Raw genomic sequence first — 72,089 nt, 5'->3', positions numbered from 1 at the left:
CCGCGGATCCCGGCCCGCAGCAGCTCTCTGCTCCCAAGCCTCGTGGGAGAGAGACCTCACCGCCTGGTCAGGTGGGCATTCCTGAGGCTGCAGAGCAGAGGAGACCACCAACACTGCCCACCCCTGCCCACATCCCTGGCCCAAGAGGCAACTGTATAAGGCCTCTGGGTTCCCGTAGGGGAGGGCCCAGGAGCGGCAGGACCCCTGCGCCTGAGACACCGCCGGAACCTGAAGGAAACAGACCGGATAGGCAGTTCTCTGCACCCAAATCCCGTGGGAGGGAGAGCTGAACCTACAGAGAGGCAGACACGCCTGGGAAACGAGAAGAGACTGCACTCTGCGCACATCCAGACGCCAGAGCAAGGCACCAAACGCCATCTGGAACCCTGGTGCATGGAGGCTCCCGGAAAGAGCGGCACAGATCTTCTCGGTTGTTGCCGCCGAGGAGAGGACTTGGGCAGTACCCCACGAGCACACCTGAGCCTCGGAACCTCAGGGGAGGGCCCAGGAGCGGCAGGACCCCTGCGCCTGAGACACCGCCGGAAACTGAAGGAAACAGACCGGATAGGCAGTTCTCTGCACCCAAATCCCGTGGGAGGGAGAGCTAAACCTACAGAGAGGCAGACACGCCTGGGAAACCAGAGGAGACTGCACTCTGCGCACATCCAGACGCCAGAGGAAAACACCAAATGACATCTGGAACCCTGGTGCACGGAGGCTCCCGGAAAGAGCGGCGCAGATCTTCTCGGTTGTTGACGCCGCAGACAGGACTTAGGCAGTACCCCACGAGCACACTTGAGCCTCGGAACCTCAAGTAGGACCAACTTTTCCCCTGCAAGTGACCTTCCTGGTGAAATCAAGACACAGGCCCACAGGAACAGCTGAAGACCTGTAGAGAGGAAAAGCTACACGCCCGGAAGCAGAACACTCTGTCCCCATAACTGGCTGAGAGAAAACAGGAAAACAGGTCTACAGCACTCCTGACAGACAGGCTTATAGGACAGTCTAGCCACTGTCAGAAATAGCAGAACAAAGTAACACTAGAGATAATCTGATGGCGAGAGGCAAGCGCAGGAACCCAAGCAACAGAAACCAAGACTACATGGCATCATCGGAGCCCAATTCCCCCACCAAAATAAACATGGAATATCCAAACACACCAGAAAAGCAAGATCTAGTTTCAAAATCATATTTGATCATGATGCTGGAGGACTTCAAGAAAGACGTAAAGAACTCCCTTAGAGAACAAGTAGAAGCCTACAGAGAGGAATCGCAAAAATGCCTGAAAGAATTCCAGGAAAACACAATCAAACAGTTGAAGGAATTAAAAATGGAAATAGAAGCAATCAAGAAAGAACACATTGAAACAACCCTGGATATAGAAAATCAAAAGAAGAGACAAGGAGCTGTAGATAGAAGCTTCACCAACAGAATACAAGAGATGGAAGAGAGAATCTCGGGAGCAGAAGATTCCCTAGAAATCATTGACTCAACTGTCAAAGATAATGTAACGCAGAAAAAGCTACTGGTCCAAAACATACAGGAAATCCAGGACTCAATGAGAAGATCAAACCTAAGGATAATAGGTATAGAAGAGAGTGAAGACTCCCAGCTCAAAGGACCAGTAAATATCTTCAACAAAATCATAGAAGAAAACTCCCTAACCTAAAAAAAGAGATACCCATAGGCATACAAGAAGCCTACAGAACTCCAAATAGATTGGACCAGAAAAGAAACACCTCCCGTCACATAATTGTCAAAACACCAAACGCACAAAATAAGAAAGAATATTAAAAGCAGTAAGGGAAAAAGGTCAACTAACATATAAAGGCAGACCTATCAGAATCACACCAGCCTTTTAGCCAGAAACTATGAAGGCCAGAAGATCCTGGACTGATGTCATACAGACCCTAAGAGAACACAAGTGCCAGCCCAGGTTACTGTATCCTGCAAAATTCTCAATTAACATAGATGGAGAAACCAAGATATTCCATGACAAACCAAATTTACACAATATCTTTCTACAAATCCAGCACTACAAAGGATAATAAAGGGTAAAGCCCAACATAAGGAGGCAAGCTATACCCTAGAAGTAGCAAGAAACTAATCGTCTTGGCAACAAAACAAAGAGAAGAAAAGCACACAAACATAACCTCACATCCAAATATGAATATAACGGGAAGCAATAATCACTATTCCTTAATATCTCTCAATATCAATGGCCTCAACTCCCCAATAAAAGACATAGATTAACAAACTGGATACGCAATGAGGACCCTGCATTCTGCTGCCTACAGGAAACACACCTCAGAGACAAAGACAGACACTACCTCGGAGTGAAAGGCTGGAAAACAACTTTCCAAGCAAATGGTCAGAAGAAGCAAGCTGGAGTAGCCATTCTAATATCAAATAAAATCAATTTTCAATTAAAAGTCATCAAAAAAGATAAGGAAGGACACTTCATATTCATCAAAGGAAAATCCACCAAGATGAACTCTCAATCCTAAATATCTATGCCCCAAATATAAGGGCACCTACATACGTAAAAGAAACCTTACTAAAGCTCAAAACACACATTGCACCTCATACAATAATAGTGGGAGATTTCAACACCCCACTCTCATCAATGGACAGATCATGGAAACAGAAATTAGACAGAGACGTAGACAGACTAAGAGAAGTCATGAGCCAAATGGACTTAACAGATATTTATAGAACATTCTATCCTAAAGCAAAAGGATATACCTTCTTCTCAGCTCCTCATGGTACTTCCTCCAAAACTGACCATATAGTGGGTCAAAAAACGGGCCTCAACAGGTACAGAAAGATAGAAATAATCCCATGTGTGCTATCGGACCACCACGGCCTAAAACTGGTCTTCAATAACAGTAAGGGAAGATTGCCCACATATACGTGGAAATTGAAAAATGCTCTACTCAATGATAACCTAGTCAAGGAAGAGATAAAGAGAGAAAGTGAAAACATTTTAGAGTTTAATGAAAATGAAGGTACAACAACCCAAACTCATGGGACACAATGAAAGCTGTGCTAAGAGAAAAACTCATAGCTCTGAGTGCCTGCAGAAAGAAACAGGAAAGAGCATATGTCACCAGCTTGACAGCACACCTAAAAGCTCTAGAGCAAAAAGAAGCAAATACACCCAGGAGGAGTAGAAGGCAGGAAATAATCAAACTCAGAGCTGAAATCAACCAAGTAGAAACAAAAAGGACCATAGAAAGAATCAACAGAGCCAAAAGTTGTTTCTTTGAGAAAATCAACAAGATAGATAAACCCTTAGCCAGACTAACGAGAGGGCACAGAGAGTGTGTCCAAATTAACAAAATCAGAAATGAAAAGGGAGACATAACTACAGATTCAGAGGAAATTCAAAAAATCATCAGATCTTACTATAAAAGCCTATATTCAACAAAATTTGAAAATCTGCAGGAAATGGACAATTTCCTAAACAGATACCAGGTACCGAAGTTAAATGAGGAACAGATAAACCAGTTAAACAACCCCATAACTCCTAAGGAAATAGAAGCAATCATTAAAGGTCTCCCAACCCAAAAGAGCCCAGGTCCAGATGGGTTTAGTGCAGAATTCTATCAAAACTTCATAGAAGACCTCATACCAATATTATCCAAACTATTCCACAAAATTGAAACAGATGGATCACTCCCGAATTCCTTCTATGAAGCCACAATTACTCTTATACCTAAAGCACACAAAGACCCAACAAAGAAAGAGAACTTCAGACCAATTTCCCTTATGAATATCGATGCAAAAATACTCAATAAAATTCTGGCAAACCGAATCCAAGAGCACACCAAAACAATCATCCACCATGATCAAGTAGGCTTCATCCCAGGCATGCAGGGATGGTTTAATATACGGAAAACCATCAACGTGATCCATTATATAAACAAACTGAAAGAACAAAACCACATGATCATTTCATTAGATGCTGAGAAAGCATTTGACAAAATTCAACACCCCTTCATGATAAAAGTCCTGGAAAGAATAGGAATTCAAGGCCCATACCTAAACATAGTAAAAGCCATATACAGCAAACCAGTTGCTAACATTAAATTAAATGGAGAGAAACTTGAAGCAATCCCACTAAAATCAGGGACTAGACAAGGCTGCCCACTCTCTCCCTACTTATTCAATATAGTTCTTGAAGTTCTAGCCAGAGCAATCAGACAACAAAAGGAGGTCAAGGGGATACAGATCGGAAAAGAAGAAGTCAAAATATCACTATTTGCAGATGATATGATAGTTTATTTAAGTGATCCCAAAAGTTCCACCAGAGAACTACTAAAGCTGATAAACAACTTCAGCAAAGTGGCTGGGTATAAAATTAACTCAAATAAATCAGTTGCCTTCCTCTATACAAAAGAGAAACAAGCCGAGAAAGAAATTAGGGAAACGACACCCTTCATAATAGACCCAAATAATATAAAGTACCTCGGTGTGACTTTAACCAAGCAAGTAAAAGATCTGTACAATAAGAACTTCAAGACACTGAAGAAAGAAACTGAAGAAGACCTCAGAAGATGGAAAGATCTCCCATGCTAATGGATTGGCAGGATTAATATAGTAAAAATGGCCATTTTACCAAAAGCGATCTACAGATTCAATGCAATCCCCATCAAAATACCAATCCAATTCTTCAAAGAGTTAGACAGAACAATTTGCAAATTCATCTGGAATAACAAAAAACCCAGGATAGCTAAAACTATCCTCAACAATAAAAGGACTTCAGGGGGAATTACCATCCCCGAACTCAAGCAGTATTACAGAGCAATAGTGATAAAAACTGCATGGTATTGGTACAGAGACAGACAGATAGACCAATGGAATAGAATTGAAGACCCAGAAATGAACCCACACACCTATGGTCACTTGATTTTTGACAAAGGAGCCAAATGCATCCAATGGAAAAAAGATAGCATTTTCAGCAAATGGTGCTGGTTCAACTGGAGGTCAACATGTAGAAGAATGCAGATTGATCCATGCTTATCACCCTGTACAAAGCTTAAGTCCAAGTGGATCAAGGTCCTCCACATCAAACCTGATACACTCAAACTAATAGAAGAAAAACTAGGGAAGCATCTGGAACACATGGGCACTGGAAAAAATTTCCTGAACAAAACACCAATGGCTTATGCTCTAAGATCAAGAATCGACAAATGGGATCTCATAAAACTGCAAAGCTTCTGTAAGGCAAAGGACACTGTGGTTAGGACAAATCGGCAACCAACATATTGGGAAAAGATCTTTACCAATCTTACAACTGATAGAGGCCTTATATCCAAAATATACAAAGAACTCAAGAAGTTAGACCGCAGGGAGACAAATAACCCTATTAAAAATGGGGTTCAGAGCTAAACAAAGAATTCACAGCTGAGGAATGCCGAATGGCTGAGAAACACCTAAAGAAATGTTCAACATCTTTAGTCATAAGGGAAATGCAAATCAAAACAACCCTGAGATTTCACCTCACACCAGTGAGAATGGCTAAGATCAAAAACTCAGGTGACAGTAGATGCTGGCGAGGATGCAGAGAAAGAGGAACACTCCTCCATTGTTGGTGGGATTGCAGACTGGTACAACCATTCTGGAAATCAGTCTGGAGGTTCCTCAGAAAATTGGATATTGAACTGCCTGAGGATCCAGCTATACCTCTCTTGGGCATATACCCAAAAGATGCCCCAACATATAAAAAAGACACGTGCTCCACTATGTTCATCACAGCCTTATTTATAATAGCCAGAAGCTGGAAAGAACCCAGATGCCCTTCAACAGAGGAATGGATACAGAAAATGTGGTACATCTACACAATGGATTATTACTCATCTATCAAAAACAATGACTTTATGAAATTCGTAGGCAAATGGGTGGAACTGGAAAATATCTTCCTGAGTGAGGTTACCCAATCACAGAAAAACACACATGGTATGCACTCATTGATAAATGGCTATTAGCCCAAATGCTTGAATTACCCTAGATGCCTAGAACAAATGAAACTCAGGACGGATGATCAAAATGTGAATGCTTCACTCCTTCTTTAAAAGGGGAACAAGAATACCCTTGGCCGGGAAGAGAGAGGCAAAGATTAAAACAGAGACTGAAGGAACTCCCATTCAGAGCCTGCCCCACACGTGGCCCATACATATACAGCCACCCAATTAGACAAGATGGATGAAGCAAAGAAGTGCAGACCGACAGGAGCCGGATGTAGATCTCTCCTGAGAGACACAGCCAGAATACAGCAAATACAGAGGCGAATGCCAGCAGCAAACCACTGAATTGAGAATAGGACCCCCGATGAAGGAATCAGAGAAAGAACTGGAAGAGCTTGAAGGGGCTCGAGACCCCATATGTACAACAATGCCAAGCAACTAGAGCTTCCAGGCACTAAGCCACTACCTAAAGACTCTGCATGGACTGACCCTGGACTCTGACCTCATAGGTAGCAATGAATATCCTAGTAAGAGCACCAGTGGAAGGGAAGCCCTGTGTCCTGCTAAGACTGAACCCCCAGTGAACTAGACTGTTGGCGGGAGGGCGGCAATGGGGGGAGGGTTGGGAGGGGAACACCCATAAGGAAGGGGAGGGGGGAGGGGGATGTTTGCCCGGAAACCAAAGAATTATTATTAATTATTAAATAATTTAAAAAAAACTGAAAAAAAACAAAACAAAAAAAACCCCAACCAAACAAAAAAAATCCTACATCCAAGAGGGCTAATATCCTATATATATAAAGAACTCATGAAGATAGATTCCAGAGAGCCAAATAGCCCTATTTTTTAAAAATCGACTACAGAGCTAAACAAAGAATTCTCAAGTGAGGAATATCGAATGGCTGAGAAGTACCTAAGGAAATGTTCAGAATCCTTAGTCATCAGGGAAATGCAAATCAAAACAACCCTGAGATTCCACCTCAGAACAGTCAGAATTGTTAAGATCAAAGCTCAGGTGACAACAGAAAGCGGAACACCCTTCTATTGTTGGTGAAGTTGCATGCTGGTATAACCACTTTGAAAATCAGTCTGGAGGTTTCTCAGAAAATTGGACATAGTACTACCTGAGGACCCAGCTATCCCACTCCTGGACATATAGCCAAAAATGTTCCAACATATAATAAGGACACATGCTCCACTATGTTCATAGCAGCCTCATTTTTAATAGCCTGAAGCTGGAAAGAACCCAGATGTCCTTCAACAGAGGAATGGATACAGAAAATGTGGTACATCTACGCTGGAGCACTACTCAGCTATTAAAAATAATGACTTCTGGAGGAAAAACCAGCAGGAGAGGGGGTTGCCAAGGCCTAGAGGCCAAGAGAACATGGCTCTGAGGACTGCCTGGTTGGAGTTGAAAACAGCCCAGATAGAATATAGTAAATAGTGATTGATAGCTCGTAGTTATCAATTAGAAGCTAGAGTCTAACAGCATGGAGGGTAGTAGTTGCCCAGCAATTGTGCTGCTTAAGGAATATTAAAATATAAAGGTGGTATGTGGGTGTCTCATTCAGGAACATAAATGGTCTAAGGCAGGTGGAAACTCACCTTTTATTAGTAATTATTATAGTCAGATGGAGAATTAGAAACAACAGCAGAAGGAGAATTAGAAATTAAGGTAGAAGAACAGAAGAAATGCAGTGTAGAAGCTAAACAGAAGCAATAGTCACGTAACTTGTTAAAGATAGGTTTTCCTCCTTTTTTCTTTCTCTGAAAAATAAAGATTGGAATCACTTTTCAAAAAAAAATAATGACTTCATGAAATTCATAGGCAAATGGATGGAACCAGAAAATATCATCCTGAGTGAGGTAACCCAGTCACAAAAGAACACACATGGTATGTACTCACTGATAAGTGGATTTTAGCCAGAAGCTTGGATTAGCCAAGATACAATCCACAGACCACATGAAGCTCAAGAAGAAGGACAACTGAAGTGTGGATGTTTCAGTCCTTAAAAGGGGGAACGATAGGAGGGGATATGGAGACAAAATTTGGAGCAGAGACTGAAGGAATGGTCATCAGAGCCTGCCCCACCTGGGGATTCAGCCTGTATACATTCAGCCACCAAATCCAGACAATATTGCTGATGTGAAGAAGTACATGCTGATAGAAGCCTGTTATAACTGTCTTCTGAGAGGCTCTGCCAAAGCATTACAATTACAGAAGCAAATGCTCTCAGTCAACCATTGAACTGAGAATGGAATCCCCAGTGGAGGAGTTAAAAAAAGGATTGAAGGAGCTGAAGGGGTTTGCAACCCTGTAAGAACAACAATACCAACCAACCAGAGCTCCTGGGGACTAAACCACTACACAAAGAGTACACATGGACAGATTCATGGCTCCAGCTGCATATGTAGCAGAGGATGGCCTTGTCAGGCACCAATTGGTCCTGTCAAGGTGTGATGTCCCAGTGTAGGGGAATGTGAGGGCAGGGAGGTGGGAGGCAGTGGGTAGGTGGGTCAGGGAGCACCCTCCTTGAAGCAGGAGGAGATAGTGGGTTTCTGAAATGTAAACCGCCCCCCCCCCCCAAAAAAAAAGAGCAAAAGTAAGGGAAGTGAAGTTTGGTGAACTTGTGTTTCTTCAAATTTCTTTGAAGAACAAGATCAGACTACTCATTGGCTGGCTTTTCTGTTTTCAAATCACAGTCCCAGCAGGATGCCAATGCAGTCCAGGAGTTTAAGTCATTATTATCCGAAGTCCAAGTGAGTGAAATTTTAATCTCTCCTCCTAACCACTCCATGTTGGCTTTATCTGTAATTAACTTAGCGAAAGGCCCCCGATGACAGATTCTTCCTTGTGCTATAATTCCCTCACTCAGAAGGTTCTCCACGGAGTTTGATTTAACAGCTCTCTACAGAAGAGTGCCATGTGCTAATGCCAGGATATTAAATAGGAACACTAGGTGTTTTACCAAGGCATCCCAAAGGTATTATTGGATGAGCTCACATCGGGAATGTGTATAAAGCCTTGACTGGTGTGGTCAGGTCCTGGTCAGCATCGTGGTCAAAAGAACACAGGACTGAAACCAAAATGAGCTTCCAAGGAAATGAAATCCTTTTCAACTTTCAAAAGTAATGCTTTTAAAAATCCCTTCTTCCTCTTGTCAGCCCACTGTACACTTTCTGCAGGTGTTCCTCCTGGGCTTTTATTTTCAAATGTCCTTCACTAGGGGGAAGCTGTTCACCTAATTTTATCCTCCCACCCTAGGTTCCTGTGCCTGTGTCCCCTGCTGCCTGAAAGATTTTCCCTGCATGCTGTTCTAAGAGTCAGTCTGCAAAGAGGAGAAAGTTGGAGAAGATAGACAGGCTACGGGAAGTTAGCATCCCTTTAAAAGATTTTTGTTGTTTTTGAAAATGAATTAGTTTTTCATGTGTCTGCGTATGGTTGTGTGTGTGTGTGTGTGTGTGTGTGTGTGTGTGTATGTGTGTGCATGCATATGAGTGTTGGGAGGGATAGAATGGGTTGGCTCAAGAAATGTACCCAATTAAAAACATATGGAATATTTATGTAAATTATCACTCAATAATTTTTATATTTTTATTAATCACAGGGCACTGAAACCACTGAAAACAAAAACTGTAGATTGAGGGTCTCAGTGCATGTAGCTAATGATTTAGGAAAATGCATGGCATAATAGCTTGAAAGATCATTGCATTAATAACAGACACGGGTGTCTTCAAAAGGTTACCTTAAGACATTTGAGGGACACATTCCATAATTCCATCCCTCTGTGTGCCATTAATGACTTTGGGAAGTGCTTACGGCACAGAATCAGTGTCCTCAGGATTAAAGGACATTAAGAGAAACTATTCCTACTCCTTTAGCTTTATTTCAGTGTTTTCCTTTGAGAAATACTGTCATTCCCTGAAGCATTTCAGCCAACTTTGTCAGATGTCCTTCTGTTCAGTTGCACCTTCCTTGAACTGCATGGTCAAAATTCCTTAGGAACCCGCATCTCAGAAGGAATCAGCATTGTGTGCATAATTTACTTTGAGGATTCCCCTTTGTTGAAGTTCCAAATGACCCTTGTCACTTTTCAAAGGGACAGTATATTTAACACCATGTCATGATTCGTCCACCATTTTCTTTGGTCATAACAACTGTTGAGAACCTTGGCATTTGTAATGGTTAGTTTTACTGCCAGTTCCATGTAATTTAGAGTCACCTGGGAGGTGGACTAAGTGAGTGATTATCTAGGCCGGGTTGTCCTAGGATACGTCTATGAGGAATTGAAGTGAATATGTTAGAAGACCTGGTCAAATGCTAGTGACACTCTTCCCTGGGTTTGGGTCTCGGATTGCATAAGGGTAGCGAGAGTGGGCTGAGCAATAGGGATTCACAGATTCATTTTTCTGCTATTGCTGTGCATGTGATGTGACCTGCTTCAAGTTCCTACCACCTTGACTTCCCTCCAGTAATCTGGAACTGTGATCTTAAACTTTTTTCCCACTAACTTGCCTTTTGTCTGGCTGTGTTAACACAGCATCAGAAAGAAAACCCAGAAAATGCCGCACTTTTGTAATGTGGTTCAAAGTAATTGATGCGTCTCTCTGGCCTGTATCCACATGAAATCTTATTTGCTGTCTTTATCTGGGGATTATAACTGTATCCTGGTATTATGATCCAAAAACAAGTTGATGAAAATTCTAAGGTAAATTATAACGTTGACGATATCATATGAGTAACACTGTGAAGAAGGCAAAATGTACTTAGAAGGGAGGACAAAAAAAAGATTTGTGATAGGAGGGTTCAGTAAAAGTATTAAAAAAGAGATCTTCAGTAACTTCCCACACATAAATTTAAAATAGATGATTTATGGAGAGGAGAGACTGTACTAATTGTAGGAAGAACATTTTATTGACTAGAAGGTAAGTTTCTTATGTGTCTAGGTGCTTTGTCTTAAGACATACATTAAATATATTTTGAAAACATTTAACCTAGGAGGCTGGAGAGATGGTTCACTGATTAAAAGTGCTTGCTGTTTTCCTTGAGACTCAAATTCAGTCCCTGAACCTACATCAGGTGGCTTACAACTACCTGTAATATCAGCTCCAGGATATCTAGTGTCCTTTTCTGGCCTCCATGAGCAGACATATATGACCACACACATATAGACACATACACAGACATACACTCAGACACACACACACACACACACACACACACACACACACACACACACAGACTGTCACTTGAGTTTTTGATTTAAGACATTCTGATTTGTGTATGGTAGAAGAATCTTAGGGTTGTTTTGATTTGCATTTCCCTGGTGACTAAGGATGTTGAACATTTCTTTAAGTGCTTCTCTGCCATTCAAGATTCCTCAGCTGAGAATTCTCTGTTTAACTCTGTATCCCATTTTTAAATTGGGTTGTTTGGTTTTTTGGAGTTTACTTTCTTGAGTTTTTTGTATATTTTGCATCTCAGCTCTCAATCGGATGTAGGGTTAGTGAAGATCTTTTCCCAATCCGTAGGTTGCTAATTTGTCCTCTTGTCCTTTGCCTTACAGAAGCTTGGCAGTTTCATGAGGACCCATTTATCATTTGTTGATCTTAGAGCTGAGCTATTGGTGTTATGTTCAGGAAGCTGTCACTGTACCAAGGAGTACAAGCCATTTCCCACTTTCTCTTCTGTTAGATTCAGTGTATCCAGTTTTATGTTGAGGTCTTTCACCCTCTTCAACTTGAGTTTTGTGTAGGGTGATAAAAATGGGTATGTTTTCTTTCTTCTACATGCAAAGTTCAGTTAGATCAGTACCATTTTTTGGAGATATTCTTTTTTCCATATTGTGTGGTTTTGTACTTTTTTTTTGGTCAAAAATCAAGTGTCCATATGTGTGGGTTTATTTCTGAATCTTTGATTAAATTCTATTGATTAGCCTATTTCTTTCTCTACCAATATCATGCAGTTTGAATCAGTATTGCTCTGTAGTACAGCGTCAGAAATTCAGAGGTTTGAATTGAGAATTTTCTTCCTTGGAGAAAATGAATCTTTCCTCTGTGAGTCATTGATACTTGGAGATAGATTCTGGGTTAGGGATGGGGCTTGTGTTCACTGCCCTTCTCAGCACTTGGGCTCTATTCAGTTTGGACCTGTGCAGGCCCTATGCATGTGATAGGTCATCTTCTTGAGCTATATTTACTCCCCTCTACTGACCTAAGAAGAGTCAGCTAATTTAACAATGTCCTAACTAAAGTAAAGACCTGAGAACTTGACTTCTCAAACAGTGTTTGTGTGTGTCTTCAACTTTTACCACTAGCTAGCAGTCACCCTGAAACAAGCACAACCCCCTGAAAACTGGATGGAGTGCTAGGGTTCTGACTGAAGAGAGTGCTGACAAACTACCAAGAAAAGCATGAAGCACCCTATTCCACAGAATGTCATGCATTGCAATTTATTTCTATGACTAAGTCTGAATCAAGGTATCTAGTACGTTTTCCACAGGGTGAATGTACTTCTGTAAAAATAGTGTTCTTTTCTGAGCAAGTATAGCCTGATAAAATGATGAGGATGGGAAGAGAAGAGGTGATGTAGAGGGTGGGCTGCCTCAGAGAAGTGCTGCCTTTGGTTTGGAGCCATAGACAGAGCAAGAAAATTGTCAGGAGGGCTGGGTTCTGGCTTCCTACCCAGGTACAAGATAAATGAGAAAATTTATAATGTTTTTTGACAGGCTCATGCTGTGTAGACCAGACTGGCATCCCACTTAAGATCCTCCTTGCTCCAGCTTTCCAAGTGTTTGACAGATGTACACTCTCATACTTGACACTCAAATTCTTCATATGGGCTTCTCCCTCTGTAAACTTGTGTCTATAACAGCTTCCCTGGACATTATTTTCAGGACAATATTAGAAATAGGATGTAAGTCCTCTAAGATTATGCATGAGACACTTGTATTTAATGAGGTTGATTTCACTTTTTAGCCTATCTGGAGTAGCTATATAATGGGGAGACAATACCCCAACTAGACATCTCATGCTAACAAGTAAAATCTCCAGTGTCAGGAATGGATTGCATCTTGTCCTATCATTTGCTAAAAGAGTCCCATGGTTCCTTTCAAAATATCACATTTTATTGTCAAGGTGATTGGTTACCCTCCATAATCTGGTAAGACTCTATGGCTGAAAACAACATTTACTTATACTTTCATACATGAAGAAGTCCATGTGGTGCCTAACTAGAAATTAATGCTTAGCATTTATGGTGTTGGACGTTATTTTGTATACTAGTGGTGGAGAGAAGTAACTATCACTATTACCTAGATGCAAACCTCGTGGCCTACAACAGAGACACACCTTTAAGATATATTGGTGTAACAGTGGCACAAATGTTATGGCAGCAACCAAAATTTTTTTATTAGATTTAAGGCCCATATCATGAGACAGAACCCACACCTTACACTTCTAAGGTGGCCAAGAACCTGAGATTAGATAGATCATGGATGTAGAAGAAAATCTACTATTTTTCTACTAAACAAAGATAGCAAAAAATGACTCTTAGTGTTATATTTCTATACCCAGAGATCAGAACATCATTCAACCCGCATCAGAAAAGTTTCTTCTTGCAATAGAGGGGGATCAAAAAAAGTTTTCACAACTGAACAATGTGCAGAGAGAAAAGACTTTGGGGCATTCGGCCCTAAATGAGACTTAAAAAAAAAAAATCAAATCTCTTCCTTTATGGCTCAGATATCTTTGGGGAAGGGAAGGCAAAGTGATTGTAAGAGTGATATATGTTGGATGACTCCAAGGAAACATAACCTTACAGACACAACAAAGCTGATCAGACATGAACTCACAGAGACTATGACAGCATGCTTTGGATTTGCACAAGTTCAAATTAGACAAAATTCTAGCACTGAAAGGGGAACAAGACAAAGAATTCCATCCTTAACCAAGAAGCTATTTGTCATTGATACCAACTTGGTATTAATGTTTGGTATTTTTCAATGGAGTAGCACCAGGTGTATCAACCACACTTTGAAGAAAACTCCATGTCTAGAAGTACAAAGTATGATCTATAGTTTTTGTGAGCTTTTTGTTTTGTTTACTTGTTGTTTTTATTGTCATTGTTTGTCTTATTGTACTGGATAGTTTTGTATCAAGTTGATAGGAGTTAAAGTCACCTGATAGGAAGGAACCTCACTTGCAAAGTTGCCTCTATAATATGAAGTGTAAACAAGTCTGTAAGGCACTTTCTTTTCTTTCTTTCTTTCTTTCTTTCTTTCTTTCTTTCTTTCTTTCTTTCTTTCTTTTTTTTTTTTTTTTGGAGCTGATAACCAAATCCAGAGCCTTGCACTTTCTAGGCAAGCGCTCTACCACTGAGCTAAATCCCCAACCTGTAGGGGATTTTCTTAATTTTCTTAATTAGCATTGTAGGTGGTGCCACTCCTGGGCTGGTGGTTCTGGGTTCTATAAGAAAGCAGGATGAGTAAGCCACGATGAGTAAGACAGTAAGCAGCACCCCTCCATGCTCTCTGCATCAGCTCTTGCCTTCAGGTTCCTGTCCTATTTGAGTTACTATCATGACTTCCTTCTATGATAAATGGTAGTGTGGAAGTATAAATCCAAGTGAACTCTTTCCTTTCCAACTTACTTTAGTCATTGTGTTTCATCACAGTCATAGTAACCCTGACTAGACTATTTACTGATGTTTCTTTACCTCCTCCTCCCACTTCTCCTCTTATTTTGTTGTGATTTTTTTGAGGGAGGGAGGGAGGGAGGGAGGGAGGGAGGGAGAGAGAGAGAGAGAGAGAGAGAGAGAGAGAGAGAGAGAGAGACTGCATGGGTGGGTGGATAGGACAGTGGGTAGGACCTTGGAGGAGTTGGGGAAGGGGAAAAATTATTCAAGATATATTATATGAAACTGAAAAACACCAACCAACCAACAACAGCACAACTAAAGATGAAGGAGGAGGACGAGGAAGAGAAGAAGAAGAAGAAGGAGAAGGAGAAGGAGAAGGAGAGGAGGAAGAAGAAGAAGAAAAGAAGAAGAAGAAGAAGAAGGAGGAGGAGGAGGAGGAGGAGGAGGAGGAGGAGAAGAAGATTAAGTTTACAATGTGTATTTCCCTTCTTTAAACATTTTTTATCTTGCTAGAGATCTAGCAGATAAACTTTTCTTTTCCCTTAGAGGCAAGGGAAAAATATTTTGATGACTGCTTAAAAATAAAATTATGTTCTTCTGAGGCAGTCATATTAAATAGCATTGAGTGTGATGGAAACAGTGGCACAATTTAATTCCGATGGTGGGAACACAGGTAGGAGGCAGAGAGGGTACTCTACATATTGGTGCACAGAGGAGGTCACTTCAGTCCTTTGGAGGGAAAAACCAAGAGTAAAGAGGGTAGAGGACCACCACCCAGGACAACTTGTCTTTCAGTTGGTCAGAGGCTGTGGGTACTGCAGCTTTCTACCTCAGAGAATAGTAGTTCAGCTATAACATGTTTAGATATTTTCAGGGAAAGACAATAACCTATTAGATTTTATTGAACAGCTCTATGAGCTACAGAGAATATGCTTGGTATTTTAGTGGTTTAATGGCAAATTTGTACAAAATCAATTTGGGTGAGGATTCTTGGCGCACAAATTGAGTGTTTACACATCCTGTTTTACTTGGCATGACAAGAGGAGCCTATCAGAACCATCTGTTTCTGCCCAGTGGAGGTTTCAGAGTTGAAAGGAGGACAGGCGTGTCTATGCTTGCAATGAATCCCTTAAGTATGGGTAAGGCAAACATTACATGGTTGCCTTTAGCACTCTATTGACTATATCTTTTTTCTTTAACCAAAAAGATGTGTCCTAAATTTGCTAAACAGTTTAAAAATTCTTTGCAGTTTTAAAAATTTTACTTTGGGTAAATATGCATTCATTGTACATTTTAATAGGATCTAATGTGATATGTTTCAATGCCTGAAACCAGATCTATCCCTTCTCCCACTGTGCTAGTAATTAGTAATACTAGTAATTAGCATTCTACAGTCACATAACATATATATATATATATATATATATATATTTAAATTGACTTAGACTTCATCCCTACAGGCTAGCTTTCACAGTGTTGGAAAGTAGTAGGCATAAATGTTACCAAATTAGACAATAATCTCCAGTTGTGGACTCCATGAGTTACAATAACCACTGGTCTGGAAAGACATGCCCACTGGTGCAGTACTGGCATAAAATGGAGGGAATTAAAAATCAGCTTCTGATTGGGCATGAGTCCCATTCCACAAGATGAAACCCCTACCTGGCACGATTGTTGGACTGAGACCCTAAGTGCATACATATATATACACATACATCCACACAGGTCATAGACCCCAAGGAGAGATTCTACCATTGTGTGTTCTGCAGAATGGAGATAATGTTGAAACAACTCCTTATGACTTATCTTTATATCTATAGATTAATGTATTCCCCAACCATCATCAGAGAAGTTCTGATTTGTTGTTGATGGTGATTCACACAAACCTGTGACTGGCCATTGAGTAGAGAATAAGGGACTGTGTAATGTTCAGTCCTAAAGGGAATATTACATTTCTTCCTCAAAAAGCTCAAGGAGCATTGTGGATGGAAAAATGTTAAGAGCCAGAGGCAGTAGATGACTACAAGGAAATTGTGACTTACACAGCAGGACAGTTGCACATATGAGTACACAGTGCTTGTCACAGCACACACAAAGTCTGTACAAACTCAAGATACACAAAACCTTGGCATAGATACAGGAGTTGGATACAACATCCTGGTCCTAGCTGATGAGTTATTGGGAATTTATAGCTACTGGGAGCAGGGGAGTCAGTTTTCTTGAAAAATGTTGCCTCTTGTAAGTTGACCAGGTCAACACACACACACACACACACACACACACACACACACACACAAGCACAGACAGACAGAGACAGACACACACATACAGAGACACACACACACATACAGAGACACATACACACAGAGACACATACACATACAGAGGCACAGACACACAGACAGACACACAAAGACAGACAGACAGACAGACACACATGTGGTCACAAAGTTGGGTAGGTTAAGGGAGGTAGATCTGGGAAGAGTTGGAAGAGGGAGTGAACATCACCAAAATACACTGTATAGAATTCTCAAGAAAGTAAAATACATAAAAACTCTGTCTATGAGTGAGGATCTACAACATATGTCTTTTTGTGTCAGGGTTATTGAATCCAACATAATACCATGCATTCTTCATTCCACTCCATGTTGCTGCAACAACAGTAAAAACATGGGTTTTTACTTTCTCATGCCTCCAGAGACAATGGTACTTAAAACATCTTCTTTGGCAATTCCAATGTATCTACTGTTTTTCCTAAATGTGATCACAGGGTCACGCACACTGCTCCTTCTGTCATGGTGTTTTAGGAAAATTTGTGGTAACCATTCAATGACTTTTTACTACTTATATTCTTTTCATTTTTGAGAAATCATTTAAAAAGAATGTTTCTAGTCCCAGAGTAAGCATGTTTCTAGTGAGTAAGCACAGCCTTTTCCGTTTATCTTATCTGAGATCTGATTAATGCATGCCTCTATTTAAATAGTAAGTGCTTCATAGCACATCACTGGGCCTGATAGTACTTGGTATCCGTTCTTACCTTCTTATTCCCCATGGTATTGATTTATAACTGTGCCATGTCATCAAGACAGTTGCTTATTTGGTGATAGTATTAAAGTAAATTCTGTACTCTGTATGTGTTTAAATATTAATAGCTAGCTTGTTCAGGATACAACTATAAGGTTTTTTCTGTGAACTGAGAATCTAGCATTCTCTAAAGAATAGATATGAGAAAAGTTTGGATTTCTCAGTCTCTAAAACCATGAGAAATAATTTCTGCTTCTTAAACTAAAGGATTTTGCTGCAGTAGCACACATGTACAGAGGCAGTCATAATTTTAACATAAGCTAAAATTTAGATTTTCTTCTGTGGTTCAAGAGTAATACTGAAGGTCACTTTTTAAAAAATGACTCCCAGTAATAACAACACAAATTAAAATATGTGTGTTCTGTTGGGTGGAGATGGGAAAGTCACTGGGATGCTTATATTTTGGTTTACATGATCAAAATATATGTAGGAAGAACATGGAGCAACATAACTGCTGGTAATTTAGTTGTGAGTTCTTATTGTCATCTCAAGTGGATGTTGGCATCAGTGTTTATGATTATGAATTTAGCTGGACCCATCTGTGATCCCAACAAGCCTGAGACAGGATGATCATGAGTTGGAGCCAGCATGGAGAGCATAGTGAAAACCTATCTAAACAAGAAAAACAAAAAAACCAAAAACCAAAAACCAAAAAACACGCCCCCCAAAACAAACAAAACAAAACAAAACAAAACAAGAAAGCATGGTTCAGTGCTTGGCTTAAACCGATTTTCTTTGTCATCTCAATAGGTGAAGATGTCTTAAGAGTTGGTAGAGAATGGGGTGGAGGAAGTCAGTTTTCACCAACTCTGGAACACTTCCAATTTATCTTTGGTGATGTGCAATTTTGGGTTTTACTTACAGCTTCTGATGACTTACTGAATTAGTTTCACTATTGTACAGACCTCACTGCTTTGCTTTCCCAATGTTTCTGAAATAAAGGAACAGCATCCTAAAAGGTGTGGAACTGAGTCCACATTCCTCCTGCGTGGCTGTAATTCTATTAAATTCTATTTAATTTGAATTGCAAAGACTACATAGAAAGACTCCTTTTTACAAAAGAACAGCAAGCAGGCTCGCCCTTCCACTAAAGAGGTTAAGACCCTTAGACTAAGTGTCTTATCAGCCTCCAGCAAGCTTAGCTTAGCAGTGATTCAAACATACTTGCCTTAAGACCTCAGGCTCTCCAAGAAATTGCCCTGTGTTGTGGTTTGAAGACTTGTATCTCTCCCAGATTCATGTGCTGTTGCCTAATTCCTACTCCAACGGCAATGGTACTAAGAGCTGGGGTTCTGGGAGGAGATTAGATTAGCTCAGCACTCAGGGATGCCTCAGAATCCTTTCCACAGAGCCTGGGGTCTGATTTGCCTCTTTCAGCCACAGAAGGATAGAGTGAGAAGAGACTCAGGTTTATCCACCAGGCAGCAGGTCTTCACCAGACACCGAATCAGCTTTCATCTGGCACTTTTCAGTCTCTGCAGCCATGAGTTACTGTAATTTCTCTTGGTTATGGGTCTGTCTCTGGTTCTGTGTCATGATAGCCAGGATTGAGGAAGACCAAGCTTCTATATGTGTCTAATGGCTCATTATTTATTCGTTAAAATATTAAGTGTGTACTGTTCATCAGGAAGTGTCTTAGGCACAAAAACGTCAAGAAAAGTGATTACAGTGTTGGCCTCAGACCTAAATGATCCTGGTGAAAAGCAGAGAATTGTAAAATGTTTTACAATTTTCAGTTTTAGAGAAGTAGAAAATAAGCGACGTACTGAAGGCTGAGGCAGGAGGATGCCAAGCCAGCCTGATCTACATGATGATACCTTGTCTTATGTTGTTTAAAAAATTATTCACAGGGCTGGAGAGATGTGCCAGTGCCTAAGAGCATTGGCTATTCTTCCAGAGGACCAGGGTTCAATTTCCAGCCCCCACGTGAGAACTCACAACTGTCGGTAACACAAGTTCCAGTAGATCTGACTCCCTTACCCAGGCATAGATTCAGGCCAAAGACTAATGCACATAAAACTGAAAATAAATGATAAAAAAGTATAATTATTCACTTTATTTTATATATGGCTGTGTAGCATGCGTGTGCTTTGTGCCTGTGGAAGTCAGAAAAAGGCATAGGATCCCTATGGAGCTGGAGTTATGGATGGTTGCGAACTGTCCTGTCGGTGTTGGGAATTGAACCCAGGTCCTTGCCATATCCCAACTCCCGAGAGCTTGTCTTGAAAGAAAAATAGGTAGAAATTCCTTGGAGACCCGGGAAGAGAGGGGTGAACACGTGATTAGGCTGAGGGAGGGGGGCAGAGAGGATTGAACATGTGAGAGATTAAAATATTGCTGCATTACAGTGCCAAGCAAAGGGGAAGGGAAGAGGAGAGGGTGCGCGAGACGGAAGCCAGATGATAGCTAGCTGGGTGCTGCCCTAGAGGTTTGAGACTAACCAGGAATGAATCGAGAGAATTTTTAGAGAATTTTAATGGGAGGCTTACGCTGTGTCAGTGACCTTGCAATGCTCTGCTGGGAGATGGTCTGAACTGTCCCTTCACTGTTTTTATTGCAGTGTTTTACTTACAATTACCAACTATTACATAGAATGTTTGAAGGAGATACGCGTTTTATTTAAACAAGGTTGCGGTACAGAGATCTGTAAGGCCTTTCTGCAAAAATTCAATGATTCAGGACGAGAATGTTGTTTTAGGTACTGAAAGAATTGAGGGAAGGAGCTACCTAATGTACTTGGCATCAATGTCCAATACTCTTGAGAAACTCGAGTATCCCCCAAATACTGATCGCGCCAGTGATTACAAGATGTGCTGCGTCTTTGAACACTAATCATGCCACAAGACTAAGTGTATAATGTCTAATCATTACTCATGCTGTGGTTAATGCCAAACAATGTTCCCAGGCTAGTAAATAAACCTTTAGGTTGGTGCGTTTTATGAAAATATGTTGGAAGCCAAAACACTCTTATCTTACAAGTGTGGAAGTGCAAAAATCCATGCTGGATGTTAGTTCGGCTCAACATTGAGTAATCAGAGCAAAGGAGGCCTTCATGCTTTCTGACGGTATTTGAGACATGATTGATGTATGGGATCTCTGATGAGTGAGATTGGAGACATGTTACTGCCATGCTCAGAGTTATGTGAACCTCTGGGCTGACGAGGGCTTTTCCTGATTAACACAAGGACGAGGACATGTTTTTCCGCACGTCTTGAGACTGCAACATGATGTGATTCCTGAAAGATAAAAACGTTCTTACCCTCAACAGGCTGTGACTTGCCTGGTTACTATCCTTTTAACATTACCGCTGCAGAGTAAACACATTGAAGGAGAATCAGAGATTTTGATTAAGAAACAGACATAAAATTCTGTAACTTTTTGGAGGCATATCTCTACCCAATGCATCGCAGAAGATTTTAGATTCACATTTATTTGGCCTCAAGGCAAATTCTTGTTTGGTTAAAAATGTTGTATTCTCCTGAGAGACACAGGCAGAGTACAGCAAACACAGAGGCGAATGCCAGCAGCAAACCACTGAATTGAGAACCGGACCCCTGTTGAAGGAATCAGAGAAAGGACTGGAAGAGCTTGAAGGGGCTCGAGACCCCATATGTACAGCAATGCCAAGCAACCAGAGCTTCCAGGGACTAAGCCACTACCTAAAGACTCTACATGGACTGACCCTGGGCTCCAACCTCATAGGTAGCATTGAATATCCTAGTAAGGGCACCAGTGGAAGGGGAAGCCCTTGGTCCTGCCAAGACTGAACCCCCAGTGAACGTGATTGTTGTGGGGAGGGCGGTAATGGGGGGAGGATTGGGAGGGGAAGCCCATATAGAAGGGGAGGGGGAGGGCTAGGGGGATGTTGACCTGGAAACCGGGAAGGGGAATAACAATTGAAATGTAAATAAGAAATACCCAATTTAATAAAGATGGAGAAAAAATAATTTATTAACTCACTTATTAAAAAAAAAAGATTCGGCCAGACTTCAAAAAAAATGTTGCATGCAATGGTAGCCAAATCTTTATTCCTATGAAAGCATTAGTTTTAATAACTTGACTTCCTTGATAAAACTTGGACAGAGGCTTAACTTGGCTTCTATGCCCAAGACCCCTTGCAAACCATTCTCTTCGTCAGGGTGTTTCCTGGCTACTGTCACTGCTCATTTTTATAGCGTCTACAAAAACCAAATATGTGTTAAATGAACTATCGGTGTTCGTATTATCCATACATAATATATTTTATTTTTACTGGACATGTAATTCACCACCACAAAAGCCTTTTCTTTCAAAATATACATGTCAATGATTTTTGGTAATTTTATAAGTTGTACAACCATTACCACTTTTAATTCCAGAACATTCTCATTAGTTCACAACAGAAATCCAACTCATTAATAGCCACATCCCTTTCTCCCTTCCCTGAATTCCTGGCAAAGACTATTTTACCTCTATAGGATTTGCCAATTCTTAACTCTACCTAATAGATGCAAACATCCAATGAGAAGACTTTAGTGGCTAGACTCTCTCATCTAGCATAATGCTTTCAAAGTTCATCATGCTTTGCTGTGTATCAGTTCTTTATTTTATTGTAGAATGGTGTTCCATTCGTTTTTGAAATATACTTAGTTGTCTTAAGCCCTTGTCAGTCATTTTATATTTACATATGCATTTTTGGGTTATAATCAACAATATTGATGTAACATTCATGTACAAGCCTCTGTGTAGAACATATATTTATGGATTTAAATATATTTTTATTAAAGTAAAAACTTACAAGCATCAGTAAGTGCTGAGTCTGACATGGTCTTGCTGGGGACAGAATGACACGTTTCCTGTACGTGGGACATGGCCAGCAGATGTGGGCCTCCGAAAGGGTTGATGGCTATCCTAGGCATATGGCTGGTTCTTGTTTGTAAAATAATGTACATGTGTTCACATTTCTCTGAGGAGTGTCATCCTGTTAATGTTAGTGACTCTATGATAATCTGAAACTGCATCATTCCAGGAGGCAAAGGTTTAGCTAATGTCTCAGCAAAATGGTAAACACTGGGATCTTCAGGACAGCCTTTAAGGTTGTAGAAAAGAACTCTAAAATCATGAGTTCAAAGATATGTAATTTCCCAACTATGCAAAAATATAAAGGTTGCAATATGAATTCTATAAGGATTGAAAGGAATAGAGGCAGCTATGTCCAGCTTGTCAAAAAGATACAAAGATAGGCAGATGCCTGAGTTCAAAGTCACTCTAGGACACAGTGAGTCCAGGCCCAGGTGTGGCAGAAATGGTAATGTGAGGATGGGGTCCCATCCAGCTGGTTTATCTCTGTGCTAAACAGAGGCAGGCAGATCTCTGAATTCTTCTGCAATGTTAAAAGGAAATATGTGCTTGCTGTTTCCTAAGAATTAAAGGGCTGGGGTCATGGGACGCTGATTTATAGTATAATCAAAAGGAATCTGGAATAAATAGTTGAATTGATATGCAAATAAAAAACTGGGCTTTTGGTCTGCTGAGATGAGTAAGCAGAAAGCCAAGTGCTAAAGCTCATCTTTAGATTTTCTCTAGTGAGAGCTGAGTTATCTGCAGATTTCCGGACAGCAATACCAGCTCTTTGAAAAATTTTCTAACAGGTTTTATGATTTTGGTTGGAGAATCCATGGAGAGCAAACACAGCTCTTTTAGAAATTTTCATAAATCTTTTAGAATTTTTTCTAACACGACTTCTGACCAATCCTAAGAATTATTAGAGAAAGCTGACAGAGCTCTTTTAGAATGTTTTCTAGCAGCTGTCCAGAGAAGGCTGCCTGAAGAGCCAACAAAGCTCCTTCAGAAACTTTCTGGCTTTTGTATTTTGATTGAGAAACCCAGAAATTACTTTTAGAATTTTTCTAACAGGATTTCTGACTTGTTCAGAAGATCCAAGAATTTTTTATAGCAGCTTTTCTGATTTTGGTCAGAAAATCCATAAGCTATTCAGATAGCTTTTAGAATTTTTACTAGCAGAGAGAGCTGTCTCAACCAGAGAGTTTTTAGAATAGCAAGAAAAAGCTATCTAGAGCAGAGCAGAATGCACGCGCGCGCACGCACACACACACACACACACACACACACACACACACACAGATCAGTTTGTCAGGGTAGGGAGGCGGGAAGGGGTGGGTGGATGGGTAGGGAGAGATGAGATAGGGGGTTTATGAACAGGAAACCAGAAAAGGGATAACATTTGAAATGTAAATAAAGAAACATCCAATAAAGCCATCTCAACAGAACTTAGGCCCCTAGCTTGGACCCACAATTTGACTTTGAGTGGTTTGAGTGTTTTGTTTTTCAGCTCCCTAACACCTCTCTCTCAGGAAACTGGACCTAGCTGAGGCTTGGCAAATAAATTCACTGAATTATTAAGTTAATATAGTACAAATAATCAAATGCATTAAATTACTATTCACATTTGATTCTTATCTCTTTTCAAGACTTCTCTGGCAATTTTTATATTTCAATTACAAGTATTCTCTTCTATATACTGTATCTTTTATTTACTTGTCTTATAGAAAACTATATATGATATGTACACATAGATTTTCATCATATGTTTTAAAATCATTGATTAAATAAAAATATTATTGTCAATTATCAAGCTGACTGTCTCTGCTTTTCTTTCTCTCTCTCATCTTCCCTCCCCTCCTCCCTCCCCCACCCTCCTTCCATCCATCTTTCTCTCCACCCATCCCCCACGCCATCCATTCCTCCATCCTTTCTGACTGTATATCTTTAGTAGTTAAGCCAAGCCTAGACTAGAACTCTCAATCTCCCCTATTCAGTTTCCCAAATGCTGGGATTTAAACTGTCTACTAACTTGCTTGAACAGAATTATATTCTGTGAATTGTAATTACATTTCTTGAAGGAAATTATTGGGCTTTACTCCTTTTTTTTTTTTTTTTGAGCTGGGGACCGAACCCAGCTCTACCACTGAGCTAAATCCCCAACCCCTGGGCTTAATTCCTAATCACCCATTTCCCCCACCCTTCATGCCATTCCCTAGCATCTACTAGGTATTTTGAGTAATGGTCACCCAGATGTTTTTTGAAATGTATTGATAATATATATCATAACACTCAAGGATGAAGGAAATCTTAGAGATCAGTGGTGATGTCACTAAAATGGGTGACTCTGCTTCAAAGTGGTTTTCAAGTAGTGTCTATAATTTCAGTTTTTAAGTTTCCATATGTAGCCACTTTGTTACATTCTTGAATTCCATCCTGTGGGAAGATTTAGGAAGAACAATAGGGAAGAATAAGATTTAAAAAACTTTTATATTCTCTATCCTAAATTTGGAAATTTGGAAAGATCTATGATTTTTTTTTTTGCCATCTTAAAAGTTCCTTACTGAGAGCACCAGTGGAAGGGGAAGCTCTGGGTCCTGCTAAGACTGAACCCCCAGTGAACTAGTCTATGGGGGGAGGGCGGCAATGGGGGGAGGGTTGGGAGGGGAACACCCATAAGGAAGGGGAGGGGGGAGGGGGATGTTTGCCCGGAAACCGGGAAAGGGAATAACACTTGAAATGTATATAAGAAATACTCAAGTTAATAAAAAATAAAAAAAAAGTTCCTTACTGGAAATGAATATTTTCTGAAATTACAAAAATTTCAAAAGTCATCAGAAATCCTAGATATCTCTGATGTTATATCATTACATATTCATAAGTTGTATCCAAGGAGTAGAATGCATTAGTTTTGCCTGCTGGGTCCAATTGCTGTATTTTAAAAATATCACTAATCCTGGTAATACAGAATGTAGAACTAAAATACTATTTCTAAGTAAAAGAAAAGTAAAAGAAATCTGGAAATGTTTAGGGAAGTGTCTGATTCTAAGTTTGGGGGCAGCACGCACACACACACACACACACACACACACACACACACACACATTTATACTCAGCCTGGAACAACTAGTCAGAGTAGATTTCAAGGAAGCCTCAGAAACCCTTATGCTCTTAGGAAAAGATTTCTGAAACCTCATAAGAAGTGACTTATTGGTCCAACTCTTTACAGTAGTGTATGACAGGTATTCTTTACTGTCAGCTTCACAGGATTTTGCCATCATAGACACAACACCCTGTGTCTATGTCAGCTTAATTGAAGGGGAAGATGCACCATGAATGTGGATGGTAGTGTTTCATAGGCTGTGGTCCCTGAACTGTATAAAAAGGAGGAAGCAAGCTGGGTACTGGAATTCAATGTTCTTTGCTTCCTGTGATGCAACAGGACCAGTTGCCTCTTGCTACTGTTAACATTCTGTTCTCATCACAATGCTTTGTATTGCCTTGACATGTAAGTCAAAGTACATATTTTCTCCTCCCAGTTACTTCTTGTCAGATATTTTGTTGCAACAATGAAATAAGTGGCTATTAGATTAGAAATCCTTAAATCCATCTAAGCATTAATTGAAAGTTATTATTGAAGGTTGTTAGGAGATCACACCCTCAGTTTAAAATCAAATGAAACAGGGGAAAACAGTGTTGTTTGCTTCTATAAAAACGCACTCCAATTTCCGAGTGACAAAGTGGATTTCAATCCTCTTCTACAGTGATTAGAACAAGAATGGCTTCCATAGCCTCTTATTTTAAGTCTTAGTCACCAGGGAATGGAATTACTTGGGAAGGATTAGATGGTCTGGCCTTGTTTGAGTAGGTGTGGTTTTGTTGGAGAAAGTATATCACTGGGGTGAACTTTGAGGCCCCAAAAGCCTAACCCAGGCCCTGCAGCTCTCTTCTTCCTATTGACTGTGATCAGGATATAGAACTCTCAGTTACCATGCTACCATGTGCCCTAGTACAAGAATAGTGAATTAAACCTCTGACTATAAGCAAGCCTCAAGTGCTGTCTTTTATAAGAGTTACTGTGGTTATTGTGATTCTTCACAGCAATAAAATACTGACTAAAGACAAATGTTGGAACTAGAAAGCAGAGTATTGCTGTGGTGTGATTGACTATTCTGTTTGTTGATGGTATGTGGACTTTGCGATTATGGATTAGGGAAGCAGCTGAACAACTTAAGTGGGGCTTAATAAGCCATACTAGTAAGAGCAGGAAAGACAGTGGTGCTAAGAGCAATGTAGATTATGACAGCCCAGCTCAAGAGGTTTCAGAGGAAAAGAATATTAGTAATTGGCCTACGACAATTCTTATGATATTTTGGCAAAGAATGTGACTGCTTTCTGCCTTTGTCCAAAATATCTGCCTAAAGCTAAATCGACACCTTTTGGTGTTGACAGAGGAGATTTCAAGACAGTCTAGTATTGAGTGTGTCATGTGGTTATTAATAGCAACTCTTATTCAGATTTATAATGGAAAATAAAGCAAACCAACAAGCTGAGTGAGGAAAAATACAAAGTGTACTGTTTGAGGAGAAAGGAGTATGAAGAAGTACAGTGGAGCTAAGTCCAGTGCTTAAGGAGATAAAAAGGTTAGAGAAAAGTCTGCTATTAAATGGTATAGAGGAAGTGATGAACTCAGGGTAAGACCTTACCCTTCTACGCTTGCAACTTATGAAAAGTAATTAAAGATGAGCTTAAGCAGTAGAGGAAAGCATAGGTAACAGAAAGCTAATACAAGTATAATTGAACGAGGGGCCAAGTTCCAGCCTCAGCAAGCAGAAGAACATGGCAGCTTTAGCTACATAGTTCTGATTTTAGAGGCAAGGGTACACAAAAGGGGTTGTGGAATTTCCTTCATGGCTAAAGGGAGCTACTGAGGTCAGTTATGTGTCATGGTTATCCCTACACGAACACCCAGAAAGACCATTGTGTTAAGATATGAAAGTGAAGCCTGGAGACTCCAAGATGTTACAGTCAAAGCGGTAGACCAGGTATGGAACCAGTTCAAGGAGAGAAGTGTGGTATAGTAGTCAACAAAAGTTAAAGGAGTTAGAGATCTGAAGAATGTTTTGATTTTAGACATAGAGACCCATATAGGCTTTCTTTCTCCCTTGGTGATATACATATAGACCAGACTAGACCATTTTAGGACTTCAGGGGGAATCACTATCCCTGAACTCAAGCAGTATTACAGAGCAATAGTGATAAAAACTGCATGGTATTGGTACAGAGACAGACAGATAGACCAATGGAATAGAATTGAAGACCCAGAAATGAACCCACACACCTATGGTCACTTGATTTATGACAAAGGAGCCAAAACCATCAAATGGAAAAAAGATAGCATTTTCAGCAAATGGTGCTGGTTCAACTGGAGGTCAACATGTAGAAGAATGCAGATCGATCCATGCTTATCACCCTGTACAAAGCTTAAGTCCAAGTGGATCAAGGACCTCCACATCAAACCAGACACACTCAAACTAATAGAAGAAAAACTAGGGAAGCATCTGGAACACATGGGCACTGGAAAAAATTTCCTAAACAAAACACCAATGGCTTACGCTCTAAGATCAAGAATCGACAAATGGGATCTCATAAAACTGCAAAGCTTCTGTAAGGCAAAGGACACTGTGGTTAGGACAAAACGGCAACCAACATATTGGGAAAAGATCTTTACCAATCCTACAACAGATAGAGGCCTTATATCCAAAATATACAAAGAACTCAAGAAGTTAGACCGCAGAGAAACAAATAACCCTATTAAAATGGGGTTCAGAGCTAAACAAAGAATTCACAGCTGAGGAATGCCAAATGGCTGAGAAACACCTAAAGAAATGTTCAACATCTTTAGTCATAAGGGAAATGCAAATCAAAACAACCCTGAGATTTCACCTCACACCAATGAGAATGGCTATGATCAAAAACTCAGGGGACAACAGATGCTGGCGAGGATGTGGAGAAAGAGGAACACTCCTCCATTGTTGGTGGGATTGCAAACTGGTACAACCATTCTGGAAATCAGTCTGGAGGTTCCTCAGAAAATTGGAAATTGAACTGCCTGAGGATACAGCTATACCTCTCTTGGGCATATACCCAAAAGATGCCCCAACATATAAAAAAGACACGTGCTCCACTATGTTCATTGCAGCCTTATTTATAATAGCCAGAAGCTGGAAAGAACCCAGATGCCCTTCAACAGAGGAATGGATACAGAAAATGTGGTACATCTACACAATGGAATATTACTCAGCTATCAAAAACAACGAGTTTATGAAATTCGTAGGCAAATGGTTGGAACTGGAAAATATCATCCTGAGTGAGCTAACCCAATCACAGAAAGACATACATGGTATGCACGCATTGATAAGTGGCTATTAGCCCAAATGCTTGAATTACCCTAGATACCTAGAACAAATGAAACTCAAGACGGATGATCAAAATGTGAATGCTTCACTCCTTCTTTAAAAGGGGAACAAGAATACCCTTGGCAGGGAAGAGAGAGGCAAAGATTAAAACAGAGACTGAAGGAACACCCATTCAGAGTCTGCCCCATATGTGGCCCATACATATACAGCCACCCAATTAGACAAGATGGATGAAGCAAAGAAGTGCAGACCAACAGGAGCCGGATATAGATCTCTCCTGAGAGACACAGCCAGAATACAGCAAATACAGAGGCGAATGCCAGCAGCAAACCACTGAACTGAGAATAGGACCCCCGTTGAAGGAATCAGAGAAAGAACTGTAAGAGCTTGAAGGGGCTCGAGACCCCATATGTACAACAATGCTAAGCAATCAGAGCTTCCAGGGACTAAGCCACTACCTAAAGACTATACATGGACTGACCCTGGACTCTGACCTCATAGGTAGCAATGAATATCCTAGTAAGAGCACCAGTGGAAGGAGAAGCCCTGGGTCCTGCTAAGACTGAACCCCCAGTGAACTAGACTGTTGGGGGGAGGGCGGCAATGGGGGGAGGGTTGGGAGGGGAACACCCATAAGGAAGGGGAGGGGGGAGGGGGATGTTTGCCCGGATACCAGGAAAGGGAATAACACTCGAAATGTATATTAGAAATACTCAAGTTAATAAAAAAAAAAGACAAAACAGCAAAAAAAAATAATGGACGTTACATATATTGGCTAAAAAAAAAAGTAGATAAAAACAGGTTTATTAGGAGACAGCTCTTGAATATGTTTACCAATCTCATAGATGGAGGTTAGTGAAGTCACACATCCAAGCTAAAGAAAGGTGTTTTAGAACTTTAGGCAAGAGGTGATGGTATGCCAGATAGGAGCTGGGATTGTGTCCCTACATGGTCAAAAACTGAGCTCCTGACTGGGCACTCTTGGCTGGGTTGTGGGGAAACTCACAGAGAAGGGGTGATGACGTATTACCCAGGAGGAGTTTTCTCTAAGTGGAAGTGATGGTGGGGGGTGCTTTCTGTGCAGGCAGAGATGGAGGAAGGAGGACAATAGGGATTTTTGAGCTGTGCAGGGGATGGGCATGTGTTCTAGCCTATCACAGAGTTGAGAGTTTTCCCAGCTGATTTTTGGTGTTGCTTGTTCCAGTATTTCCTCACTATTCTTCCCGTCCTCTCATTAGGAATGCTAATGTATGTTTTATGTCACTGTAGGTTGGAAATACGTGATCTGTTTTTGATTTTGATTTTTGTGGAGGTTACAGTTAAGATTGCCTTGGCATTCAGAAGAGACTTTGAACTCTGGACTTTGAAACAGTGTTTAGACTGTGATAGACCATGCATACTACTGAAGTTGGACTGAGTGCATTTTTGCATTGTAATATGGTTAAAAGCCCATAGGGGTCAGACAGTGGAATGTGGTGGTTTGAATAAAAGTGACCCCTATAAGCTCATATGGTTGAATACTTAGTAGCCAAGGAGTGGCATTACTTGGGAGGGATTAGGACGTGTGGCCTTGTTGTAATAGGTAAGTTCTTGTTATAGGAAGTATATCACTAGGGGTGGCCTTTGAGGTTTCAAAAGTCCAAGTCTCTTCCTGCTGCTTGTGGAACCACATATAGAACTCTCAGCTACCATTCTGCCTACATGCCACCATGAGGATAAATGAATGAAACCTCTGAAACTGTAAGCAAGCCATAGTTAAATGCTTTCTCTTATAAGAGTTGCTGTGTTCATGGTGTCTCCTCACAGCACTAGAACACTAAGATATCTTTCAATCATGGAATCAGAAATAGTGCCAGAAAAAAATTTGATTGGAGAAAATAACTGTGAAGGATCTCTTGTCTTCAGTGATGAATTTACAGTAGGCACATATTTTCTACACATTTGGTCTTCTCTTTAATTGCCTCCTTCTCTCTATTTTTTCTTTCCTTTCTTCACTTGGATTTATCATATACAAAGGGGACTAGGAAAGCCATTGCTAAATAGGCAGAGATTTTTATTTGTTTAGTTGAATTGTGAGTTGGTAAATTATGACAAGAGGAGTCTTAGTTGACAACTGTGAGTGGAGCTTTGCATTTCTGACATTTAATTAAAGCAAATGGAGAGAAATAGAAAAAGAGAGAGGAAGCCAAGGGGCATGATCCTGCAGGATATCTGAGACTGCCAGTGCTTTGGAGAGTCTACCAATACATCATTGCATTAAACCTTTAAATGTGAGACTTTCATTTTATTAGATGATAGAGACTGACCATTGCATGAAGAATCATCAGGGGTCACATCAAAGAGGACACATGTCTTCTCTCTTTCTCTCCTCTTTCTCTTTAGTCAGAGAATTAAGCTCTCACCCCAAACTTGCATGTACTCTCTAAGTGTCTCATCTTGGTTACTGCCTTAGCGTTAATAATTATCAAGCAGGAAGTATGATGGCCTGCAGTCAGGCCAACCTGGTACTGAATAAACAGCTGAAGAACATATCCTGATCTGTAGGTGACAGGCAAAAAGGGAGTGCTTGGGCTTTTAAAACATTAAAGCTTACCTTCAGTGACATTCCTCCAAGTAGACCATACCTACTCCAATAAGGTCACACCTTCTAATCCTTCTCAGACAGTTTCACTAATCTTTCACTAACCAAGGATCAAACATTCATTTATGAGAGCCTATGGGAGCCATTATCTTTCAATCAACCATAGTTTAAAAAAATCTCTTTCACACTTCTGACAGAGAAGTGGCACTTACATATGATTTCTGTACAAGGATTTGTTTTAATAGTCTTCTTAATTGCAGAAGATGAAATTCTTCCTCTAATGGTGTACCATCTGTTTGGTGGAGAATATGATGACAAATACCATTTTTCTCCATCTTTGTAAACTTCTAGGGGAAACATGGCACACTGATGACATAGAACAGTGTGCACATTGGCAACTGTTCCTCTGAATGAGCGGGTGGGAAAAAGATGGAAAGAGATGAAGACAGGATTTAGCCTGAGAAGTTCCACACGCTTTAATTATTTACAAAGAATAAAAGAGAACTGGAGAAATAAGATGTCTACAATTTGAGGTCAAGCTTCACTCTAGGGTATTTGCTTTGCATGAGGGCCTATTTCCACCACATGTGCTATGATATTCAAAAAAGCATGTACTTTCAAAGTGGGTATTATTGGTCATATGGCTGATGGACCTACCATTGTTCTGTTCTACTGTAGCATGAATAAGTCATAGACTTTGTAACTTTTGTCTCCCAGTGAAATAAAAGGAAAGACTATATATTGGATTAAAGGTTTTATAAATGAAATAATGAATATTTCCACTGTGGCAGAATTTATAGGTGACGTTGAAACCAAAATTTCCAAAGACTGGAAATGATTTAGATGACTGTTTGTGGATGGTGGAAGCAAAAGTCAGATGTAATTAAAGAAGCCAGACATCCTAGTGACTAAGAGTGTAAATGAGGTTTATGAAAGAGTGACGTTTCTGGTGTTGCTATCTTGAGTTCAGCGTTTTGGGGATCTCATCAAGCACCCCAAGTCTTCTCACCACGTGATGAGCAGTAGGTAATTCACCCTTCATTGCCACTGCTAGTCATACGGACTACTCTTTGCCATAATCGTTCTCCAGCCTGGGAAATAACATCATGTAGTCTATCAAATGGCTGATTTTATTGTGATTGAACCAAAGTCTGGTTTTTATTTACTTCCAAGGCTGGACCCTTCCTTTTCCAGGGTCCAACAGGAGAGGTTGCTTAGGGAGGATGTGTGCTGGCATTGACACGTTACATCTTTCTCTTTCATTGCTCCCACCACCCCTGTTGCATTCCCTCCATGGTCTGCTCTCATGTTCTTCCCAAGATGTGACTAACAGGTTCCTCATCTGTTTGGCCTTTTAAAAGCAAAGATGAAGTACAGGTGCAGTATACAAATTACAGTCATGACTAAGTATTGGTCATAGTCTCTGAAGCAAATTCCCTTCACAAAGGCTCTCCTCTGCTATATACAACTCTAGCCTCTACAACACGGTGCCTCCATTAACTTAAAGGACAGAAGACAAGATAGCCCTAAACTTCAGTGTATCATGTCTCTTTCCAATAGAATAGCTCTTCTGTGACACTTCAAAGAGTCACTAGTTTATAAAGATCACTGTCGTGCAATGTCAGCTACCAAGAGTCTTGGGATAATGGATGATGCCCATGTGTGTGTTCTTCACAAAAGGTTTGAATAGAAAGAAAGCATATTCCTATAACCTCTACACAGTACACAGCATCAAGACACTCTGGAACTTTACAAGATAGCACATGTGGCTACAGGACTTGGTTGAGTGAAAGAATATACATGTCTCTAAATTGTTTTCATTTCATGTTCATGAAATAAAACTAAGAGGCATTTTTAATGTCACATGGGACAAAGCCATTGGCATTAGATCTTTTGCACATTTAGAATGCAGGCAGACATGATTTTGCAAAACTATAAATTCTACATTTAGTTTAAGAAAGTGTATTTTCGACTGAGGTTAACACAGTATTTAACTTAATGGAAAACATGCTTCTACTGAAGAGTGTTTCCACCAAGATTGCTGGATTCTGTACAACAATCTGTTTCTATTTTGAAAAAAACTGATTTTGTTTTGTGACCTAAATATTCATGTTTCCCCTTTTCTTTCATGTGTCTGCATTCATTTGTGACTCTCCAGGTATATTAAATAAACGACATAGGATGAATTTAGACAAAAATGTTTCTTAATTGTACATATATAAATATATATTCAGTTTTTAATCTTATGTGTATGTGCACTGCCTGTATACAGTGCCTCGGGAGGACAGTAGAGGCTGTTGGAGATGTCCTGGAAATGGTGTTAGAGATGGATATGGGCCACCACCGTCAGGGTGCTGGGAGATGAATCTGGGTCCTCTACAAGAAAAGTCAGCACTCGCACTCAAAAACTGGGCCATTTATCTCTTCAGCAACCAATAGTATGCATGTATGTATGTATGTATGTATGTATGTATGTATGATCTATCTATCTATCTATCTATCTATCTATCTATCTATCTATCTATCTATCTATCTATCTTTTCATCTCTTTAATGGTTCATACAATTACAAAAGAACCTTAAAATTTGAGCTTAACTTCTTTGTAGAAAGCATAGGCTCTCACTGCTTCTAACCCAATGATAGAGGAGACAAACAAGTATAAATACTTAGTAATAGGGTTGGGGATTTAGTTCAGTGGTAGAGCGCTTGCCTAGCAAGAGCAAGACCCTGGGCTCAGTCCCCAGCTCCGAAAAAAAATTTAAATACTTAGTAATAAATCATCCAGGTATTTACAGTTGAAGCCCTTTAATGCCCATGGATTTTAGAGGGAGGTTGGTTGACCTGGCCAGTACCTGTTTAAAACAAGGTCTGAGTGAACTTAGTTTCTTGGATCTAAGCCTCTCAGTGTATGGTAATTGATGCACCCAATTACCAATTACTAAAGAAGTTACAAGTTGGACATTTCTCCAACAGCTTCAAGGGGACAAGTGGGATGAAAGTGTAAGTTTAGAATGACTTCATTGGCCAAAGTAGGCCACATGGTACATCTCTTACTTTTTCTGTTGTGGTGACTATATACACTGACCTAAGCAAATTAAGGGATAAAAATTTGTTTTGGCTCATGGTTTGAGAGTACAGTCTTTCGTGGCAGGGGTATTCAGGTTGTAGGAACGTAAGTTGGCTTGTCATAGCACATCCATAGTCAAGAAGCAGATGCAGAGAGTAATGGATGAGAGTACTCAATCTGCTTTCCTTTTTTTTTTTTCAGTCTAGGGCCCCAGCCCACAGGAATGGTGCTGCCACATTGAACTTCCATAACATAGTCTATATAACTCTCCTACTGGTGTGGTCAGACTCAGTCAGTTTATTCATTCAAAAGGTGTCAAGTTGACAATATAAACCGTCACTCATGGCTAAATCTAATGTCAACATCATGAAGAAATTTAGCAGGAAGAACTAACCAACCAACCAACCAATCAACCAACCAACCAACCAACCAATCAACCAACCAACCAACCAACCAATCAACCAACCAACCAACCAGCAGAAGTGTGGAGATATGGGGTAGGAAAGAACAGGGAAGTAATAATTCAGCTGCTCAGAAGCCCAATTCGTTCTTCTCTCCTGTCTATAGGTGGAGATATTGCTATTGCATGATTTTGCCTTTTCGATGGGGGTGGGGTGGGTTAGGGTGAGAGTGGAGGTCAGGGCAGGGGCTGGGGCTGGGTGAGGGTGGGGGTGGCATTTCTGAACAAGGAAAGCAGCTGCTCCGGGAGTGTCTGGGTCTGATTGTAGGAACTCTGAAGCTTTGGTGTAGGATGGGATTCCTGCTGAGGTTGAGAAAGAAGATCCTAGACATTATTTTATGTTTGTATTCAACACACTGTAAAACAGTATTCTGCTCTACATAATTGTTCCTCAGTCTAGCTATTTACCATACCAAGAAAGCAATATCCCCAGAAATGGCTTCTTTCTTTTTTTCTTGTCAGTATCCAAAGACACATACTGACAACTTCAATTTCTTTCTGGAATTAATTTCACAAAAAATTATTTGAGCATACAACTACTTTAAATAATTTTGAAATTGTAGTCTAAAGGGGCCATAACAATTGAACATAGACAATACATTGCAAATTTCCCACTGAAATCACATATTTTCCTAAGCATTAAAACAATGGGAGATAGAATGAGAAGAAATTAATTTCAATCTGCTTTCTTTTAAAGTCTAGACAAATGGGAACAAACTCAAACACACAGGGAACAACATGAAACTATGATACAAACATATATATATACACACACACATACATACACACACACACTTATTTTTCTGGTGAGATGTTAACAAATTTCTATTTGCCCCAGAAGTGTACTTATGATAGGCCACAGGAATAATTCTACCCATCTAGCTTATCGAATCCATGAATTTTCCTGCATTATTACTTTTATTACCTCTCTGTTGCTGTGATAAAGACCATTGCCAACAGAACCTTGGGGAGTCAAGGGTATATTTGGCTTACACTTGTATATTACAAACACAGGTCATCATTGAAGGAAGCCAACGCAGGAACTCAAGCAGGGCAGGGACTTGGAGGCAGAAACTCAAACAGAAGCCATGGAGTACTGATTATTAGCTTGCTGCTAGTGACTTGCTCAGTTTTTTTCTTATAAAATGCCAGGCCACCTGCCCAGACAGGTGCTACAGGCAATGGCTGATTACACCATACATCGATTATTGCTTTAGAAAATGCTACATAGGCTTGCCTCCAGGTCAATCTAATGGAGGTATTTTCCTAACTGAGGTTCCTTCTTCCCCAGATAGTCCTAGCTTGTGTCAAATGGACAAAACACTAGCCTGTACAACTTTATAGAATGGATGAGGGGTTTTGTATAGTTGAATGCCCAAAGAGCCTACCCAAGTATGTGGAATGACTCATAAAAGTTGGATGCTTAGAGCTCTGCATAACTGGAATGCAACTTGGTCAGTTGGCCACTCTACCTAACTCTTTTTTTAAAATGTTCATACATGTGCACATGGAAGTCAGAGGATAACAGTATAGCCGTGCATGCCATTTTTTAGGAAGGTCATTGTATTAGTTACTTCCCCATCACTGAGGTAAAGCACATGATCAAAAGCGACTTACGGAGCATAAAGTTTATTTTGGCTTACTCTTCAGAGTACACGTTGTCATGGCAGACAGGTATGGCATCAGGAACAGGAAGCTGAGGCCTCACATATTAAAATAGAAGCAGGAAGCAGGAAGCAGGAAGAAAGAACTAGAATTAACAGGTCTTCAGATTCTCAATTCCACTCCCGATTGATGTTCTTTCTAAGCTGCTCCCCAAAATGGCACCAACTGGGGACCAAGCGTTTAGCTATCTGAAACTACAGGGAGCTTTTCTCATTAGAGCTACCACAGTCATCCATCTTGTTAATTAATTAATTAATTAATTAGCGACAGAGTCTCACTGACCTGGAGCCCTGGCTGGCCAGCAACCTCAGAGACCCATCTCTGAATTCCCAGTATTTGGATTATAAATACGTGCCACTATACCTGGCTTTTAAAATGTGGGTTCTGAGGATGGTATCCAAATCTTTATGCTTCTAAGGCCAGTAATTTTCCAGTCTGATTTCTTTCCCCAGCCCTCTGTCATAATTGTTGTTATTTATGTAACTTTTAATAGGTGCCTTAGGAATCTCCTATGTTTCAGGAATTTCCTGGAACTTGAAAGTTTCATTTACTTCTCGAGTCTTCAGAAGCCTCTGCCTATATACCCTTTTGTTGGGTAGACTTTAAATTGTTGACTTTCGGGTAGAGTAGAGTCATATTTATGAAGTGGTAGACCTCATCCAAGTGGTTAAAGACCTGACTGGAACACAAGAGATGCCTTCCCATAAACCAGAGTGATTTCAAATAATTGTGTTTAGTAAAAAAATATCTTCATGTTGGGATTTTGATGTAGGAAAGCCAATGTTCTCACCCATGTCTGTGAGTGGTTCACTCCAGGACAAAGAACCAGCCATCTAGAAGAAATCAAAAGACAGTTGGATGCAGAATTGTTTTTTTCTTGCTTTTGCGGAAGCTGATCTTACTCTTCAAAGGCCTTCAGCTATTTGGATGAGCCTCATTGCCTTACAGAGGTCAATATGCTGTGTTCAAAATTTTTCAATTTAAGTATTAATCTCATCCCAAAGCAACTTCCCAGAAACACTCAAGAAAAATGGTTGGCCAAATATCTAGATACTATGGTACAATCAATTTGGTACACAAAATTAACATCACCATGGTCACGTCAAGATTTAGTCCAATTTGAAAGTACAAGTCCTGTTGTATGCCTGTACATCTTATATCACTATAAAGCCACAAAAAGTTTAAGTCTAACTGTTGTGAGTAGAGGGCCACTCGCATTTGTTACCTTATACTCTAGAGATAAATGACTTGATGGTTTTAAAGTTTGTTTTTAATCAGACAGTGGTGGACCCAAATTTATAGATACTCTATAATATATTGGAAGAAATTTAAATAACCAAATTTAAAATGTTTTTATAATTTACCTAAGCCTCTTCAAAAATGATTATTAACATCTTGGAGAGGAGATACAACTTGAATCGGTAAGTCTACATCTTGAATTAAAATGTGGAAGGGGAAGCCCTGGGTCCTGCTAAGACTGAACCCCCAGTGAACTAGTCTATGGGGGGAGGGTGGCAATGTGGGGAGGGTTAGGAGGGGAACACCCATAAGGAAGGGGAGGGGGGAGGGGGATGTTTGCCCGGAAACCGGGAAAGGGAATAACACTCGAAATGTATATAAGAAATACTCAAGTTAATAAAAAAAAAAAAACAAAAAAAATCTTCCTACAAAACCAAAAAAAAAAAAATAAAATGTTTAATATGGACTAAAACTCATATATTTGTTACAATTATAAATATTAATCTTATAGTTGTGAGTAATCTTTAGAGTTGAAATTACCTTTGACACTATGAAAGATTCCACACTTACTGCTAGTCAGTTCTATTGCAATATAAAGCTTCTTATTTCTCTGAGAATTTCATCATGAACTCTAATGAATAACATTCATAACTGTTATTAAAGACCAAGGCACTCAGTATTTCCTATAAATGTGCAAATCTACAAAAGTAAGCTTAATACAGAAGTAGAAGATTTTGTAGAAAAAGATTTAATTGATGAGATTGATAGTATATATTTTAACACTTACATGTTAAAAAATTTAAAGGTAATTGAAGTTTGGATTCCAAAATGCTCCTATTCAATCAAAATAAAACTGTAATACATGCACTGCATGTGATTTGCTTCTTTGAATTGGATAGAGTTAAAGAGAGGACAAAAAAGAGAAATATTAGATGTGGTGAAACACATTCTTCATAGCTCTTTAAACCATAGGCCTATGTTGTGGTTTTACTGCTGATGAGTAAGAGAAAGTAAACACTCAAAAACATATGGCACAATTTATACAGTGCATGTATGTATATTTATTTATGGCTTCATCTGAGCCCAAAGAGAAATTATAAATGTTTTATAGAGACCACAAATCTTTTGCATATAGGTCAAAATGTTTATTCTGTGTGGTTTGGGATTATACATAAAGCTTCCATATGGAAAAAATTTTTTAATACAAAAATGAAAGCATTAAGCTTCAAAGAACCAACTGAATGACTGACCAACAGTCTCTCAGACTTCTAGGTTGTGGTTCGAGTGTATGCATATTTTATTTTGCAGTGTGCCTTTTGTTTTTGCTCAGGTTTACAGGGTTTCATATGAGATTGTGTTATATGCATAGTGTAAAAATGTTCACGTACCTATGCATGTATGTCTATGTGTGTATATGTTTGTATACATATGCCTTATTTTTCTAGATATTGTACTGCCATGTCTCATACTGTATACAGACCTAAGAAACGGTTAGTCATTCCAAGTACTAAATGTTCTCAGAATCTGCTTCTTACTGGGGTGGTTCCTTCCCCTTAGCACTTGGTGAGTGGCAATGCAAGGGAAAAACGGGAAGGGCAGAAAGAGTGGGCTGGGGTTTTCCAGCTTGACGAGTTGGCACTGTATGACACTTAGGAAGGAGACAAGGAAGATAACTAACAGATAAAGTGAAAGGATATGAGGCAGCAAAGAAACACGAGGACCGGAAGAGGACACAGAGGTAATTATTTTTTCTAACTTGAGCTTTGCCATTTTACAATTTCTTTTGCTTCATAGTGGATGAGTGTGCACAGATGGGATTGATAAAGAACAAAACCATAAATGAAGCCCCACAGCTCCCGAACAGCCATTAAATTGTGCAGACGTTTATTGATGCACAGAGTCTGAAACTGGCAAGTGTTTAGTGGCTGCCATATACTGCTGTGAAGTGCTTTTATTTGTAAATTTGTTACAATAAAGTGGTTTTGTTTAAAAAGTGCCACTGTTTGATTCTGAGTTCCCAAATCAACCATTCTAGAGTTGGCTTGTTAGATAGTGAAATTACCTTTTAATTTATCAGCTGTACCAAAAATACCTATTAAGATAATAAAATTCACCAGGAAATAGATGCAATATAGGAGACAAACAAAGCCAAGAGTTCATTATCTTTTTTTTTCAGATTACTCAAACCTGTCATAGTTTATTACAGCAATTCCAGTCAATAGGTTGACATAGAACCACCCTTCAGCCATTCACTATCGTGCAACTGAGTCTTCCTATGACTGATTTGAGGTAGTATTTTCATGGACCGATGAGTTACTGCACTGAGAACTTTGGGAATATTTTACCCAATCCTAAATTACTGGGAAGCTATGCTTGTCCAAGTTCTTGTCATTCTTTTTTTTTTTTTATTAACTTGAGTATTTCTTATATACATTTCGAGTGTTATTCCCTTTCCCGATTTCCGGGCAAACATCCCCCTCCCTCCTCCCCTTTCTTACCGGTGTTCCCCTCCCCATCCTCCCCCCATTGCCGCCCTCCCCCCAACAATCTAGTTCACTGGGGGTTCAGTCTTAGCAGGACCCAGGGCTTCCCCTTCCACTGGTGCTCTTACTAGGATATTCATTGCTACCTATGAGGTCAGAGTCCAGGGTCAGTCCATGTATAGTATTTAGGTAGTGGCTTAGTCCCTGGAAGCTCTGGTTGCTTGGCATTGTTGTTCATAAGGGGTCTCGAGACCCTTCAAGCTCTTCCAGTTCTTTCTCTGAATCCTTCAACGGGGGTCCTATTCTCAGTTCAGGGGTTTTCTGCTGGCATTCGCCTCTGTGTTTGCTGTATTCTGGCTGTGTCTCTCAGGAGAGATCTACATCCGGCTCCTGTCGGCCTGCATTCTTTGCTTCATCCATCTTGTCTAATTGGATGGCTGTATATGTATGGGCCACATGTGGGGCAGGCTCTGAATGGGTGTTCCTTCTGTGTCTGTTTTAATCTTTGCCTCTCTATTCCCTGCCAAGGGTATTCTTGTTCCCCTTTTAAAGAAGGAGTGAAACATTCACATTTTGATCATCCGTCTTGAGTTTCATTTGTTCTAGGCATCTAGGGTAATTCAAGCATTTGGGCTAATAGCCACTTATCAATGAGTGCATACCATGTGTGTTTTTCTGTGATTGGGTTAGCTCACTCAGGATGATATTTTCCAGTTCCAAACATTTGCCTACGAATTTCATAAAGTCATTGTTTTTGATAGCTGAGTAATATTCCATTGTGTAGATGTACCATATTTTCTGTATCCATTCTTCTGTTGAAGGGCATCTGGGTTCTTTCCAGCTTCTGGCTAGTATAAATAAGGCTGCGATGAACATAGTGGAGCACGTGTCTTTTTTATATGTTGGGGCATCTTTTGGGTATATGCCCAAGAGAGGTATAGCTGGATCCTCAGGCAGTTCAATGTCCAATTTTCTGAGGAACCTCCAGACTGATTTCCAGAATGGTTGTACCAGTCTGCAATCCCACCAACAATGGAGGAGTGTTCCTCTTTCTCCACGTCCTCGCCAGCATCTGCTGTCACCTGAGTTTTTTATCTTAGCCATTCACACTGGTGTGAGGTGAAATCTCAGGGTTGTTTTGATTTGCATTTCCCTTATGACTAAAGATGTTGAACATTTCTTTAGGTGTTTCTCAGCCACTCGGCATTCCTCAGCTGTGAATTCTTTGTTTAGCTCTGAACCCCATTTTTTAATAGGGTTATTTGTCTCCCTGCGGTCTAACTTCTTGAGTTCTTTGTATATTTTGGATATAAGGCCTCTATCTGTTGTAGGATTGGTAAAGATCTTTTCCCAATCTGTTGGTTGCCGTTTTGTCCTAACCACAGTGTCCTTTGCCTTACAGAAGCTTTGCAGTTTTATGAGATCCCATTTGTCGATTCTTGATCTTAGAGCATAAGCCATTGGTGTTTTGTTCAGGAAATTTTTTCCAGTGCCCATGTGTTCGAGATGCTGCCCAACTTATTCTTCTATTAGTTTGAGTGTATCTGGTTTGATGTGGAGGTCCATGATCCACTTGGACTTAAGCTTTGTACAGGGTGATAAGCATGGATCGATCTGCATTCTTCTACATGTTGGCCTCCAGTTGAACCAGCACCATTTGCTAAAAATGCTATCTTTTTTCCATTTGATGGTTTTGGCTCCTTTGTCAAATATCAAGTGCCCATAGGTGTGTGGGTTCATTTCTGGATCTTCAATTCTATTCCATTGGTCTATCTGTCTGTCTCTGTACCAATACCATGCAGTTTTTATCACTATTGCTCTGTAATACTGCTTGAGTTCAGGGATAGTGATTCCCTCTGAAGTCCTTTTATTGTTGAGGATAGTTTTAGCTACCCTGGGTTTTTTGTTATTCCAGATGAATTTGCAAATTGTTCTGTCTAACTCTTTGAAGAATTGGATTGGTATTTTGATGGGGATTGCATTGAATCTGTAGATCGCTTTTGGTAAAATGGCCATTTTTACTATATTAATCCTGCCAATCCATGAGCATGGGAGATCTTTCCATCTTCTGAGGTCTTCTTCAATTTCTTTCTTCAGAGTCTTGAAGTTCTTATTGTACAGATCTTTTACTTGCTTGGTTAAAGTCACACCGAGGTACTTTATATTATTTGGGTCTATTATGAAGGGTGTCGTTTCCCTAATTTCTGTCTCGGCTTGTTTCTCTTTTGTGTAGAGGAAGACAACTGATTTATTTGAGTTAATTTTATACCCAGCCACTTTGCTGAAGTTGTTTATCAGCTTTAGTAGTTCTCTGGTGGAACTTTTGGGATCACTTAAATATACTATCCTATCATCTGCAAATAGTGATATTTTGACTTCTTCTTTTCTGATCTGTACCCCCTTGACCTCCTTTTGTTGTCTGATTGCTCTGGCTAGAACTTCAAGAACTATATTGAGTAAGTAGGGAGAGAGTGGGCAGCCTTGTCTAGTCCCTGATTTTAGTGGGATTGCTTCAAGTTTCTCTCCATTTAGTTTAATGTTAGCAAGAGTTCATTATCATAAAACGTAAAGTTGGTAAGCCTCTGTGAAAACTGGCCAGGAGATAAATATGAACAGCCCCAAAAGTAAACAGCAGTGCAGAGTTAGAAAACATGGGAAAGCGTGGAGCACGGGCACAGAGACAGTGAGATGATATCTTGAACCACCCAAGGCCAATAATTATGAAAATGTAGATGACATAGTTCTACTGTAGAAAAACCACAAACTCTGACCTTCTAAAGGAGACTGCTTGATTACTGGCTTTATCATGCTATTAGAATTATTAAATAATTGTTTCATAAATAAATGCCTTTCTTCAGAGATAATTATAGTCCCATGTGAGCTCCTTGTGCATTTTTAAACATTAAACCTTTTTGATAATATCGTGCACGAGTGCTGTATCGCATCATTTCTATCTCCCTCACCCCTCCCATATCCCTCATTCCAATTCCATCTCAAATCCATGGTCCTTACTTAGGCATTGTTATATACCGCACACACATGTGTACATGTGCACGCCACACACACATCACAGAATGCATACACACACACCCTTTTACATACAACATACACACAATACACACATACATAATAAACACACACAGAGAAAAGGGAATATCATTTGAAATGTAAATGTAAATACATAAAATACCCAGTAAAAATGGGTGCTCAAGATAATGTTATTTATACCTATTTGTTGTATTATAAAGATAAAATCATTATGGCCAAATAGATGGATACGGTATGAATTAATATAGCTATGAGAATTTGTATATGTTTGAGTGATAGATTAAATCTAATACTTTTGACTGTTCATGTGCAACAAGTGTTTAAGAAAATGCCAATTCAAAATTTTTGGTGTCTTTAGAAAGCATCACACACCAGAGTTAACCATACTGGGCGGAAGCCTATACAAGTCAATGAATTTTTTTAGAGTTAGAATAGTGAGTCGGAAGCTGTGGACATTTACTTCCCATATTTACATCATGGGAAACATGGCATCAGCATGTACATTAATAATGTAATGGATGACATAATAGAAATCTAAAATCAGGTTGGAAATAATCAGGTTCAACAAGACTTAGTGTGGTAGGTGTTCTTGTAAATTACCTCAATAAATCTAAAAATTAACTGTATAAATAAAGGGTAGACAAGATGTCTCTAAACATTCACTTGTAAGATAAGAACCATGAACATTTGTCAATCATGAGCTTGGGATAATCAGTGATATGATATGTTTGCTTAAAACTTGCTAATTACATTCAAGGCATAGACTCATCCATTTTCTTCAAGGACGCTCCCATTCCTTACATATTATTTGTTTTTTAGGAAAATGGAACTCAGAAGAGGAACTAAAGTAGGCCTGTCTGAGAGAAAGTCATTTGCGCAGGCAGGAATGATTCATTTCACGATGTGTTTAAACGAGTGTCTCCAGTTCATCTCAATGTGAAGTTGGTTGCATTTCCTTTCCTGCCTTCGTCAGAAGCCCACTGAATCACTCCAGTAACATGCTTTCTCTTGGAGACAGAATCAAGTTTTCCACTCCGGTGTTTAGGTAAGATTGCCCAGAGCTAAACTGAACTGCCTATTTACCCAATGGCCTGTAGAAGATTCAGGTGTTCTCTGGTTAGTCATCTGTCTATAAAACTGAGTGCACGGATGATATGCCTTTAATATCATGTTACTTATGCATTCCCTGGTGTTGGTGTTTGATCCTGATAGTGTGCTAAGTAAAACTCTATCCATAGACTCTACACATGGCACACCTGTTTGCTCTCACAAATATATTTTTTCTTTTCTTTTATTGGATATTTTCTTTATTTATATTTCAAATCTTATCCCCTTTTCTGGTTTCCACTCCAGAAACCCACCTATCTCATTCCCCCCAACCCCTGCTTCTATGAGAATACTCAGCTAGCCAACCACCCACTCTCTCCCCCCCCCCACCCCTACACTGAGGGTCCAGCCTTCACAGGACCAAGGGCTTTTCCTCCCATTGTTGCCAACAAGGCCACCCTCCTCTGCATATGCAGCTAGAGCCATCAGCTCTCTCCAGGTGTACTCCTTGGTTGGTGTTTTAGTCCCTGGGAGCCTTAGGTTTTCTTGTTGGTTGGTATTGCCACACAAATATATTTTAAGCACACTGCTCACCATGTCTAAAATTTTGTACACGAAGAGAGGAGCGGTTTAACTCACATAATTCTTAGTTGGAAAGTCAATGTCCTCAAGTCTTTATAAAATTTTGAGTGACTTGAGAGTGAATTTAAATCACATGCATATTTTTCTTCTCTTAGTATGTTATACAGTTAGCAGCTCTAGGGAAAAGTCGTGTTTCAATCCAAGTCTATCTAGGAAGCTAGGCCCAAGATAACGTCATTTATGGTTAAGGGAGATCATTGTTGTGCTTACTAATTTCTTGTGGTTACGAGCCCTGGGATTTGGGATTGCTGGCTGGCTTTCTGTAATATTGTATGGTAAATATGGATGTATTATAGTACAAGCATTTAAAATCCCCAGCATGTTTTGTCTAAATAAAAGAATAATTATCCAAATTATGCCAAGCTGTATCCCACATTTTCCCACTGTGTTTCTCTTTCTTGTCTGTTTTCTTAATTGTTACAATTTTCATGGTATTGTGTTAGATTTCCAGTGCTAATATGTTTGTGTGTATATTTTATTTTATGTTTTTTAGAATAATTGAGTTGGAATTTCTGTCCTCTTACGCAAAGTCACAGTATTCAAATTACAGAATTTGGGTTTGATTGTAACAGTAGACAAGGCTAATTACTCCCTGAAGTTACTCTTGGCATCATTTAGACACTGAAGGATTTCTGCCTTTTCGGATAGATCATTAACTTCCTACCATGAGCAGCATGTTATACACTTCTGCGTAACTCAGGTCTTTTCCCTCCCCTTCTCATAGGCCATGCTACTCTCTTGTCTGTTTAATTGTTTTTTTTTTTGTTTTTTATGCATAGAAGATCATCTAACAGGAGAAAATTATCAAAATTGTTGTCTATGCATGACCAAGTGAACACTGAAAACACAAACAGTTGGCTTAACACTTACCATGAGCTGTCACTATAACAATTCTCTCATTGTCAATTCTCTCAGTATCTTGGAAGTAGATTTTCTTTCTAAGTAACTAACAATTATGAAGTTAAACAAGTTATCAGGAGTTACAAACTCATGAAATACGGGCACAAGACTGTGATCCTAGGCTCTCCTGACACTGCAGTCCCTGGACCAGGTTTTCTCTTGATGATGGGCTTATTTTGCTTCTTATTGTATGTCCTGGTGACCAGATGACCAGCCAGATTCTGCCATACAACCTGCCACCATGTTCTGCTTCACAACAGGTCCCAAAGCGAGAGGGCTAAGTGACCACAGACGCAAACCTACAAAATAAGAGACAAAATCAACCTTTCTTCTTTATTAAAAACAAAAAAAGGTATGTGAAATTTTTGACTATTTCTTTTTAGTGGGAGATGATAATACTATCTTGAACATTATAAAAAAGTAATTATATTAGTCTATGTATAACTAAGATGCATCCATTATACTTAATGAAAAAACATCAAACATATATAGAGAATGAGTGTTGAGTTGGTGCAGGTTAGAGTATATATTGGCTGTTTTAGGCCCAGGACCACATTTCCCTAGATACACGTTCTTCTGTACTGCTGGCAAAATTTGTCTTTGAGGAGAAATTCAATGAGAGTTGGAAAGCTCACGTGAAGTACAAGCTATTATTCTTGCCAAGTCAGAGTTATTTAGTTGTCTTGACACCCCTAGAAATTTCTGTACTAGGGTCTAGCACTTCCTTGAATTGCATAAGACCATGTTTTCTTTAGGTTGTGGCAATGAATGTGACTTTCAAGCTTTTCTGAGTGGTCCACCTCATGGATTCAGTCAGTTTGTCTTCCCAAGGACAGTTTACTCTTTCTTAGGACAATTTCTAGCTAACATGATTCAGATTGTCATGGCTGCTTCCTCTCATAGCTCTATAATTTGATTTTCTAAATTCCATCCACTTTCCCCACAATGTAGACACTGGCTTAGTCTTTCTGACTAAACTCAGATGAATATGAAGTTTTTGTTGTGATACATTTAAACAGACTTTAGTCATATATCAGTATTTCATTTTCACTGCCCCCTTACCCTAGGAGTGAAGAACAGGAGAGGAGAAATATAGATATGAAATTAGAAGCAATCATATATTGAGGAGAATCTGAAGTTGGCAAAGGTTCTGCTAGTTTTATTGATTCCTTATATAAAAGTTCATGCTTTGGAGTATATAGTATTCAACCTAATTTTGTTCTTTTAGGACCCACTGAAGATTCTTTATGGTAAGATGGGAGCTTCCTGTATTAGGAGTTACAAGTAGAGCCAATTCTTTTTTTTTTTTTTTTGCAATCAAGAAAATTTAGTTAATCGATTTGTACATTGCATTTGTTTTCTTTCTTTTTTTTTTTATTAACTTGAGTATTTCTTATATACATTTCGAGTGTTATTCCCTTTCCCGGTTTCCGGGCAAACATCTCCCTCACCCCTCCCCTTCCTTACGGGTGTTCCCCTCCCAACCCTCCCCCCATTGCCGCCTTCCCCCCACCAGTCTAGTTCACTGGGGGTTCAGTCTTAGCAGGACCCAGGGCTTCCCCTTCCACTGGTGTAGAGCCAATTCTTACTGAGTTTACCGTGAGTCAGAGGCTTGCATTTGATATTCAGGAACTAAGGGGAATAAGCAATCTGGCATAAGTCACTAGATGGTGCAAATTCCTGAATTAATATTCTGATCTGTCTGATTTTCAAATTTCCAATGTTCTTTTCATTGGCCTGAGCTACTTCCTGCCTCTTGAGAGTTTTAAATTGGAATTGACATGGACAAGTACATGTATTTATTCCTCATCATCCTTGAAGAACCTAAATGGATTACTCTAAAAACCACTTAGAGTCAAATTCACTCTTCCTAACCACTGACAATTTTTATACATTTAGACACAATCATGGCCACAATCAATTACCTCATACAGCTGACCACACGACTCTCATCTGTTCATGTTTCAAATGCCAATTTTGGTTTGTCAAAAACAAATCCAGAATCAAGACCTTATATTACTATACTCATAAAATTGGTGAAAAACACAAGAGAAAATTAGAGGAAGGATACATTTATAATTGATCAATCTTCAAGAGTAGAAAAAGAAAAAAAGAGAAAAAATCAAGAGGAAAATGTTTCTTTGTGGCATGGCTACAAAATGCACCTCGAGAAGACACAATTTTTCTACCTGAACTTTTTTGGGGGGCAAATGTTTAAATTGAAAGCAAATTGGCATCTTAGTGAACATTCAGTACAAGATGGACATTCATGGATGAGCTGGGTGCTGTGAGAAATCAAGGATATCAGTGAGTATGTATCTTCCATACTTGTGCAAAGCAGAGATTAAGGACACAGATTGAAATTGGCCCCAATAGTTAGCATTTGAAGCTCTTGGCATAAAGAATCTGAAACTGCCAGCTAGTTATAGTAGTCATGTTGTGAGGAACAACTTACTTGAGAAGTGGACATAATATATACTGGGCAACTTTTCCAGAATTCAACATTTGGGTTAAACTGAATTGTAAGTGGATCCAATAGCAGCACTTTTTCTTCCTCCCCAGAAAGGGATCCCAGCAGATGCAGCAATGCATCTACTATGTTTGTTCTACCCAACAGGGACATAGGCAGGCAAGTTGTGCCCGAGAAAGCCTCTGTTCAGAAATGACCTATATGCTTCCCTTGACTTGGGTTGTTGGGCAAGGATAGCTTTGTTAACCTTTCTCCTTTATGCACATCCCATCACCAAGCAAAGTCAAGCCTCAGTCTCCTTTCCTCTCTAAATGAGGGAAGGGACAGAGAAAAAAATATTCTGGAGAAAACCATGAAGGGAATTAAGGGATGTAAGTATTTCTCTGGTCATTGAGTGAACCTATTTGCTCTAAAATTAGCTTCTTTTTAAAACTACCCAATTCCACTATTAATAGATACCTTAGTCCTATTATAAGCAACACGTGACATTTGTAAAGTGTGACTGATAGAGATGAGGAGAAATGTATTTATCAGGAGCCAATGATAGATTGAGAATAAGGATTATGGATTTGTTTAGACAACTGTAACAGACAGAAAGACATGCAGATATGAGGTTAGTTGGCGAGCATCTGTCTGTTTTAGTTTAGGTGATTGAAGGAGGCCCCCCTAAAAATGTCCTATTTAAAGTAAGATCTGAATTCAAAGACATCAACCATGTAAAAGTGAAGGGGATGCGGGTCTGCAAAGAAAGCAGAGACTTTTAGTATAGGATCAGATACATCTGAGGAGGACAAAAGAGACAGCATGCACTTGAGTTTAGCAAGATACAGAAAGTATTTGATCAATGTCAGGGTGCATGGTACAGTGGCATCATTGTCAGGGGCTTGGCTTTTCTTCCAAGTTTGCTGGAAGACCCTGTTGAGTATGAAGCACTGGTAGGAGTTTAGCAAAGTTCTTCTGGTTTTTCTGGCAGGTGTTTCCTCTAGGCACAATTACAGGGGACTCAGCAGAGAAGTAACCCAGCTGAAAAGTAAGTACTATGACAAAAACAGGGGACATCAGAGGACTGTGGTAAAATGGAGAGAGAGAGAGAGAGAGAGAGAGAGAGAGAGAGAGAGAGAGAGAGAGAGAGAGAGAATTATACTTGCCGATATGAGACTCAGATTAAATGACTGTTGTTCTTGGCATGGCAGGCCCTGGAAGTTTCATTATTTGGATTAGCACATATTTGGAACATCATTTATTCTTCATGGGTCTTTGACTTCTCAAATACACTAGGAATATGCTTTCCATTTTTAATTTATTTTTATTGGATATTTTATGTATTAACATTTAAAATGTTTTCTCCTTTCCTGGTTTCCCCTCTGGAACCTCCTCTATCCCATTCCCTTCCCCCTGCTTCACTGAGGATGCTCCCCCTTCCAGCCACCTACTCCCACTTGAACACCCTGGCATTCCCCTACATTGGGACATTGAGCTTTCACAGGACCCAAAGTTTCTCTTCCCATTGATGCCAGACAATGCCATCCTCTGCTACCTATGCAGCTGGAGCCATGGGTCCTCCAATGTGTACTCTTTGGTTGGTAGTTTGGTCTCTGGGAGCTCCTGGAGGTAGGATCTGGTTGGTTGATATTGTTGTTCTTTCTGTTCCTTCAGTCTTTTCTCTACCTCCTTCATTGAAGTCTCCATGCTCTTAACACTGGGAGGAAAGAGTAAAGCAAATAATGCCTTTTAAAGAGTAGGTAAGTTATTCTGTCACTTGGGAGTCTTCTGGCTGTCATAGTTGAGAATTCTAACTGAAATGACCATGCACACTGGAGGTCACTAGTTTTCTCCCCTTCTTTCATTTAAGAGACTATATTTCAGATAGTCTCCCTTCATTAAGGTCATCTTTATAGACTCATGAAGAATTCAAGGGGTTCATGCATTTTTATTCTGTCATTATTTTAAGACGAATTCATCTTATTTAGGCAAGATGTCTCTTGGTAGCAAGAAGGACTTCATGATTCCTGTCCATGTGCAGGGGGAGTGAGGAAAATCCAATATAAGCTTCTATGATGATCTTATTGGGTCAACTTTGGCCATGGGCCAGACCAGGATCTATGCTGAGCAATGACATCTCTAAGATTAGATTAGTCTAATCCGCAAATAGTGATATTTTGACTTCTTCTTTTCCGATCTGTATCCCCTTGACCTCCTTTTGTTGTCTGATTGCTCTGGCTAGAACTTCAAGAACTATATTGAATAAGTAGGGAGAGAGTGGGAAGCCTTGTCTAGTCCCTGATTTTAGTGGGATTGCTTCAAGTTTCTCTCCATTTAGTTTAATGTTAGCAACTGGTTTGCTGTATATGGCTTTTACTATGTTCAGGTATGGGCCTTGAATTCCTATTCTTTCCAGGACTTTTATCATGAAGGGGTGTTGAATTTTGTCAAATGCTTTCTCAGCATCTAATGAAATGATCATGTGGTTTTGTTCTTTCAGTTTGTTTATATAATGGATCACGTTGATGGTTTTCTGTATATTAAACCATCCCTGCATGCCTGGGATAAAGCCTACTTGATCATGGTGGATGATTGTTTTGATGTGCTCTTGGATTCGGTTTGCCAGAATTTTATTTAGTATTTTTGCGTCGATATTCATAAGGGAAATTGGTCTGAAGTTCTCTTTCTTTGTTGTGTCTTTGTGTGGTTTAGGTATAAGAATAATTGTGGCTTCATAGAAGGAATTCGGTAGTGATCCATCTGTTTCAATTTTGTGGAATCGTTCGGATAATATTGGTATGAGGTCTTCTATGAAGGTCTGATAGAATTCTGCACTAAACCCGTCTGGACCTGGGCTCTTTTTGGTTGGGAGACCTTTAATGACTGCTTCTATTTCCTTAGGAGTTATGGGGTTGTTTAACTGGTTTATCTGTTCCTGATTTAACTTCGATACCTGGTATCTGTCTAGGAAATTGTCCATTTCCTGAAGATTTTCAAGTTTTGTTGAATATAGGCTTTTATAGTACGATCTGATGATTTTTTGAATTTCCTCTGAATCTGTAGTTATGTCTCCCTTTTCATTTCTGATTTTGTTAGTTTGGACACACTCTCTGTGTCCTCTCGTTAGTCTGGCTAAGGGTTTATCTATCTTGTTGATTTTCTCAAAGAAACAACTTTTGGTTCTGTTGATTCTTTCTATGGTCCTTTTTGTTTCTACTTGGTTGATTTCAGCTCTGAGTTTGATTGTTTCCTGCCTTCTACTCCTCCTGGGTGTATTTGCTTCTTTTTGTTCTAGAGCTTTTAGGTGTGCTGTCAAGCTGCTGACATATGCTCTTTCCTGTTTCCTTCTGCAGGCACTCAGCGCTATGAGTTTTCCTCTTAGCACAGCTTTCATTGTGTCCTATAAGTATGGGTATGTTGTACCTTCATTTTCATTAAATTCTAAAAAGTTTTTAATTTCTTTCTTTATTTCTTGCTTGACCAGGTTATCATTGAGTAGAGCATTGTTCAATTTCCACGTATATGTGGGCATTCTTCCCTTATTGTTATTGAAGACCAACTTTAAGTCAAAATATCACTATTTGCAGATGATATGATAGTATATTTAAGTGATCCCAAAAGTTCCACCAGAGAACTACTAAAGCTGATAAACAACTTCAGGAAAGTGGCTGGGTATAAAATTAACTCATATAAATTAGTAGCCTTCCTCTACACAAAAGAGAAACAAGCCGAGAAAGAAATTAGGGAAACGACACCCTTCATAATAGACCCAAATAATATAAAGTACCTCGGTGTGACTTTAACCAAGCAAGGAAAAGATTTGTACAATAAGATCTTCAAGACACTGAAGAAAGAAATTGAAGAAGACCTCAGAAGATGGAAAGATCTCCCATGCTCATGGATTGGCAGGATTAATATAGTAAAAATGGCCATTTTACCAAAAGCAATCTACAGATTCAATGCAATCCCCATCAAAATACCAATCCAATTCTTCAAAGAGTTAGACAGAACAATTTGCAAATTCATCTGGAATAACAAAAAACCCAGGATAGCTAAAGCTATCCTCAACAATAAAAGGACTTCAGGGGGAATCACTATCCCTGAACTCAAGCAGTATTACAGAGCAATAGTGATAAAAACTGCATGGTATTGGTACAGAGACAGACAGATAGACCAATGGAATAGAATTGAAGACCCAGAAATGAACCCACACACCTATGGGCACTTGATTTTTGACAAAGGAGCCAAAACCATCCAATGGAAAAAAGATAGCATTTTCAGCAAATGGTGCTGGTTCAACTGGAGGTCAACATGTAGAAGAATGCAGATCGATCCATGCTTATCACCCTGTACAAAGCTTAAGTCCAAGTGGATCAAGGACCTCCACATCAAACCAGATACACTCAAGAAAAACTAGGGAAGCATCTCGAACACATAGGCACTGGAAAAAATTTCCTGAACAAAACACCAATGGCTTATGCTCTAAGATCAAGAATCGACAAATGGGATCTCATAAAACTGCAAAGCTTCTGTAAGGCAAAGGAGGCTGTGGTTAGGACAAAACGGCAACCAACAGATTGGGAAAAGATCTTTACCAATCCTACAACAGATAGAGGCCTTATATCCAAAATATACAAAGAACTCAAGAAGTTAGACCGCAGGGAGACAAATAACCCTATTAAAAATGGGGTTCAGAGCTAAACAAAGAATTCACAGCTGAGGAATGCCGAGTGGCTGAGAAACACCTAAAGAAATGTTCAACATCTTTAGTCATAAGGGAAATGCAAATCAAAACAACCCTGAGATTTCACCTCACACCAGAGAGAATGGCTAAGATCAAAAACTCAGGTGAAAGCAGATGCTGGCGAGGATGCGGAGAAAGAGGAACACTCCTCCATTGTTGGTGGGGTTGCAGACTGGTACAACCATTCTGGAAATCAGTCTGGAGGTTCCTCAGAAAATTGGACATTGAACTGCCTGTGGATCCAGCTATACCTCTCTTGGGCATATATCCAAAAGATGCCCCAACATATAAAAAAGACACGTGCTCCACTATGTTCATCGCAGCCTTATTTATAATAACCAGAAGCTGGAAAGAACCCAGATGCCCTTCAACAAGGAATGGATACAGAAAATGTGGTACATCTACACAATGGAATATTACTCAGCTATTAAAAACAATGACTTTATGAAATTCGAAGGCAAATGGTTGGAACTGGAAAATATCATCCTGAGTGAGGTAACCCAATCACAGAAAGACATACATGGTATGCACTCATTGATAAGTGGCTATTAGCCCAAATGCTTGAATTACCCTAGATGCCTAGAAGAAATGAAACTCAAGACGGATGATCAAAATGTGAATGCTTCACCCCTTCTTTAAAAGGGGAACAAGAATACCCTTGGCAGGGAAGAGAGAGGCAAAGATTAAAACAGAGACTTAAGGAACACCCATTCAGAGCCTGCCCCACATGTGGCCCATACATATACAGCCACCCAATTAGACAAGATGGATGAAGCAAAGAAGTGCAGACCGACAGGAGCCGGATGTAGATCGCTCCTGAGAGACACAGCCAGAATACAGCAAATACAGGGGCGAATGCCAGCAGCAAACCACTGAACTGAGAAAAGGACCCCCGTTGAAGGAATCAGAGAAAGAACTGGAAGAGCTTGAAGGGGCTTGAGACCCCATATGTACAACAATGCCAAGCAACCAGAGCTTCCAGGGACTAAGCCACTACCTAAAGACTGTACATGGACTGACCCTGGACTCTGACCTCATAGGTAGTAATGAATATCCTAGTAAGAGCACCAGTGGAAGGGGAAGCCCTGGGTCCTGCTAAGACTGAACCCCCAGTGAACTAGATTGTTGGGGGGAGGGCGGCAAGGGGGGGGAGGGTGGGAAGGGGAACACCCATAAAGAAGGAGAGGGGGAGGGGGATGTTTGACCGGAAACCGGGAAAGGGAATAACCCTCGAAATGTATATAAGAAATACTCAAGTTAATAAAAAAAAAGATTAGTCTAATCCAATGTAGAATTTATCTAGTGTAGAAATTAGAAAAAAATACCTGAATAAGTTAGAGTTCTAGGAGGAAAAATGAAAGAAACTAAAGGATGTTGTTGGTAAGTAATCACTAGGATTACTGAGAGTTACTAATGTTTACTTATTTTTAATTTTGATTTTAATTTTTTTCCATGAAAGAGTTTCTCTATATAGCTCTGGGTGTCCTGAAATGGTAGACGAGGTTGGCCTTGAATTCAGAGATCTGCCTGCCTTCTTTTTGTTTTAATAAAGCTAGAAAGAACTGCTTATACTTTAAGTTTGGGAACCACCCCCTCCCCAAAAAAATGGTGTGGATACCTTTTTTTTTTTTTGGTTCTTTTTTTTTTTTCGGAGCTGGGGACCGAACCCAGGGCCTTGCACTTCCTAAGCAATCGCTCTACCACTGAGCTAAATCCCCAACCTGATAACTTTTGAAATAGTAAGAAGTTCTGACATCATAGAGAAAATGTAGCAAAGTGACCCAAGAAACATGGCTGACTATTCAACTTATAATCAAGGTCTTAAATACAGAAATTCAATTATTTAATTCTCTGATCTGTGCTCAAGAAAACTTTGTCAGACATGCCATGGACTGAATCTGGTTGTTTTTACTAGTTTTTCATATTTTGATGTTTTCTTTCTGCATGCCACCTAGTTCTTTCCCCTAAGTTCTCATCCCACATTTCTTGTACATAAAATAATGGCAAACTAACCCCAGAGCAGACTTCGAGTTCTCTTTCCCTGTGATGCTATTAGCAGATAGCCTTTGAGATGGCTGACGTAAGTGATTAAAGAAAAAAACCTGATGGACTTTGAAAGCCATGGTCTGAATTTTATAATAATGTTCTGTTGTACAAAGTCTATCTATCTGGTAATTATATAGCACAGACAAAAATGAAGCACAGAGGTATGAATTTTGACTGGACTTAGTTCAATCTGTGATAAAAGCTCCCCCATAGATAATTATGTACTTAAGGAGCAATGGCTGAAAACCAAATAACGCTAATCTACATCAACTGAACACTTGAAATAGACAAGCCATTTGTATTTTGTTGCGAAAAGCTCTATTTTAAATTTATCTTATTTATCTCCCTCAAAACTGAATTCTACATTGAATAGTTATTTTTATAATTTTATGTTTTGAAATAACTCTCCTAGTATATTTATTATGGCTAAACTAAAAAAGTGCAGTGATTTATTAAATTGCTAGATGATCCTTGCATACTTATACGAACTCTGGGAGGTAAAAGAACATCTGCAGCAGTGGGCGGTGCTCTACTCAGTTTTTAAGGCATTTGTATTTGACAGCTGGGAAGGGTTTTATATCCAAAATATACAAAGAACTCAAGAAGTTAGACCGCAGGGAAACAAATAACCCTATTAAAAAATGGGGTTCAGAGCTAAACAAAGAATTCACAGCTGAGGAATGCCGAGTGGCTGAGAAACACCTAAAGAAATGTTCAACATCTTTAGTCATAAGGGAAATGCAAATCAAAACAACCCTGAGATTTCACCTCACACCAGTGAGAATGGCTAAGATCAAAAACTCAGGTGACAGCAAATGCTGGCGAGGATGTGGAGAAAGAGGAACACTCCTCTGGGTTGGGGATTTGGCTCAGTAGTAGAGCGCTTGCCTAGCAAGCACAAGGCCCTGGGTTCAGTCCCCAGCTCCAGAAAAAAAAAAGAAAAAAAAAACCAAAAAAGAGGAACACTCCTCCATTATTGGTGGGATTGCAGACTGGTACAACCATTCTGGAAATCAGTCTGGAGGTTCCTCAGAAAATTGGATATTGAACTACCTGAGGAGCCAGCTATACCTCTCTTGGGCATATACCCAAAAGATGCCCTAACATATAACAAAGATACATGCTTCACTATGTTCATAGCAGCCTTATTTATAATAGCCAGAAGCTGGAAAGAACCCAGATGCCCTTCAACAAGGAATGGATACAGAAAATGTGGTACATCTACACAATGGAATATTACTCAGCTATTAAAAACAATGACTATATGAAATTCTTAGGCAAATGGATGGAACTAGAAAATATCATCCTGAGTGAGGTAACCTAATTACAGAAAAACACACATGGTATACACTCACTGATAAATGGATATTAGCCCAAATGCTCGAATTACCCTACATGCACAGAACACATGAAACTCAAGAAGGATGACCAAAATGTTAATGCTTCATTCCTTCTTTAAAAGGGGAACAAGAATACCCTTGGGAGGGAATAGGGAGGCAAAGTTTAGAACAGAGGCAGAAGGAACACCCATTCAGAGCCTGCCCCACATGTGGCCCATACATACTCAGCCATCCAATTAGACAAGATGGATGAAGCAAAGAAGTGCAGGCTGACAGGAACTGGATGTAGATCTCTCCTGAGAGACAGAGCCAGAATACAGCAAATACAGAGGCGAATGCCAGCAGCAAACCACTGAACTGAGTATAGGACCCCCGTTGAAGGAATCAGAGAAAGAAGTGGAAGAGCTTGAATGGGCTTAAGACCTCATATGAACAACCAACCAGAGCTTCCAGGGACTAAGCCACTACCTAAAGACTATACATGGACTGACCCTGGACTCTGACCTCATAGGTAGCAATGAATATCCTAGTAAGAGCACCAGTGGAAGGGGAAGACCTTGGTCCTGCCAAGACTGAACCCCCAGTGAACGTGACTGTTGGGGGGAGGGTGGTAATGGGGGGAAGATGGGGAGGGGAACACCCATATAGGAGGGGAGGGGGAGGGATTAGGGGGATGTTGGCCTGGAAACTGGGAAGGGGAATAACAATTGAAATGTAAATAAGAAATATACATGTTAATAAAGATAAAAAAAAAGAAGTGATGCATTTTGATCTGCTTGATTCATACTCTCTTTTAGAACAGCAATGTCGGTTCAACCATGTCCCGAGTACATGTGTCCTCAATCCACAGAACATAACTCTGGTGCTGTCTCCTCTCCTCGTGACAGTGGTTCATGCATTCTTGACTCCTTGGCCCTGTGCGATTACAGTCACTGCCACTTCTGGTCTACTTACCTTTCACTCCTTTTGCTATTGGCTTTTTTTAAAAATCTTACCTCCTAAATAAAATAATTTCTTTTTTTTTTATTAACTTGAGTATTTCTTATATACATTTCGAGTGTTATTCCCTTTCCCGGTTTCTGGGCAAACATCCCCCTCCCCCCTCCCCTTCCTTATGGGTGTTCCCCTCCCAACCCTCCCCCCATTGCCGCCCTCCCCCCAACAGTCTAGTTCACTGGGGGTTCAGTCTTAGCAGGACCCAGGGCTTCCCCTTCCACTGGTGCTCTTACTAGGATATTCATTGCTACCTATGAGGTCAGAGTCCAGGGTCAGTCCATGTATAGTCTTTAGGAAGTGGCTTAGTCCCTGGAAGCTCTAGTTGCTTGGCATTGTTGTACATATGGGGTCTCGAGCCCCTTCAAGCTCTTCCAGTTCTTTCTCTGATTCCTTCAACGGGGGTCCTATTCTCAGTTTAGTGGTTTGCTGCTGGCATTCGCCTCTGTATTTGCTGTATTCTGGCTGCGTCTCTCAGGAGCGATCTACATCCGGCTCCTGTCGGTCTGCACTTCTTTGCTTCATCCATCTTGTCTAATTGGGTGGCTGTATATGTATGGGCCACATGTGGGGCAGGCTCTAAATGGGTGTTCCTTAAGTCTCTGTTTTAATCTTTGACTCTCCCTTCCCTGCCAAGGGTATTCTTTTTCCTCATTTAAAGAAGGAGTGAAGCATTCACATTTTGATCATCCGTCTTGAGTTTCGTTTGTTCTAGGGATCTAGGGTAATTCAAGCATTTGGGCTAATAGCCACTTATCAATGAGTGCATACCATGTATGTCTTTCTGTGATTGGGTTAGCTCACTCAGGATGATATTTTCCAGTTCCAACCATTTGCCTACGAATTTCATAAACTCGTTGTTTTTGATAGCTGAGTAATATTCCATTGTGTAGATGTACCACATTTTCTGTATCCATTCCTCTGTTGAAGGGCGTCTGGGTTCTTTCCAGCTTCTGGCTATTATAAATAAGGCTGCGATGAACATAGTGGAGCACGTGTCTCTTTTATATGTTGAGGCATCTTTTGGGTATATGCCCAAGAGAGGTATAGCTGGATCCTCAGGCCATTCAATGTCCAGTTTTCTGAGGAACCTCCAGACTGATTTCCAGAATGGTTTTACCAGTCTGCAATCCCACCAACAATGGAGGAGTGTTCCTCTTTCTCCACATCCTCGCCAGCATCTGCTGTCACCTGAGTTTTTGATCTTAGCCAATCGCACTGGTGTGAGGTGAAATCTCAGGGTTGTTTTGATTTGCATTTCCCTTATGACTAAAGATGTTGAACATTTCTTTAGGTGTTTCTCAGCCATTCGGCATTCCTCAGCTGTGAATTCTTTGTTTAGCTCTGAACCCCATTTTTTAATAGGGTTATTTGTTTCCCTGCGGTCTAACTTCTTGAGTTCTTTGTATATTTTGGATATAAGGCCTCTATCTGTTGTAGGATTGGTAAAGATCTTTTCCCAATCTGTTGGTTGCCGTTTTGTCCTAAGCACAGTGTCCTTTGCCTTACAGAAGCTTTGCAGTTTTATGAGATCCCATTTGTCGATTCTTGATCTTAGAGCATAAGCCATTGGTGTTTTGTTCAGGAAATTTTTTCCAGTGCCCATGTGTTCCAGATGTTTCCCTAGTTTTTCTTCTATTAGTTTGAGTGTGTCTGGTTTGATGTGGAGGTCCTTGATCCACTTGGACTTAAGCTTTGTACAGGGTGATAAGCATGGATCGATCTGCATTCTTCCACATGTTGCCCTCCCGTTGAACCAGCACCATTTGCTGAAAATGCTATCTTTTTTCCATTGGATGGTTTTGGCTCCTTTGTCAAAAATCAAGTGACCATAGGTGTGTGGGTTCATTTCTGCGTCTTCAATTCTATTCCATTGGTCTATCTGTCTGTCCCTGTACCAATACCATGCAATTTTTATCACTATTGCTCTGTAATACTGCTTGAGTTCAGGGATAGTGATTCCCCCTGAAGTCCTTTTATTGTTGAGGATAGCTTTAGCTATCCTGGGTTTTTTGTTATTCCAGATGAATTTGCAAATTGTTCTGTCTAACTCTTTGAAGAATTGGATTGGTATTTTGATGGGGATTGCATTGAATCTGTAGATTGCTTTTGGTAAAATGGCCATTTTTACTATATTAATCCTGCCAATCCATGAGCATGGGAGATCTTTCCATCTTCTGAGGTCTTCTTCAATTTCTTTCCTCAGTGTCTTGAAGTTCTTATTGTACAGATCTTTTACTTGCTTGGTTAAAGTCACACCGAGGTACTTTATATTATTTGGGTCTATTATGAAGGGTGTCGTTTCCCTAATTTCTTTCTCGGCTTGTTTCTCTTTTGTATAGAGGAAGGCAACTGATTTATTTGAGTTAATTTTATACCCAGCCACTTTGCTGAAGTTGTTTATCAGCTTTAGTAGTTCTCTGGTGGAACTTTTGGGATCACTTAAATATACTATCATGTCATCTGCAAATAGTGATATTTTGACCTCTTCTTTTCCGATCTGTATCCCTTTGATCTCCTTTTGTTGTCTGATTGCTCTGGCTAGAACTTCAAGAACTATATTGAATAAGTAGGGAGAGAGTGGGCAGCCTTGTCTAGTCCCTGATTTTAGTGGGATTGCTTCAAGTTTCTCTCCATTTAGTTTAATGTTAGCAACTGGTTTGCTGTATATGGCTTTTACTATGTTTAGGTATGGGCCTTGAATTCCTATTCTTTCCAGGACTTTTATCATGAAGGGGTGTTGAATTTTGTCAAATGCTTTCTCAGCATCTAATGAAATGATCATGTGGTTCTGTTCTTTCAGTTTGTTTATATAATGGATCACGTTGATGCTTTTCCGTATATTAAACCATCCCTGCATGCCTGGGATGAAGCCTACTTGATCATGGTGGATGATTGTTTTGATGTGCTCTTGAATTCGGTTTGCCAGAATTTTATTATTTTTGCGTCGATATTCATAAGGGAAATTGGTCTGAAGTTCTCTTTCTTTGTTGTGTCTTTGTGTGGTTTAGGTATAAGAGTAATTGTGGCTTCGTAGAAGGAATTTGGTAGGGCTCCATCTGTTTCAATTTTGTGGAATAGTTTGGATAATATTGGTATGAGGTCTTCTATGAAGGTTTGATAGAATTCTGCACTAATCCCGTCTGGACCTGGGCTCTTTTTGGTTGGGAGAACTTTAATGACTGCTTCTATTTCCTTAGGAGTTATGGGGTTGTTTAACTGGTTTATCTGTTCCTGATTTAACTTCGATACCTGGTATCTGTCTAGGAAATTGTCCATTTCCTGAAGATTTTCAAATTTTGTTGAATATAGGTTTTTATAGTAAGATCTGATGATTTTTTGAATTTCCTCTGAATCTGTAGTTATGTCTCCCTTTTCATTTCTGATTTTGTTAATTTGGACGCACTCTCTGTGTCCTCTCGTTAGTCTGGCTAAGGGTTTATCTATCTTGTTGATTTTCTCAAAGAAACAACTTTTGGTTCTGTTGATTCTTTCTATGGTCCTTTTTGTTTCTACTTGGTTGATTTCAGCTCTGAGTTTGATTATTTCCTGCCTTCTACTCCTCCTGGGTGTATTTGCTTCTTTTTGCTCTAGAGCTTTTAGGTGTGCTGTCAAGCTGCTGACATATGCTCTTTCCTGTTTCTTTCTGCAGGCACTCAGCGCTATGAGTTTTCCTCTTAGCACAGCTTTCATTGTGTCCCATAAGTTTGGGTATGTTGTATCTTCATTTTCATTAAATTCTAAAAAGTTTTTAATTTCTTTCTTTATTTCTTCCTTGACCAGGTTATCATTGAGTAGAGCATTGTTCAATTTCCACGTATATGTGGGCATTCTTCCCTTATTGTTATTGAAGACCAGTTTTAGGCCGTGGTGGTCCGATAGCACGCATGGGATTATTACTATCTTTCTGTACCTGTTGAGGCCCGTTTTTTGACCAATTATATGGTCAATTTTGGAGAAAGTGCCATGAGGAGCTGAGAAGAAGGTATATCCTTTTGCTTTAGGATAGAATGTTCTATAAATATCTGTTAAGTCCATTTGGCTCATGACTTCTCTTAGTCTGTCGACATCACTGTTTAATTTCTGTTTCCATGATCTGTCCATTGATGAGAGTGGGGTGTTGAAATCTCCCACTATTATTGTGTGAGGTGCAATGTGTGTTTTGAGCTTTAGTAAGGTTTCTTTTATGTATGTAGGTGCCCTTGTATTTGGGGCATAGATATTTAGGATTGAGAGTTCATCTTGGTGGATTTTTCCTTTGATGAATATGAAATGTCCTTCCTTATCTTTTTTGATGACTTTTAGTTGGAAATTGATTTTATTTGATATTAGAATGGCTACTCCAGCTTGCTTCTTCTGACCATTTGCTTGGAAAGTTGTTTTCCAGCCTTTCACTCTGAGGTAGTGTCTGTCTTTGTCTCTTAGGTGTGTTTCCTGTAGGCAGCAGAATGCAGGGTCCTCGTTGCGTATCCAGTTTGTTAATCTATGTCTTTTTATTGGGGAGTTCAGGCCATTGATATTGAGAGATATTAAGGAATAGTGATTATTGTTTCCCTTTATATTCATATTTTGATGTGAGGTTATGTTTGTGTGCTTTCATTCTCTTTGTTTTGTTGCCAAGACGATTAGTTTCTTGCTTCTTCTAGGGTATAGCTTGCCTCCTTATGTCGGGCTTTACCATTTATTATCCTTTGTAGTGCTGGATTTGTAGAAAGATATTGTGTAAATTTGGTTTTGTCATGGAATATCTTGGTTTCTCCATCAATGTTAATTGAGAGTTTTGCTGGATACAGTAACCTGGGCTGGCATTTGTGTTCTCTTAGGGTCTGTATGACATCAGTCCAGGATCTTCTGGCCTTCATAGTTTCTGGCGAGAAGTCTGGTGTGATTCTGATAGGTCTGCCTTTATATGTTACTTGACCTTTTTCCCTTACTGCTTTTAATATTCTTTCTTTATTTTGTGCGTTTGGTGTTTTGACAATTATGTGACGGGAGGTGTTTCTTTTCTGGTCCAATCTATTTGGAGTTCTGTAGGCTTCTTGTATGCCTATGGGTATCTCTTTTTTTTAGGTTAGGGAAGTTTTCTTCTATGATTTTGTTGAAGATATTTACTGGTCCTTTGAGCTGGGAGTCTTCACTCTCTTCTATACCTATTATCCTTAGGTTTGATCTTCTCATTGAGTCCTGGATTTCCTGTATGTTTTGGACCAGTAGCTTTTTCTGCTTTACATTATCTTTGACAGTTGAGTCAATGATTTCTATGGAATCTTCTGCTCCTGAGATTCTCTCTTCCATCTCTTGTATTCTGTTGGTGAAGCTTGTATCTACAGCTCCTTGTCTCTTCTTTTGGTTTTCTATATCCAGGGTTGTTTCCATGTGTTCTTTCTTGATTGCTTCTATTTCCATTTTTAATTCCTTCAACTGTTTGATTGTGTTTTCCTGGAATTCTTTCAGGGATTTTTGCGATTCCTCTCTGTAGGCTTCTACTTGTTTATTAATGTTTTCCTGTGTTTCCCTAAGTGTGTTCATGTCTTTCTTGAAGTCCTCCAGCATCATGATCAAATATGATTTTGAAACTAGATCTTGCTTTTCTGGTGTGTTTGAATATTCCATGTTTGTTTTGGTGGGAGAATTGGGCTCCGATGATGGCATGTAGTCTTGGTTTCTGTTGCTTGGGTTCCTGCGCTTGCCTCTCGCCATCAGATTATCTCTAGTGTTACTTTGTTCTGCTATTTCTGACAGTGGCTAGAGTGTCCTATAAGCCTGTGTGTCAGGAGTGCTGTAGACCTGTTTTCCTCTCTTTCAGTCAGTTATGGGGACAGAGTGTTCTGCTTTCGGGGGTGTAGTTTTTCCTCTCTACAGGTCTTCAGCTGTTCCTGTGGGCCTGTGTCTTGAGATCACCAGGCAGCTTTCTTGCAGCAGAAAATTTGGTCTTACCTGTGGTCCCGAGGCTCAGGTTTGCTCGTGGGGTGCTGCCCAGGGGCTCTCTGCAGCGGCAGCAACCAGGAAGACTTGTGCCGCCCCTTCCGGGAGCTTCAGTGCACCAGGGTTCCAGATGGTCTTTGGGTTTTTCCTCTGGCGTCCGAGATGTGTGTGCAGGGAGCAGTCTCTTCTGGTTTCCCAGGCTTGTCTGCCTCTCTGAAGGTTTAGCTCTCCCTCCCACGGGATTTGGGTGCAGAGAACTGTTTATCCGGTCTGTTTCTTTCCGGTTCCGGTGGTGTCTCAGGCAGGTGTCCTGCTGCTCCTGGGCCCTCCTCCACGGGAGCCCAGAGGCCTTATACAGTTTCCTCTTGGGCCAGGGATGTGGGCAGGGGTGAGCAGTGTTGTTGGTCTCTTCCGCTCTGCAGCCTCAGGAGTGCCCACCTGACCAGTCGGTTGGGTCTCTGTCTCACCGGGTCTGGGAGCAGAGAGCTGCAATAAAATAATTTCTTAAGGCTCACTTTTAATCGACTTCTTCAGTCTCTTTTATTCAACCTTTTGTTTCTTAAAGCCCCCTTCACCTTGCGAGTAGCTTCATCCACCCCTATGACTCAATTTTTATCACATGTCCAAGATGTACCAATATGTGTCTTAAACCCTTCCAACTAATAATCGATTTCCATTGTCTGGCCATATCACACTTTCTGGATATTCTGTACATGGGTCCCACAATGACAAGCTTAGCTGTCAACTCAATTGAACTGACACTTAGAAAATTGGTAAAACATACTCCTGGGTGTGCCTCTGAGAGTGTTTTGAGAAGTAATTGACCAGAAGTCAAAGATGTGCCCAGATGAGTGATGCCATTCCATAGTTTGGGGTCCTGGGTAGAGCAAAAAGTCCCGGCGTACATGTTTGTTCTTTCTTAACAGTGTATTTTTTCCTGCTATTAACACGCATGGATAATCATATTTAAGGTTCCTTACTTTTGAACATAAGCTCATAGCAATGCTGTTCCAGGGGATTCTAGACTTTTATCCTCAAAATTGGATTATGTCTTTGGTCCTTCTTGTGCTGAATGTTCTAGTTTCTTGGCTTAGGCAGCCAGTGTTTTCATCACCCCCTCGCTAGCCTCTGACAGTAGAAATCAACCTAACACCCACCATGTATATACATATATTTTTCCAGCTTGGGAATGTCAACTGAAGCGTCTTCTAAGTACAACGTCAAGTAAGAACCTCTGACAGCATTGTCTACCAGCCCTCCACATAGCCACTAGTAGTACCTCATTCTTTCTTTTTGTGACTTGGACACTATAGTGTTTTCTCATTTGTCCCTTCTCTCCATAATTGCTCACTACACCTATTGTTCCACTTCTGAAATGTTCTTCCTCCCTTTTCACATCCAAGGTAATATGTGGTATTAACTATGACAGTGCAACAATTTGGTCCAAACTCCTTACCTCTTTGTGATTCAATTTATTCTCTGCAGTCATCCGTTCTAACGCATTTCTCAATTTCTGATTTCTCAGGATCTGAATAATCTCTTCTAGAAATCAAATGTCCTTTCCAGGCCCCAGCTTTGGTTTTCAGCCTCATTTCCATGGATGCATGGGTGGCATCTGAATTACTTGTTTCCAAACATGCCAGGTACTTTAGTAGTTTATTATTACTTCAATGTTCTGTTCTTTCTGGTTATTTGCTCTGACTTCATTTTACTCGTCGCTTTCCCAAAGTCTTACTGTACTTCTTTTGAATATGTTTCTTCCTTCACCAAGAATAATATTTTCTTTGGCTTTAGCATCACAAACTTCTGGTTCTCTCAAGGGCGACCTTGCTCCTCATTTCCAAGGAGACTCCTTCACAACAGTTAAGCCATATTCAAGTACTAAACTTCTTTACATTCAACTACTCATTACTGCCATAGTCTCTTGTCTCTCACATGAGGTTGTAATATAAATAAAGCCTTTCTTTTTATTATTATTACTTAATATCTAAAAATGTTCCTGCCATGAAAAAGATACTTAGTAATATTGGTGAGTGAATGAACAAGTAAAGATTTTATTTATGGCTGTGTATGGGAACACACACACACACACACACACACACAAACACACACACACACACACACACACACACACACACACACACACACACACACACACGTTGATCACTGCACCAGGCAATAAAGCACTCATTTCCCCTCTACCCTAACTCCTTTCTTCTATACAAGGTTAGTTTTGTGAAAATTGTCATCAGCTTATACATCTCTGTTTAAGTTAGTTAGATTATATGACTTTGAAATGGAAAAGGCAAAAGCAAGGAAGTACTTTTTGATGTGATCTTGGAGATCGGTTCTGTCCATCTGATTATCAGCAAACTTTAGTGGGGCAACAGTGAGGTGGGGGAGGGGAGACATCTGAAAATTCTCCTTTGTCTTTGGAATCCTGTTTCTTTGACTCATGAATCCAATGCAGCCATTCACTGAATAGACACTTACTGACCCCCCTTCCCTATGACAAATACCAGTGAATGTGAGAGAAAAAAAATGATAGTGAGCAAGTAGGACATGAGCCTTGCTTTTAGGGAATCTTACAGATTTGTGTAGGAAAAGATCTTTATATATGATCACACAGCTTTATTACAAGATGAAACTGGTATTTCTGGAACCCAGGCACTACATATTTTCATGTGATTTATGGCAACAGAGTTATCTCTAGGCCAGATGTCAAGTATGATTTTGATTTTTGTAATGGAAAATAGATTCTTTTCACATAGGATATATCCTGACTGTAGTTTCCCATCCTCCTGGTTCCTTCCCTCTTCCCCTCCCTTCCCCTTCCTTCCAGATCTACTACTTTTCTCTCACTAGAATAGAATAGTCTTCTAAGAGATATCAACCAAACATGACAAAATAAAATATAGTAAGATGAATATATTGAAGTTGAAAGTAGCAACCAGCAGGAGGCAAAGAGTCATAAGAGTAGACACAAGAGTCAGAAATTCACCAATTTTACCGTCATTGCTGTGTTAGTCTTTATGAGCTTTTTAAAAAAATATCTTTATTAACTTGATTAATGCTTACTTACATTTCGATTGTTTTTCCCCTTCCTGGTTTCTGGGCCAACATCCCCCTAACCCCTCCCCCTCCCCTTCTTTTTTTTTGTGTGTGTGTGTGTGTGTGTAATTTTTTTTACATTTTATTTATTTATTTTTTTATTAACTTGAGTATTTCTTATATACATTTCGAGTGTTATTCCCTTTCCCGGTATCCAGGCAAACATCCCCCTCCCCCCTCCCCTTCCTTATGGGTGTTCCCCTCCCAACCCTCCCCCCATTGCCGCTCTCCCCCCACCAGTCTAGTTCACTGGGGGTTCAGTCTTAGCAGGACCCAGGGCTTCCCCTTCCACTGGTGCTCTTACTAGGATATTCATTGCTACCTATGAGGTCAGAGTCCAGGGTCAGTCCATGTATACTCTTTAGGTAGTGGCTTAGTCCCTGGAAGATCTGGTTGCTTGGCATTGTTGTACATATGGGGTCTCGAGCCCCTTCAAGCTCTTCCAGTTCTTTCTCTGATTCCTTCAACGGGGGTCCTATTCTCAGTTCAGTGGTTTGCTGCTGGCATTCGCCTCTGTATTTGCTGTATTCTGGCTGTGTCTCTCAGGAGCGATCTACATCCAGCTCCTGTTGGTCTGCACTTCTTTGCTTCATCCATCTTGTCTAATTGGGTGGCTGTATATGTATGGGCCACATGTGGGGCAGGCTCTGAATGGGTGTTCCTTCAGTCTCTGTTTTAATCTTTGCCTCTCTCTTCCCTGCCAAGGGTATTCTTGTTCCACTTTTAAAGAAGGGGTGAAGCATTCACATTTTGATCATCCGTCTTGAGTTTCATTTCTTCTAGGCATCTAGGGTAATTCAAGCATTTGGGCTAATAGCCACTTATCAATGAGTGCATACCATGTATGTCTTTCTGTGATTGGGTTACATCACTCAGGATGATGTTTTCCAGTTCCAACCATTTGCCTACGAATTTCATAAAGTCGTTGTTTTTGATAGGTGAGTAATATTCCATTGTGTAGATGTACCACATTTTCTGTATCCATTCCTCTGTTGAAGGGCATCTGGGTTCTTTCCAGCTTCTGGCTATTATAAATAAGGCTGCAATGAACATAGTGGAGCACATGTCTTTTTTATATGTTGGGGCATCTTTTGGGTATATGCCCAAGAGAGGTATAGCTGGATCCTCAGGCAGTTCAATGTCCAATTTTCTGAGGATCCTCCAGACTGATTTCCAGAATGGTTGTACCAGTTTGCAATCCCACCAACAATGGAGGAGTGTTCCTCTTTCTCCACATCCTCGCCAGCATCTGCTGTCCCCTGAGTTTTTGATCTTAGCCATTCTCACTGGTGTGAGGTGAAATCTCAGGGTTGTTTTGATTGGCATTTCCCTTATGACTAAAGATGTTGAACATTTCTTTAGGTGTTTCTCAGCCATTCGGCATTCCTCAGCTGTGAATTCTTTGTTTAGCTCTGAACCCCATTTTTTAATAGGGTTATTTGTTTCCCTGCGGTCTAACTTCTTGAGTTCTTTATACATTTTGGATATAAGGCCTCTATCTGTTGTAGGATTGGTAAAGATCTTTTCTCAATCAAAGGTTGCCATTTTGTCCTAACCACAGTGTCCTTTGCCTTACAGAAGCTTTGGAGTTTTATAAGATCCCATTTGTCGATTCTTGATCTTAGAGCATAAGCCATTGGTGTTTTGTTTAGGAAATTTTTTGCAGTGCCCATGTGTTCCAGATGCTTCCCTAGTTTTTCTTCTATTAGTTTGAGTGTGTCTGGTTTGATGTGGAGGTCCTTGATCCACTTGGACTTAAGCTTTGTACAGGGTGATAAGCATGGATCGATCTGTATTCTTCCACATGTTGCCCTCCCGTTGAACCAGCACCATTTGCTGAAAATGCTATCTTTTTTCCATTGGATGGTTTTGGCTCCTTTGTCAAAAATCAAGTGCCCATAGGTGTGTGGGTTCATTTCTGGGTCTTCAATTCTATTCCATTGGTCTATCTGTCTGTCTCTGTACCAATACCATGCAGTTTTTATCACTATTGCTCTGTAATACTGCTTGAGTTCAGGGATAGTGATTCCCCCTGAAGTCCTTTTATTGTTGAGGATAGCTTTAGCTATCCTGGGTTTTTTTGTTATTCCAGATGAATTTGCAAATTGTTCTGTCTAACTCTTTGAAGAATTGGATTGGTATTTTGATGGGGATTGCATTGAATCTGTAGATCGCTTTTGGTAAAATGGCCATTTTTACTATATTAATCCTGCCAAACCATGTGCATGGGAGATCTTTCCATCTTCTGAGGTCTTCTTCAATTTCTTTCTTCAGTGTCTTGAAGTTCTTATTGTACAAATCTTTTACTTGCTTGGTTAAAGTCACACCGAGGTACTTTATATTATTTGGGTCTATTATGAAGGGTGTCGTTTCCCTAATTTCTTTCTCGGCTTGTTTCTCTTTTGTATAGAGGAAGGCAACTGATTTATTTGAGTTAATTTTATACCCAGCCACTTTGCTGAAGTTGTTTATCAGCTTTAGTAGTTCTCTGGTGGAACTTTTGGGATCACTTAAATATACTATCATATCATCTGCAAATAGTGATATTTTGACTCCTTCTTTTCTGATCTGTATCCCCTTGACCTCCTTTTGTTGTCTGATTGCTCTGGCTAGAACTTCAAGAACTATATTGAATAAGTAGGGAGAGAGTGGGCAGCCTTGTCCAGTCCCTGATTTTAGTGGGATTTCTTCAAGTTTCTCTCCATTTAGTTTAATGTTAGCAACTGGTTTGCTGTATATGGCTTTTACTATGTTCAGGTATGGGCCTTGAATTCCTATTCTTTCCAGGACTTTTATCATGAAGGGGTGTTGAATTTTGTCAAATGCTTTCTCAGCGTTTAATGAAATGATCATGTGGTTTTGTTCTTTCAGTTTGTTTATATAATGGATCACGTTGATGGTTTTCCGTATATTAAACCATCCCTGCATGCCTGGGATGAAGTCTACTTGATCATGGTGGATGATTGTTTTGATGTGCTCTTGGATTCGGTTTGCCAGAATTTTATTGAGTATTTTTGCGTCGATATTCATAAGGGAAATTGGTCTGAAGTTCTCTTTCTTTGTTGGGTCTTTGTGTGGTTTAGGTATAAGAGTAATTGTGGTTTCATAGAAGGAATTCGGGAGTGATCCATCTGTTTCAATTTTGTGGAATAGTTTGGATAATATTGGTATGAGGTCTTCTATGAAGGTTTGATAGAATTCTGCACTAAACCCATCTGGACCTGGGCTCTTTTTGGTTGGGAGACCTTTAATGACTGCTTCTATTTCCTTAGGAGCTATGGGGTTGTTTAACTGGTTTATCTGTTCCTGATTTAACTTCGGTACCTGATATTTGTCTAGGAAATTGTCCATTTACTGTAGATTTTCATGTTTTGTTGAATATAGGCTCTTATAGTAAGATCTGATGATTTTTTGAATTTCCTCTGAATCTGTAGTTATGTCTCCCTTTTCATTTCTGATTTTGTTAATTTGGACCCACTCTCTGGGTCCTCTCGTTAGTCTGGCTAAGGGTTTATCTATCTTGTTGATTTTCTCAAAGAAACAACTTTTGGTCCTGTTGATTCTTTCTATGGTCCTTTTTGTTTCTACTTGGTTGATTTCAGCTCTGAGTTTGATTATTTCCTGCCTTCTACTCCTCCTGGGTGTATTTGCTTCTTTTTGCTCTAGAGCTTTTAGGTGTGCTGTCAAGCTGCTGACATATACTCTTTCCTGTTTCTTTCTGCAGGCACACAGCGCTATGAGTTTTCCTCTTAGCACAGCTTTCATTGTGTCCCTTAAGTTTGGGTATGTTGTACCTTCATTTTCATTAAATTCTAAAAAGTTTTTAATTTCTTTCTTTATTTCTTCCTTGACCAGGGTATCATTGAGTAGAGCATTGTTCAATTTCCACGTATATGTGGGCATTCTTACCTTATTGTTATTGAAGACCAGTTTTAGGCCGTGGTGGTCTGACAGCACGCATGGGATTATTTCTATCTTTCTGTACCTGTTGAGGTCCGTTTTTTGACCAATTATATGGTCAATTTTGGAGAAAGTACCATGAGGAGCTGAGAAGAAGATATATCCTTTTGCTTTAGGATAGAATGTTCTATAAATATCCGTTAAGTCCATTTGGCTCATGACTTCTCTTAGTCTGTCTATGTCTCCGTTTAATTTCTGTTTCCATGATCTGTCCATTGATGAGAGTGGGGTGTTGAAATCTCCCACTATTATTGTGTGAGGTACAATGTGTGTTTTGAGCTTTTGTAAGGTTTCTTTTACGTATGTAGGTGCCCTTGTATTTGGGGCATAGATATTTAGGATTGAGAGTTCATCTTGGTGGATTTTTCCTTTGATGAATATGAAGTGTCCTTCCTTATCTTTTTTGATGACTTTTAGTTGAAAATTGATTTCATTTGATATTAGAATGGCTATTCCAGCTTGCTTCTTCTGACCATTTGCTTGGAAAGTTGTTTTCCAGCCTTTCACTCTCAGGTAGTGTCTGTCTTTGTCTCTGAGGTGTGTTTCCTGTATGCAGCAGAATGCAGGGTCCTCGTTGTGTATCCAGTTTGTTAATCTATGTCTTTTTATTGGGGAGTTGAGGCCATTGATGTTGAGAGATATTAAGGAATAGTGATTATTGCTTCCTGTTATATTCATATTTGGATGTGAGGTTATGTTTGTGTGCTTTTCTTCTCTTTGTTTTGTTGCCAAGACGATTAGTTTCTTGCTTCTTCTAGGGTATAGCTTGCCTCCTTATTTTGGGCTTTACCATTTATTATCCTTTGTAGTGCTGGATTTGTAGAAAGATATTGTGTAAATTTGGTTTTGTCATGGAATATCTTGGTTTCTCCATCTATGTTAATTGAGAGTTTTGCAGGATACAGTAACCTGGGCTGGCATTTGTGTTCTCTTAGGGTTTGTATGACATCAGTCCAGGATCTTCTGGCCTTCATAGTTTCTGGCGAAAAGTCTGGTGTGATTCTGATAGGTCTGCCTTTATATGTTACTTGACCTTTTTCCCTTACTGCTTTTAATATTCTTTCTTTATTTTGTGCGTTTGGTGTTTTGACTATTATGTGACGGGATGAGTTTCTTTTCTGGTCCAATCTATTTGGAGTTCTGTAGGCTTCTTGTATGCCTATGGGTATCTCTTTTTTTAGGTTAGGGAAGTTTTCTTCTATGATTTTGTTGAAGATATTTACTGGTCCTTTGAGCTGGGAGTCTTCACTCTCTTCTATACCTATTATCCTTAGGTTTGATCTTCTCATTGAGTCCTGGATTTCCTGTATGTTTTGGACCAGTAGCTTTTTCCACTTTACATTATCTTTGACAGTTGAGTCAATGATTTCTATGGAATCTTCTGCTCCTGAGATTCTCCCTTCCATCTCTTGTATTCTGTTGGTGAAGCTTGTATCTACAGCTCCTTGTCTC

General features: G+C 39.9%; 1 long non-coding RNA gene across 2 annotated transcripts; it reads right to left on the bottom strand.

Annotated features, from left to right (window-relative positions):
* Positions 1 to 20,288: 20,288 nt before the first annotated feature.
* On the bottom strand, positions 20,289 to 65,957 carry LOC134480965 (uncharacterized). 2 transcript variants are annotated; one of them, XR_010056036.1, is made up of 3 exons: positions 65,890 to 65,951; positions 46,037 to 46,365; positions 20,289 to 20,930 (listed from the first exon to the last, which is right to left on the bottom strand). It is a non-coding gene; the product is annotated as an uncharacterized LOC134480965 (long non-coding RNA). The 2 variants fall into 2 exon arrangements; XR_010056035.1 differs by lacking the exon at positions 20,289 to 20,930 and adding an exon at positions 36,629 to 37,540 and having other exon boundaries at positions 65,890 to 65,957.
* Between the last annotated feature and the right edge of the window lie 6,132 nt (positions 65,958 to 72,089).

The sequence above is a fragment of the Rattus norvegicus genome, chromosome 11 (assembly GCF_036323735.1).
Source record: "Rattus norvegicus strain BN/NHsdMcwi chromosome 11, GRCr8, whole genome shotgun sequence".
Lineage (NCBI taxonomy): Eukaryota > Metazoa > Chordata > Mammalia > Rodentia > Muridae > Rattus > Rattus norvegicus.
Note: the sequence above shows the minus strand (reverse complement) of the source record. Positions and strands in the feature narration are given on the sequence as shown.